Source organism: Argopecten irradians, chromosome 7 (assembly GCF_041381155.1).
Source record: "Argopecten irradians isolate NY chromosome 7, Ai_NY, whole genome shotgun sequence".
Classification (NCBI taxonomy): Eukaryota; Metazoa; Mollusca; class Bivalvia; order Pectinida; family Pectinidae; genus Argopecten; species Argopecten irradians.
Window position 1 is genome coordinate 46056210 of NC_091140.1, and position 72089 is coordinate 46128298.

A 72089-nucleotide genomic window follows, 5' to 3' on the forward strand; every position below is an offset into this window, starting at 1 on the left:
CGATTTAAAGGATTTACCTCTATTTCCCCTATTGGGCCCCGCCCCTCCTGCCCCCGGGGGATCAGAGCCAAAATTTATACAAGTTCTGTTCCCCTTCCCCAAAGGATGTTTGTGGCCAAATTTGGTTACATTCCATTCAGAGCTCTATGACAAGTAGCGATTTAAAGGATTTACCTCTATTTCCCCTATTGGGCCCCGCCCCTCCTGCCCCCGGGGGGTCAGAGCCAAAATTTATACAAGTTCTGTTCCCCTTCCCCCAAGGATGTTTGTGGCCAAATTTGGTTACAATTCCATTCAGAACTCTATGACAAGTAGCGATTTAAAGGATTTACCTCTATTCCCCTATTGGGCCCCGCCCCTCCTGCCCCCGGGGGGTCAGAGCCAAAATTTATACAAGTTCTGTTCCCCTTCCCCCAAGGATGTTTGTGGCCAAATTTGGTTACATTCCATTCAGAACTCTATGACAAGTAGCGATTTAAAGGATTTACCTCTATTTGCCCTATTGGGCCCCGCCCCTCCTGCCCCCGGGGGGTCAGAGCCAAAATTTATACAAGTTCTGTTCCCCTTCCCCAAGGATGTTTGTGGCCAAATTTGGTTACATTCCATTCAGAACTCTATGACAAGTAGCGATTTAAAGGATTTACCTCTATTTCCCCTATTGGGCCCCGCCCCTCCTGCCCCCGGGGGGTCAGAGCCAAAATTTATACAAGTTCTGTTCCCCTTCCCCCAAGGATGTTTGTGGTCAAATTTGGTTACATTCCATGTAGAACTCTATTACAAGTAGCGATTTAAAGGATTTACCTCTATTTGCCCTATTGGGCCCCGCCCCTCCTGCCCCCGGGGGACCAGAGCCAAAATTTATACAAGTTCTGTTCCCCTTCCCCAAAGGATGTTTGTGGCCAAATTTAGTTACATTCCATTCAGAACTCTACGACAAGTAGCGATTTAAAGGATTTACCTCTATTACCCCTATTGGGCCCCGCCCCTCCTGCCCCTGGGGGACCAGAGCCAAAATTTATACAAGTTCTGTTCCCCTTCCCCCAAGGATGTTTGTGGTCAAATTTAGTTACATTCCATTCAGAACTCTACGACAAGTACCGATTTAAAGGATTTACCTCTATTTCCCCTATTGGGCCCCGCCCCTCCTGCCCCCGGGGGGTCAGAGCCAAAATTTATACAAGTTCTGTTTCCCTTCCCCCAAGGATGTTTGTGGCCAAATTTAGTTACATTCCATTCAGAACTCTATGACAAGTAGCGATTTAAAGGATTTACCTCTATTTCCCCTATTGGGCCCCGCCCCTCCTGCCCCGGGGGACCAGAGCCAAAATTTATACTAGTTCTGTTCCCCTTCCCCCAAGGATGTTTGTGGCCGAATTTGGTTACATTCCATTCAGAGCTCTATGACAAGTAGCGATTTAATGGATTTACCTCTATTACCCCTATTTGGCCCCGCTCCTCCTGCCCCCAGGGGACCAGAGCCAAAATTTATACAAGTTCTGTTCCCCTTCCCCAAAGGATGTTTGTGGCCAAATTTGGTTACATTCCATTCAGAGCTCTATGACAAGTAGCCATTTAAAGGATTTACCTCTATTATCCCTATTGGGCCCGCCCCTCCTGCCCCTGGGGGGTCAGAGCCAAAATTTATACAAGTTCTGTTTCCCTTCCCCCAAGGATGTTTGTGGCCGAATTTGGTTACAATTCATGTAGAACTCTATGACTAGTAGCGATTTAAAGGATTTACCTCTATTTCCCCTATTGGGCCCCGCCCCTCCTGCCCCCGGGGGATCAGAGCCAAAATTTATACAAGTTCTGTTCCCCTTCCCCAAAGGATGTTTGTGGCCAAATTTGGTTACATTCCATTCAGAGCTCTATGACAAGTAGCCATTTAAAGGATTTAACTCTATTACCCCTATTGGGCCCCGCCCCTCCTGCCCCCGGGGGGTCAGAGCCAAAATTTATACAAGTTCTATTCCCCTTTCCCGAAGGATGTTTGTGGCCAAATTTGGTTACATTCCATGCAGAACTCTATGACTAGTAGCGATTTAAAGGATTTACCTCTATTTCCCCTATTGGGCCCCGCCCCTCCTGCCCCCGGGGGATCAGAGCCAAAATTTATACAAGTTCTGTTCCCCTTCCCCCAAGGATGTTTGTGGCTAATTTTGGTTACAATCCATGCAGAACTCTAGGACAAGTAGCGATTTAAAGGATTTACCTCTATTACCCCTATTGGGCCCCGCCCCTCCTGCCCCTGGGGGGTCAGAGCCAAAATTTATACAAGTTCTGTTTCCCCTCCCCCAAGGATGTTTGTGGCCAAATTTGGTTACAATCCATGCAGAACTCTATGACTAGTAGCGATTTAAAGGAAATGTTGACGGACGGACGACGGACGGACGGACGACGGACGGACGGACGACAGACGCCGCGCCATGACATAAGCTCACCGGCCCTTCAGGCCAGGTGAGCTAAAAATATTGAAATATTTAAGTCATCGCCTAATAGACTTTTAGTTATTGAAAAATTAACACTTGTTTGACCATTGACCTCAGCAACTAATCAATGCATTGAACATACTGTATTTGACCAAATAAGAACACAGGGGACACTTAGAAACTTGAAGCAAATAATAAAAATAATTTGTACTAACCTTTCATGAAATTATTCTACAAAGGAAGCCATAAGAAATCAGTAAGGAAACCAAAAGTTTTCATATTTTCAGTCTGCATTTAATTTGAAGTAAGTAAAACTGAAGCCTAAAAAAGGGGGAGGGGCGCTTGTAGGGATTGGGGTGCTTATTTGATCGAATACGGTAGGTTTTAAATATAATGATATCGCTAATGGCTTGGTTGATTATATCGCAATAGATTGGTGACTTGGCTGTTGAGTTTTAGTAATGCGGAGTTGTCTACTCTTGTGTAAAGCAAAGCTTGGTAAATTATAAATGAAGTACATGTTCATTAATCTGTACTATTATTTTTTTATTATTTCTATTATAGAGTCATGAAAAAAGCATAGAAAATTGTTCATATTTCTACATTAATTGCCTCATTATAAGACATCAAAATATCTTAAATTCAGTAAGCATTCATGTAAGCAGTACAAAAAATCCTATCTTTAAAAAATACATTTTGTATTACACTGTATTTACATTCAACCTGACACACACAAAATAACTAAGTGAAATGGACATATCTGGGACCATTTAAAGCAAGACGTTTTCCTTTTTTCAAATTCTTCCTTTCTATGTTGACTCTTGCATGATCAAGTAATTCTATGACTCTCAGTAAATAATTCTTCCTTTCTATATTGACTCTTGCATGATCAAGTAATTCTATGACTCTCAGTAAATAAAGTTATTTTGCAAACACTCCACATGTACATACAGCCCACCAAAGTTCAAACGCACAACTTACTCAAATTCGAGCATACACAATCGACTCAAATGACCAAATGATCAAAAAGCTCACTCAAGTTTATATTTACTCTAACACACAAACCAGCTAACACAAGTAAAAACATTTCAAACAGTCACCAAGTAAAAACATTTCAAACAGTCACCAAGTAAAAATACTCACAACCACCATCGACCCAAATTGAAATACAGTGCAATATATTAATAATAAATATTTCAAGCACTCACAAACTATTCACAAGGACTAATAATTCAAACCAAATTAAACCCCTTATCCCAAAGACCATGTAAGTATATATAATTAGTGATAAAATGAAATGTCTTACAAGTAATATCAGTTCATGTGAACAAGATTCATATTCCTTGTATGAATCCCTGGTTCACCATCATAGGTTCTACTGCTCTATCATTCATCCGACACAGTTAATGATGTGATAGATGTGTCCATAATCCATATTGATAAAACTAAAGATGACAAGCATGAGTTTACCACTTACTGGTACAAGTATGAAGGTGAACTGCAGCAGGATTTGCTCAGCAGAGGAAAAAAACTGTTCACATTGTAGATAAACAAGGAACTGTCAGCTGCTTCAAATATTACAGCAGAATGTGCAATATATTTTCTTCATATTGCAGCATCAGACAGAATTGTAAACCACTTATCATTGCAGCACCAAATGGACATCTAACCTGCTTCACATTACAGCACAAAATAGACATACAATCTGCATCACATTGCAGCACCAAATGGACCTTTAACCTGCTTCACATTGCAGCACCAAATGGACCTTTAACCTGCTTCACATTGCAGCACCAAATGGACCTTTAACCTGCTTCACATTGCAGCACCAAATGGACCTTTAACCTGCTTCACATTGCAGCACCAAATGGACCTTTAACCTGCTTCACATTGCAGCACCAAATGGACCTCTAACCTGCTTCACATTGCAGCACCAAATGGACCTCTAACCTGCTTCACATTGCAGCACCAAATGGACCTTTAACCTGCTTCACATTGCAGCACCAAATGGACCTCTAACCTGCTTCACATTGCAGCACCAAATGGACCTCTAACCTGCTTCACATTGCAGCACCAAATGGACCTCTAACCTGCTTCACATTGCAGCACCAAATGGACCTTTAACCTGCTTCACATTGCAGCACCAAATGGACCTCTTACCTGCTTCACATTGCAACACCAAATGGACCTCTAACCTGCTTCACATTGCAACACCAAATGGACATACAACCTGCTTCTCCTTGCAGCACCAAATGGACCTACAACCTGCTTTACATTGCAGCACCAAATGGACCTACAAAATGCTTCACATAGCAGCACCAAATGGACCTACAACCTGCTTCACATTTCAACACCAAATGGACCTCTAACCTGCTTCACATTGCAGCACCAAATGGACCTCTAACCTGCTTGGAATTGCAACACCAAATGGACCTACAACCTGCTTCTCTTTGCAGCACCAAATGGACCTACAACCTGCTTCACATTGCAGCACCAAATGGACCTTTAACCTGCTTCACATTGCAGCACCAAATGGACCTTTAACCTGCTTCACATTGCAGCACTGAATGGACCTCTAACCTGCTTCACATTGCAACACCAAATGGACCTCTAACCTGCTTCACATTGCAGCACCAAATGGACCTCTAACCTGCTTCACATTGCAACACCAAATGGACCTCTAACCTGCTTCACATTGCAACACCAAATGGACCTCTAACCTGCTTCAACTTGCAGCACCAAATGGACCTACAACCTGCGTCACATTACACCATCAGAGGAATTAGTTGTAAACCACTTTGGTAGAAAGGCATACATTGAGTCAGAAGGCATTCTCTGACATCGAACATCCAACCCTGGTTCCCACTCAAGTAGATAAACGACACTGAAACACAAAGTTAAAACATAATTACAAATAACTACATCTGTACATAGTTTTATTTATTAAGCTAAAGACACAGAAGTCAACTGATCAGTGACCAGGTAACCACCAATAGAGCGTTCAATGATCACAACTGATCAGTGACCAGGTAACTACCAATAGAGTGTCCGGTGATCACAACTGATCAGTGACCAGGTAACTACCAATAGAGTGTTCAGTGATCACAACTGATCAGTGACCAGGTAACCACCAATAGAGTGTCCGGTGATCACAACTGATCAGTGACCAGGTAACTACCAATAGAGTGTCCGGTTATCACAACTGATCATTGACCAGGTAACCACCAATAGAGTGTTCAGTGATCACAACTGATCAGTGACCAGGTAACCACCAATAGAGTGTCCGGTGATCACAACTGATCAGTGACCAGGTAACTACCAATAGAGTGTCCGGTCATCACAACTGATCAGTGACCAGGTAACTACCAATAGAGTGTTCAGTGATCACAACTGATCAGTGACCAGGTAACTACCAATAGAGTGTCCGGTGATCACAACTGATCAGTGACCAGATAACCACCAAAAGAGTGTCCGGTGTCACAACTGATCAGTGACCAGGTAAATACCAATAGAGCGTCCGGTGATCACAACTGATCAGTGACCAGGTAACTACCAATAGAATGTTCAGTGATCACAACTGATCAGTGACCAGGTAACTACCAATAGAGCGTCCGGTGATCACAATTGATCAGTGACCAGGTAACTACCAATAGAGTGTTCAGTGATCACAACTGATCAGTGACCAGGTAACTACCAATAGAGTGTTCAATGATCACAACTGATCATTGACCAGGTAACCCCAATAGAGTGTTCAGTGATCACAACTGATCAGTGACCAGGTAACTACCAATAGAGTGTTCAGTGATCATAACTGATCAGTGACCAGGTAACTACCAATAGAGTGTTCAGTGATCACAACTGATCAGTGACCAGGTAACTACCAATAGAGTGTCCAGTGATCACAACTGATCAGTGACCAGGTAACCACCAATAGAGTGTCCGGTGATCACAACTGATCAGTGACCAGGTAAATACCAATAGAGCGTCCGGTGATCACAATTGATCAGTGACCAGGTAACTACCAATAGAGTGTTCAGTGATCACAACTGATCAGTGACCAGGTAACTACCAATAGAGTGTTCAGTGATCACAACTGATCAGTGACCAGGTAACTACCAATAGAGTGTTCAGTGATCACAACTGATCAGTGACCAGGTAACTACCAATAGAGTGTCCGGTGATCACAACTGATCAGTGACCAGGTAACTACCAATAGAGTGTTCAGTGATCACAACTGATCAGTGACCAGGTAACTACCAATAGAGTGTCTGGTGATCATAACTGATCAGTGACCAGGTAACTACCAATAGAGTGTACGGTGATCACGACTGATCAGTGACCAGGTAACCACCAATAGAACAGGTAACTACCAATAGAGTGTACGGTGATCACAACTGATCAGTGACCAGGTAACTACCAATAGAGTGTTCAGTTATCATAACTGATCAGTGACCAGGTAACCACCAATAGAGTGTTCAGTGATCACAACTGATCAGTGACCAGGTAACTACCAATAGAGTGTTCAGTGATCACAACTGATCAGTGACCAGGTAACCACCAATAGAGTGTTCAGTGATCACAACTGATCAGTGACCAGGTAACCACCAATAGAGTGTCCGGTGATCACAACTGATCAGTGACCAGGTAACTACCAATAGAGTGTCCGGTTATCACAACTGATCATTGACCAGGTAACCACCAATAGAGTGTTCAGTGATCACAACTGATCAGTGACCAGGTAACCACCAATAGAGTGTCCGGTGATCACAACTGATCAGTGACCAGGTAACTACCAATAGAGTGTCCGGTCATCACAACTGATCAGTGACCAGGTAACTACCAATAGAGTGTTCAGTGATCACAACTGATCAGTGACCAGGTAACTACCAATAGAGTGTCCGGTGATCACAACTGATCAGTGACCAGGTAACCACCAAAAGAGTGTCCGGTGACCACAACTGATCAGTGACCAGGTAACTACCAATAGAATGTTCAGTGATCACAACTGATCAGTGACCAGGTAACTACCAATAGAGCGTCCGGTGATCACAATTGATCAGTGACCAGGTAACTACCAATAGAGTGTTCAGTGATCACAACTGATCAGTGACCAGGTAACTACCAATAGAGTGTCCGGTGATCACAACTGATCAGTGACCAGGTAACTACCAATAGAGTGTTCAGTGATCATAACTGATCAGTGACCAGGTAACTACCAATAGAGTGTTCAGTGATCACAACTGATAAGTGACCAGGTAACCACCAATAGAGTGTCCGGTGATCACAACTGATCAGTGACCAGGTAAATACCAATAGAGCGTCCGGTGATCACAATTGATCAGTGACCAGGTAACTACCAATAGAGTGTTCAGTGATCACAACTGATCAGTGACCAGGTAACTACCAATAGAGTGTTCAGTGATCACAACTGATCAGTGACCAGGTAACTACCAATAGAGTGTTCAGTGATCACAACTGATCAGTGACCAGGTAACTACCAATAGAGTGTTCAATGATCACAACTGATCATTGACCAGGTAACCACCAATAGAGTGTTCAGTGATCATAACTGATTAATAACCAGGTAATTACCATTTGAGTGTTCCATGATCACAACTGATCAGTGACCAGGTAACCACCAATAGAGTGTTCAGTGATCACAGCCCTTGATAAGTATGGTTATACATGACTGTAAAGTATAATCAATGTACAGTATATATAACAATTAACATTATCGATAGACACTAAAAGGTCTTAAGCAAATGCAAGTAAATAACTTAATACAAACTAAATAATGAGAATACAACAAATATCTGACACAACATAGTCGCCCAGTAATTATTTAATAGCTACAATTAATCAATCATTTGTATCCATTCTGTTAAAAATTGTTTTAAGCTCTCTTGTGCAAAATGTACTTACGTATTTGATTTTGATTAATGACAGTCAAGTTAGCCACAGTTTTAAAGCTGCATGATATGCTTTAAAACATCTGGTAAATCATTGACTGAAAGGTATTATACTAAACCATTTTACACACAAATTAGTTATTCTATCAATATAATGACAGCATGTAAATTCAGATGCCTCTTGATGTTTCTTTTAAATTTTAGGAGGTACATGTATGAACATATTTATTCAGATAATACAATACATGTATACTGTACAAACTTTAAGAAACATGTGGACATTGGTATATTTTTTGTTGCGTGGTGTGTATATTTCATAAATCACTGAAATGTTATAAGGACACCTTCATACCTGGTATTATTTGTCTATCTATTGTCTAACTCTATCTATATATCTCTTTATCCACTAACTTAGATTATTTTGATTTCATTATTTTATAGTATAAAATTATTCTATTGAAGCTCACATGGATGTTCTCTAAACGAAATATGTACATGTATGTAAACAGATCAGATTTAGATAGTCATTTTTTTCTTCTTTTTTTTTTGCACTCAAAATTGAGACACCAGTCCTGTCTAAATCTGTGATGTAAGTGAATTTGATTTCATGGTCAACTGTTATGGTCATTTGGCTAAAGTGTCTATATCAATTAAGAATATTTTTTAGATGAATAGCTTGTGAGGACATATTGAAGTCATAAGTTAAGGCCATTTGAATTACATTTTCCTTTAAACAAAATTTTCTCAAAACCATAAACTATGAGGTCTAAACAGATATACACATATCTCTATATGATCAATAAATAATAGGCTTACAGCCCTATGTGTGAGCTTATAACATGCTTGGATGAATGACTGCAAAACAGGTTCAAATGAATAAACTTTACCTTAACTAAAGATCACATGAATCAAATAGCCAAATACATGTACTTTTAACTGACTTCTTGTCATTAGTTCAGATGACCTTATACATTATTAGAATTGTACTATTAAATTTAATACAAAATATAGGGCTTCAAAGTATGTCCAAATAATTTAATCAATTGCATTGACCTCTATTGAAAATCTCAGGGTTCAAATAAGCTATTTGTAACAGCTTCCTGTTAATATTACAGGTAAGAGTACTGATATTCAACCAGTGTTATGTCTGTATTTTTAAGTGAATCCAAATTTGTCCTGGTAGCAAGTGACCAATGCGTTCTATTGGACCCTTGTTATCCCCCGCCCAACGAAGTTGGCGGGGGATATACAAATGGGTTCCGTCCGTCCGTCCGTCCGTCCGTCCGTCCGTCCGTACGAATGGTTTCCGGAGCATAACTCTAAAACCAGTAGAGATATTTCCATGAAACTTCATAGACACATTGTTCTTATGGTCTAGTAGTGCCTTTTGCTATTTCTAGGTTTTCACTTTTTGTGTTTTTTTTCTTTAACCATAGAAACATTGCTGAAAATATCATATTTTTGTAGCAGGTTCGTTTCCGGAGCATAACTATAAAACCAGAAGAGATATTTCCACGAAACTTCATAGACACATTCTTTTTATGGTCTAGTAGTGCCTTTTGCTATTTTAAGGTTTTCATTTTTTGCACTTTTTCCGTTACCGTGGAAACATTGCTGAAAATATCATGGTAAATGGTAAATGTTACTTTACAAAACTCCACCCATCTTTGTGTATATAGTCTAATATAAATGTCAAGGCTGTATACCTGATTCAACAATTGCAGCCCCACTCTACTTGAATTATACTCCATCTTTCTTTAGCTCAAACTTCCTTTTTATCCCCCGCGAAACGCGTTTGCGGGGGATATTGATTTGGGCTCCGTCCGTCCGTCCGTCCGTCCGTCCGTCCGTCCGTCCGTCCGTCCGTCCGTCCGTCCGTCCGAGTATCGTTTCCGGGCTATAACTCCTAAACCGTTCAACTTGGCTACACGAAACTTTCTGTACATGTTAGGCTAGTGCTCTAGTTGTGCCTTTTGCTAATGGGAACCTTTCATTTTCGATACTTTTTTCTGTTACCATGGAAACTTATTCAAAAATACCATATTATTAAAGTTTCCTTTCTATTCCGGGCTATAACTCGAAAACCGTTCAACTTGGCTACACGAAACTTTCTGTACATGTTAGGCTAGTGCTCTAGTTGTGCCTTTTTCTAATGGGAACCTTCCATTTTCAATACTTTTTCTGTTACCATGGAAACTTATTAAAAAATACCATATTATTAAAGTTTCCTTTCTATTCCGGGCTATAACTCGAAAACCGTTCAACTTGGCTACACGAAACTTTCTGTACATGTTAGGCTAGTGCTCTAGTTGTGCCTTTTTCCAATGGGAACCTTCCATTTTCAATACTTTTTCTGTTACCATGGAAATTTATTAAAAATACCATATTATTAAAGTTTCCTTTCTATTCCGGGCTATAATCGAAAACCATTCAACTTGGCTACACGAAACTTTCTGTACATGTTAGGCTAGTGCTCTAGTTGTGCTAATGGGAACTTTAAAGTTTCCTTTCTATTTCTTTTTCTGTTACCATGGAAACTTATTTCTAGTGCTCTAGTTGTATCAAGATTTAAACTCTTAGTTACAATGAGCTTCATTTATTTTATGTTTGAGCTTTCATACACAACTGGGCGCGGGGGATAATGCCAAGCTTTGCGGCTCCTTGTTCCTGTTTTTTTTTCATGCACACAAGTCTCCACAATCAAACTTACTTCAGCTTTGATATCTCCATTGGCGGGGGATCTGAATGACTATGTCCTTGTTTTTTCTTTCAATCACAATGAATCTTTATAATGTATATATATATATAAAAATAACAAACGTATAAAGTATCCAAGGAGTTTAACAAAAGACTTAAAAGGGCATGGTTATGAGGTTATTTCGTGGAGGACAGATGGCAGAAAGGGTCAGTCTATATGTCTGGTGAAAGTTAACTTAAGAAACCTGATGTGCTGTTTGCCATAATTTGCATGCGTTAACACTTCCTTTCGGATAAGATCATTGGAGAATACCGGTGTGTGAATGAACTTTGAGGAAGCTGTTCTATGCTTTATCTTAATTAAGGAAATACCATATAGTTTTGAAATTGGGACCATTACATGTCTTTTTCATGATTTCGAATAACACCTCCTTCAGTACTTACAGTACTTTGATTTTATCTATGAATTAATAGGGAAGATGATGTGGCGACTGAGTTAGCTGCTTTGTCTATGGAGAATAATGGGGATGGAGTCAATGGAGAGGACAAAGAGGACGAACCAATGCATGTCCCTAAGAAAAAGGTCAGTCAGTACACAGAGGTCACCTGGTACACATGTACAAAGGTCATTGAGTACACAGAGGTCACTGGGTACATTGGGGTCATCGTGGTACATATAGATCACTGGGTTCACTTTTGTTATCTCGCAAAAAGAGAATAACAATCTATGTTGGGATTTTATTATTATTCTGTGACTTATAGAGTGAAAGAGAAATATCCACAGAGGTCATTATTGTAATATTTGTGTTTTGATAATAAATACCGGTATATTGTGATTCACTAAATCATCACATATCTAAATGATATAACAATGACCAGTCAAATCACCAAGGTATTCTTGATGATCCGCTGACATACAGAATTTCTTGATTTTGATGTCTTCTTCAATGTTATTTTGTTCTTGAAATATAATGAAAAGTATAAGTCTAATCTAAGGTAAACACTGAGTCTTGAGTTTGGAAAGGTAATTTGTCTGAAACTTATTACAGATCACTTTGACCCGTATTTGAAATTTAATATGCTATAAGGAAGATTCTTATCAAATTTTTTGAAGTATTTTTGTTGTCCAACCTTCTATAGGAAAAGAAGAAGAAAAAGGCTAAAGCAGATGAAGATGATGATTTGGATGACGACATCAATGAGGACGACGGTCAGGACAAGAACAAGTCAAAGATGTCGGCATTCCAGTTACTGATGGAGGATGAGGACGACGATGACCCGGGATCAGACAAGGTAAATCTCTTAAAGGAGTAATCTTCCTCGTGTAGAAGGAGTGGGTTGGTGTGTTTTATACAGTGTTAAATACGGTCTCTGTCTTAATTAGCTCTCAGTATTTTCATGCCTGACCCGTGGGTTTGATTCCCAGTCAGGCCTTTTGAAACGAATACTATTTTTCATGTTCTTCTACACCCTTATTCATGTTCTTAAATAATGGAAATGTTGGTTGGATATGTAACAGATCAAGGACATGAATTCAAATCACTGCTTCTGCTGAGAATTAAACACAGGACCTCATGCATACTTTAAAAAATGTTTACGTTATTCCCACAACGTTTTAAGCCAAGGGTATATTGCAGCTCCTATACACCTGATTGAGTTACCATTGTTGCAGTGTAAAGTTTATCTAGGCATACAAAACACAGCAATATACATTTCTAACTTGGGCTTCAAGATTTTAATGGAACTCCCAAACTCTCAGGGTTCCTATATATAAGTTATAACTGGAGAAAAATCCTTTAACATAAAGGATAACATAACATGAACATCACCAGTAGGATTCAGTAAAAAGGTCATCCTTTATAAGCAATTAAAGATGCTCCACCGCTTATTCTCTGTCGGCGATGGAGCATCTTTAAAGAATTTGTGTCTTTCTTTACAGAATGATGACGAGGATTGAAAAAGAGGAAGTGGTAGAAGCCAAACCAAAAGTAGAAAGTAACAAGTCGAAGTCAAAAAAGTAAAAAGAAAAAGGCTCAAAAAGATGAAGACATTGATGCCATTCTAGCTGACTTAGAAAAACCAAAAGCATCGAAAAAGAGCAAGAAAAAGAAAGGAGCTGACGTGGAGGAGGATGAGGAGGAGAAACCAGTTGTCATTAATGATATGCCAACAGAAGAGGAAATGGAGGCAAAAATGCAGGCTAAGGTATGGGCAGTAGTCCAACAACAATCCTCAGTCCTAGTGATATAGAAGTGGGTTCTCAAAGTTCTCATCATTAATCATGATATGAGGACTTGTCTAGGAGAGTCCCAAACATCACTGATGTCATTTGGTGTGTCCTAACTCAAATAATAATATTATTTAGTATCCTGTCATTCATTTAGACTGAATTATATATATAATTATATAAAATATTACAAACTTTCACAATCAGCTTAATTAACATCACAAACACTTTTTGTACACCAACTTTCCTTCGCACACACACCAACTTTCCTTCGTGTGCGATTAACAATTCACAATCCAAATTTTCGAATATTCATCTCCCAAATTAATATGAACATTAATTATTACATTGATAGGAATTTTCATTAAGATTTTAAACTTGCAAATGTTGATATTTGCACACTTGTATTGAAATAGAAATCGCACCATTTAAGATTTGTGAAAGTAAACTGGTTTACTATTGCATTGTTATTTGTTCTGTATCTCATTAAATGTGTGTTATGATCATCAGTCCAGTAAAAAAGGGAAAAGTACATATTAGCTTAATTTTAAGGGAGAAGATGAACTACATGATAAGGGCTGTTCCAGCAAAACATATATGATAGGGGGGGAAGGCACTTTGAAGTTGGGAGACCCACCGATAGAGGTGATTTTCAATTTTGTTGACCCCAACACATATCTTTTTTTTTGTGAACGGTATAGAAGCAATTTAATTTTTAGCTCACCTGGCCCGAAGGGCCGGTGAGCTTATGTCATGGCGCGGCGTCTGTCGTCCGTCCGTCCGTAAGTCCATTGGTCAACATTTCATTTAAATCGCTACTAGTCATAGAGTTCTGCATGGATTGTAACCAAATTTGGCCACAAACATCCTTGGAGGAAGGGGAACAGAACTTGTATTAATTTTGGCTCTGGCCCCCCGGGGGCAAGACGGGTGGGGCCCAATAGGGGAAATACAGGTAAATCCTATAAATCGCTACTAGTCATAGAGTTCTGAATGGAATGTAACCAAATTTGGCCACACACATCCTTGGGGGAAGGGAACAGGACTTGTATAAATTTTGGCTCTGACCCCCCGGGGACAGGAGGGGTGGGGCCCAATAGGGGAAATAGAGGTAAATCCTATAAATTGCTACTAGTCATAGAGTTCTACATGGATTTTAACCAAATTTGGCCACAAAACATCCTTGGGGAAGGGGAACAGAACTTGTATAAATTTTGGCTGTGACCCCCCGGGGGCAGGAGGGGTGGGGCCCAATAGGGGAAATATAGGTAAATCCTATAAATCGGTACTAGTCATAGTGTTCTGCATGGATTGTCACCAAATTTGGCCATGAACATCCTTGGGGGGAAGGAGAACAGAACTTGTATAAATTTTGGCTCTGATCCCTGGGGGCAGTAGGGGGGGGGGGTCCAATAGGGGAAATAGAGGTAAATCCTTTAAATCGCTACTAGTCATAGAGTTCTGCATGGAATGTAACCAAATTTGGCCACAAACATCCTTGGGGGAAGGGGAACAGGACTTGTATAAATTTTGGCTCTGGCCCCCCGGGGGCTGGAGGGGTGGGGCCTAACAGGGGAAATAGTGGTAAATCCTTTAAATCGCTACTTTTGTCATAGAGTTCTGCATGGAATGGTGTATAAATTTTGGCTCTTGCCCCCCGGGGCAGGACAGGTGGGGCCCAATAGGGAAAATACAGGTAAATCCTATAAATCACTACTACTCATAGAGTTCTGAATGGAATGTAACCAAATTTGGCCACAAACATCCTTGGGGGAAGGGGAACAGGACTTGTATAAATTTTGGCTGTGACCCCCCGGGGACAGGAGGGGTGGGGCCCAATAGGGGAAATAGAGGTAAATCCTTTAAATTGCTATTTGTCATAGAGTTCTACATGGATTTTAACCAAATTTGGCCACAAAAATCCTTGGGGGAAGGGGAACAGAACTTGTATAAATTTTGGCTGTGACCCCCCGGGGGCACGAGGGGTGGGGCCCAATAGGGAAAATACAGGTAAATCCTATAAATCGGTACTTGTCCTAGAGTTCTGCATGGATTGTAACGAAATTTGGCCATAAACATCCTTGGGGGTAGTAGAACAGAACTTGTATAAATTTTGGCTCTGATCCCCGGGGGCACCCAGGGGAAAAATAGGTACCTTTTAGGTACTTTTTTTAGGTATACCTATACCTTAGTGTACTTTTTTGGTAAGAAAGAAAAAGAGGGAGAATGATGAGGGGTTTTATATAGTCAATATAGGTACATTTTAGGTATGTTTTAGGCACAGTTTAGGTATACCTAATATGTGCCTAGTGGCATGATGTGCCTAAAAAGTACCCGAAAGCTGCCTATGATATACCCAGAGAACTACCTAAAAGATACCCGAAACATACAAAGTACCTAAAACATACCCGAAAGCTACCTAAAATGTACCCGAAAGCTACCTAAAACATACCCGAAAGCTACCTAAAACATACCCGAAAGCTACCTAAAACATACCCAGAGAAATATACCTAAAAGATACCCGAAACATACAAAGTACCTAAAACATACCCGAAAGCTACCTAAAATGTACCCGAGAGCTACCTAAAACATACCCGAAAGCTACCTAAAACATACCCGAAAGCTACCTAAAACATACCCGAAAGCTACCTAAAACATACCCGAAAGCTACCTAAAACATACCCAGAGATAAATATAAAAAGATACCCGAAACATACATAGTACCTAAAACATACCCGAAAGCTACCTAAAATGTATCTGAGAGCTACCTAAAACATACCCGAAAGCTACCTAAAACATACCCGAGAGCTACCTAAAACATACCCGAAAGCTACCTAAAACATACCCGAAAGCTACCTAAAAGGTACCCGAGAGCTACCTAAAACATACCCGAAAGCTACCTAAAACATACCCGAAAGCTACCTAAAATGTACCCGAAAGCTACCTAAAAGGTACCCGAGAGCTACCTAAAACATACCCGAAAGCTACCTAAAACATACCCGAAAGCTACCTAAAAGGTACCCGAGAGCTACCTAAAACATACCCGAAAGCTACCTAAAATGTACCCGAGAGCTACCTAAAACATACCCGAAAGCTACCTAAAAGGTACCTGAGAGCTACCTAAAACATACCCGAAAGCTACCTAAAATGTACCCGAAAGCTACCTAAAACATACCCGAAAGCTACCTAAAAGGTACCCGAGAGCTACCTAAAACATACCCGAAAGCTAACTAAAACATACCCGAAAGCTACCTAAAACATACCCGAAAGCTACCTAAAACGTACCTGAAAGCTACCTAAAACATGTCCCATGTTTTTTTAACATGAGCTCACAACTCATTAAAAACATGATATAGAAATATGAAAATAGAAAACATTTAAAAAGTTTATTGTAATTTAAAAAATTGCTTTTTTAAACAAAACAAATCTGATCAATTTAAGTCACAAAAATAATCAACATAATATTATTGATAGTTGAATACATCATTCAAGATACATAGTCACTGTTCGATGCAGTAAATTTCAAAAGCTTTACTATCCATGTCCTTTTTAGCATTTTCACATCAATTAATCCATCATAAGACACTGGATGTGGCGATGTAATCTTAGGGAAAGGGTACAGTGTTTCCATGTCGATTGCAACTGATGAATATATCTCTTCACAATGTGGACGGATTTGCACAGGATAATGTTGTTCTGGTGATTCTTGTTGGAGTTTACTGAAAGAATAATGGTAATATTAAAGCATGCAGGAATCCAAAATATCTAAACACCAGTAGTTATCGAAATATGTAATCAGTAATGCAATTCAACACTGAAACAGTTTTTTGAAAGATTTGATGAATGGTTTACACCATCTAAACAACGGCATTCTAGATATGTAAACATTCAGAAGGAGTTAACAAGAGTTAACAAAATATGAAGCAAGGCCACTTTACATCATTGGATGCAGACATATTGAAATTTCCGCTATTATTAACCAATCAAACGCTTTATTATAATAAGCTCATTAAAAATTGTTTTACTCAACTTAGGGAAACAAATGCTTACACATTTTGATTTAACAGTCAACAAGAATTTCTTTCAATGAGACTACCATTCCACATCTCCACCATTAACTAAAGTCCTACTGTAAATATGTTAGACTATTCTTAGTTGTATATGTATGTCAAAGGTCACAATGTAGGTCATGATAACCCACCAGATATAAACCAAGAAGTTCCAGTGAATTGAAGTATAGGTATAAGAGCCTAGTAATACTTGGCCCATCTAGATTTCCAGGGGTTACGATCACTTATAATCTTTTACACCCTGGGAATATGTCATAGCGAAACTGAAGGCTCTGTGTATGACATCAGATGAGAAGATAGTTTGGTCCTTTAATTATACATCAAAAGACTCAACTAACTGTACATTGCATGGCTTTGAAGTTGAGCATCACTAAATCTCTAGATCTCTTGCAGGCCTGTGATTGGTCAGTTTTTTTCTCTTGAACTGCCTTCAGTTTTGCTATGATATGTTCCAGCGAAATCAAGGTTATAAGTGATCATATAACCCTCTGAACTCAAGGTCTTGATTTTACATTTAGGACCTGGAAAAGTTTTCTGAAAAAGAACATTACCTAATAAAGAATTGATTTTATCACCAAAAAGGATATTTTAGTTGGGTTTTTTTTTTTTAAATTGTTTCCCCTCATTTAACTATTAACTACCTTTAAGTCACATTTGCTTTGCATACAACACTGAAAATAAACTAAACATGAAGTTTACCCTACATGTACATGAAATTAATCTATTTTAATAAAATCCTTACATACATTACCACGCCTAATATAATCATCTTTTGTAGTGTATATGCCGGGGGAAGTGTCTTCTCCACTTTTTAACTCCAATGCACACCGCAGTATTACCTGATGAAAGTAAAAAAAAAAAATGAATGAAGGATAGCGACCAATTTTAATAATTATAAGAATGATGTAATATGTTAGTGGTTTCTCAATTAGAATTATCATCATTTCAATTAATATTTTAATTCATCTAGATTTGTGAATGAATTGATTAGTTGCTTTTGCACACAAACATTGATAATTCACAATTCATTTCCATATTTATGAGTATTTTTACCAATGAAAGTGTCTGATTGGTGCAAATCTCCAATAATCGGTCTAACTTGTGATTGTTTTCTTCTTTCCTCACCATGGCCCATTCTGATATTCCTGGAAAAAATTATATGAATCATTACAAGTTAATTGGAAGCATCATATATACATCAAGAAGTAAATTTCACCAAGATAAATACTAAATCATTAGAACCATAAATATGAAATATACTGTATATAAAATTCCAAAATATAAACAAATAAATTTTAATTTCATATTTATGTACAAATTGAAGATAAATATATATCTTCTACTTTCTATAGCTTGATTTCTTTATTCATATAAGACTATGTATCCAATTTAAAAATAAATTTCACAAATTTGTATTTGAATTATAATTTTAATTAATCAAAATCCAGCCAATTACATGCAAATATGGACCCATAAAATGCTTTGTATTTCAAAATATTCCAAGCATATTTGTAACAGCTTTCAATCATCAAAGTTTTGCAGCTTTGTTTAACAGAATATTAAGGAAAATTACCCGGGCATTCTCTTTCTTTTCAATGTCGGTGACGATTATTGATGAGACCTACTTTTCTGTTGCCAGCATGAAGACAACGTCCAGATATATATTAATATTACAAGTTACATTTTTTAATTCAATAATAGTATATGGTGTGCAAAACATCACAACTTGCATACCAAAACCCATAAAAGACACTTTTTGAGCTAAAGAACAAATAGACAGTAGGCCTACATATTTTCTTCTCAAACCGTGAATTCAAAAATAATAATAATAAACAATCAAAATCGTTCAAACTCATCTAAATTATGTCCAAAATTCATGAAATACTTGGTATACTAATAATCTAAGCCATGCTTTCAGTAGTTTATACGACTTATTTATTTACCAAAACAAAAAATTTTGGTTCTGTGATATTTTTAAAATTTACAACCTGCTGCTTGTAACCGGTAATTTGAGCTACGGTGAAAATTGAAAACATACCTGAATTCTGACATATTAAATATGCGTGATTGATGAATCAGCTAACATGCATGAAATAAACCCCCATCAAGTTGATTTTCTGTGGTATACAGAACAAAAACATCGTCTGTAGGCACGGCAAAGGAGAGCCTGGGTTGTTTACATTTTCAAATACTTCCATAAACACCTTCCTCTATTTTCCCGCGAAAAGTCACGTGATTAACAAAGGGGATTCCCCGGCCGGGATTCCCCTGTACATCATAAACAAATCCTTGTCTCCGTGAGACTTTCGGCAAATATTTCAACTGGTGAAGTTGTTAATTGATTTAATTGTATAACTGAAGTGTTTCTGGTGTCATTCTAGTAGAAAGATAATTTAATCAGCGACAGCGTATTTACTACAACGGTGTTTACTGTTGGTTTCCGGCATGCAGACTATGCCTCAGTCAGTCAGTGAAACTTTCAGCACAAATATTTCGACCAATTTTGATGTTGATGATTGATGAAAGTAAATAAATAAAGTATTCCTGTTATTATTATAATGGAAAGAATGTTAAATCACAAGTATCAGTCTGACTAGCTATTTACGACAAAATTGTTTACTGTATACATATCGGTTTACGGCATGCAGCTTGGAGAACATGTTCACTACACGTGTGTTTATCACTAATTTGAACGATAATTTCCATACCTATAAAGTAGAGTGTTTGTTTAATCCAAGCTGGATAATGGGCCCCAGACCCCTTTTAATGGAATGTATGGATAGTTGTTTAATTGTATGTAAATGTAAAGGATTTATTTTGCATGTACATCGATCTCAAGTTATTTTGACGTAAATCAGTTCTGAAAGTCATCAAAATTATTTCATAATGTTCTAAACATGGCTTTATTACATCCTGTAAGATGTGAAACAATTTTAAAATTGGCCATGTTTGGGAAGATTTATGTCAATGCCAATGCAGGTGTGAAAATTTACATGTTTAGAAATGCCCTGTGATTTTGATTACCGTCATAAACCAAGCATATTTGTTTCTTATAATTTTCAAATAACTGTGATTAAATGATGAACAGAAGATTATACAAATGTTGAAAAGGAAAAATAATTAATTTATAGTATTATTGTTTATAAATAATGATTATATATTTGAAGATAATTAAACGAAAATTTCTGAGGAAATTTGACACATCCTATTGCAAGACTACATGTAATTTAATGCACAGAAAACACAGGAAAGAAGTACATTTGAGAATGTAGAATATATTCAAGTCTTAATATGTACATCAATCAATTTATCATAGTTACATATTACTCCATCCTAACATATTTCAGATACTTGGACCTGGCATGGAAAAATCCTAAGTCAAAAATAGGTACATTTTAGGTACTTTGTAACATTCAGAAATGAAGTCAATATGAGGCACATTTTAGGTAGTCTAAAAAAAAACTAAGTTGAAACTAGGTACATTATAGGTATTTCTAAAATATTCAAAGTCCACCATAGGCACATTTTAGGTACTTTGAGAATTTCAGAGTCCAAATTGGGTATGTTTTAGGTACTTTGAGAATTTCAAAGTCCAAATTGGGTATGTTTTAGGTACTTTGAGAATTTCAAAGTCCAAATTGGGTATGTTTTAGGTACTTTGAGAATTTCAAAGTCCAAATCGGGTACATTTTAGGTATATCTCAAAAACCATAGGTATCTTTTAGGTATACCTAAAACGTACCTATTCTGATAGGTACTTTTTAGGTAGCCTTTAGGTACACTTTAGGTATACCTCAAAGTACCTATTTTTCCCCTGGGGTAGGGGCGGGGTCCAATAGGGGAAATAGAGGTAAATCCTTTAAATTGCTACTTGTCATAGAGTTCTGCATGGATTGTAACCAAATTTGGCCACAAACATCCTTGGGGGAAGGGGAACAGAACTTGTATAAATTTTGGCTCTGGCCCCCTGGGGGCAGGACGGATGGAGCCCAATATTGGAAATACAGGTAAATCCTATAAATCGCTACTTGTCCTGATTCTGATGGTGTGACCAAATTTGGCAAAAACATCCTTGGGGGAAGGGGAACAGAACTTGTAAAAATTTTGGCTGTGACTCCCGGGGCAGGAGGGGTGGGGCCCAATAGGGGAATTATAGGTAAATCCTATTAATCGGTACTTGTCCTAGAGTTCTGCATGGATTGTCACCAAATTTGGCCATGGACATCCTTGGGGGTAGGGGAACAGAACTTGTATAAATTTTGGCTCTGCCCCCGGTGCGGAGGGTGGGGCCCAATAGGGGAAATAGTGGTAAATCCTTTAAATCGCTATTTGTCATAGAGTTCTGCATGGAATGTAACCAAATTTGGCCACAAAACCCTTGGGGAAGGGGAACAGGACTTGTATAAATTTTGGTTGTGACTACCCGGGGACAGGAGGGTGGGGCCCAATAGGGGAAATACAGGTAAATCCTATAAATTGCTACTAGTCATAGAGTTCTGCATGGATTGTAACCAAATTTGGCCACAAACATCCTTGGGGGTAGGGGAACAGAACTTGTATAAATTTTGGCTCTGGTCCCCCGGGGGCAGGACAGGGGTGGGGCCCAATAGGGGAAAATACAGTGGTAAATCCTATAAATCGCTATTTGTCATAGAGTTCTGCATGGAATGTAACCAAATTTGGCCACAAACACCCTTGGGGGAAGGGGAACAGGACTTGTATAAATTTTGGTTGTGACTACCCGGGGACAGGAGGGGTGGGGCCCAATAGAGGAAATACAGGTAAATCCTATAAATTGCTACTAGTCATAGAGTTCTGCATGGATTGTAACCAAATTTGGCCACAAACATCCTTGGGGGAAGGGGAACAGAACTTGTATAAATTTTGGCTCTGACCCCCCGGGGGCAGGAGGGGTGGGGCCCAATAGGGAATACAGGTAAATCCTATAAATCGCTACTAGTCATAGAGTTCTGAATGGATTGTAACCAAATTTGGCCACAAACATCCTTGGGGAAGGGGGGGAAGGGAACAGAACTTGTATAAATTTTGGCTCTGTCCCCCCGGGGGCAGGAGGGGTGGGGCCCAATAGAGGAAATACAGGTAATGGTTTAAAATCCTATAAATTGCTACTTGTCATAGAGTTTTACATGGATTGTAACCAAATTTGGGCACAAACACCCTTGGCGGAAGGGGAACAGGACTTGTATAAATTTTGGCTCTGGCCCCCCGGGGGCAGAACAGATGGGGCCCAATAGGGGAAATACAGGTAAATCCTATAAATCGCTACTTGTCATAGAGTTTTGCATGGATTGTAACCAAATTTGGCCACAAACATCCTTGGGGGAAGGGGAACAGAACTTGTATAAATTTTGGCTCTGGCCCCCCCGGGGGCAGGACAGGTGGGGCCCAATAGGGAAAATACAGGTAAATCCTATAAATCACTACTACTCGTAGAGTTCTGAATGGAATGTAACCAAATTTGGCCACAAACATCCTTGGGGGAAGGGGAACAGGACTTGTATAAATTTTGGCTGTGACCCCCCGGGGACAGGAGGGGTGGGGCCCAATAGGGGAAATAGAGGTAAATCCTATAAATTGCTACTAGTCATAGAGTTCTACCTGGATTTTAACCAAATTTGGCCACAAACATCCTTGGGGGAAGGGGAACAGTACTTGTATAAATTTTGGTTCTGACCCCCCGGGGGCAGGAGGGTGGGGCCCAATAGGGGAATTATAGGTAAATCCTATAAATCGGTACTTGTCCTAGATTCTGCATGGGTTGTAACCAAATTTGGCCACAAACATCCTTGGGGGAAGGGGAACAGAACTTGTATAAATTTTGGCTGTGATCCCCCGGGGCACGAGGGGTGGGGCCCAATAGGGGAATTATATAGGTAAATCCTATAAATCGGTACTTGTCCTAGAGTTCTGCATGGATTGTATCCAAATTTGGCCTTAAACATCCTTGGGGGTAGGAGAACAGAAGCTTGTATAAATTTTGGCTCTAGCCCCCGGGGCAGGACAGGTGGGGCCCAATAGGGAAAATACATATAAATCCTATAAATCACTTCTAGTCATAGAGTTCTGAATGGAATGTAACCAAATTTGGCCACAAACATCCTTTGGGGAAGGGGAACAGGACTTGTATAACTTTTGGCTGTGACCCCCCAGGGACAGGAGGGGTGGGGCCCAATAGGGGAAATAGAGGTAAATCCTATAAATTGCTACTAGTCTAGAGTTCTACATGGATTTTAACCAAATTTGGCCACAGACATCCTTGGGGGAAGGGGAACAGAACTTGTATAAATTTTGGCTGTGACCCCCCCGGGGGCAGGAGGGGTGGGGCCCAATAGGGGAAATAGAGGTAAATCCTTTAAATCGCTATTTGTCATAGAGTTCTATATGGATTTTAACCAAATTTGGCCACAAACATCCTTGGGGGAAGGGGAACAGAACTTGTATAAATTTTGGCTGTGACCCCCCCGGGGGCACGAGGGGTGGGGCCCAATAGGGGAAATACAGGTAAATCCTATAAATCGGTACTTGTCCTAGAGTTCTGCATGGATTGTAACGAAATTTGGCCATAAACATCCTTTGGGGTAGTAGAACAGAACTTGTATAAATTTTGGCTCTGATCCCCGGGGGCAGTAGGGGCGGGGTCCAATAGGGGAAATAGAGGTAAATCCTTTAAATTGCTACTTGTCATAGAGTTCTGCATGGATTGTAACCAAATTTGGCCACAAACATCCTTGGGGGAAGGGGAACAGAACTTGTATAAATTTTGGCTCTGGCCCCCTGGGGGCAGGACGGATGGAGCCCAATATTGGAAATACAGGTAAATCCTATAAATCGCTACTTGTCCTTGAGTTTGCTTGGATTGTGACCAAATTTGGCAATAAACATCCTTGGGGGAAGGGGAACAGAACTTGTATAAATTTTGGCTGTGACTCCCCGGGGGCAGGAGGGGTGGGGCCCAATAGGGGAATTATAGGTAAATCCTATTAATCAGTACTTGTCCTAGAGTTCTGCATGGATTGTCACCAAATTTGGCCATGAACATCCTTGGGGGAAGGAGAACAGAACTTGTATAAATTTTGGCTCTGGCCCCCCGGTGGCTGGAGGGGTGGGGCCCAACAGGGGAAATAGTGGTAAATCCTTTAAATCGCTATTTGTCATAGAGTTCTGCATGGAATGTAACCAAATTTGGCCACAAACACCCTTGGGGGAAGGGGAACAGGACTTGTATAAATTTTGGTTGTGACCACCCGGGGTCAGGAGGGGTGGGGCCCAATAGAGGAAATACAGGTAAATCCTATAAATTGCTACTAGTCATAGAGTTCTGCATGGATTGTAACCAAATTTGGCCACAAACATCCTTGGGGAAGGGGAACAGAACTTGTATAAATTTTGGCTCTGGCCCCCCGGGGGCAGGACAGGTGGGGCCCAATAGGGAAAATACAGGTAAATCCTATAAATCACTACTACTCGTAGAGTTCTGAATGGAATGTAACCAAATTTGGCCACAAACATCCTTGGGGGAAGGGGAACAGGACTTGTATAAATTTTGGCTGTGACTCCCCGGGGACAGGAGGGGTGGGGCCCAATAGTGGAAATAGAGGTAAATCCTATAAATTGCTACTAGTCATAGAGTTCTACCTGGATTTTAACCAAATTTGGCCACAAACATCCTTGGGGGAAGGGGAACAGTACTTGTATAAATTTTGGTTCTGACCCTCCGGGGGCAGGAGGGGTGGGGCCCAATAGGGGAATTATAGGTAAATCCTATAAATCGGTACTTGTCCTAGATTCTGCATGGGTTGTAACCAAATTTGGCCATAAACATCCTTGGGGCAGGACGGGTGGGACCCAATAGGGGAAATAGAGGTAAATCCTTTAATTTGCTATTAGTCATAGAGTTCTACATGGATTTTAACTAAATTTGGCCACAAACATCCTTGGGGGAAGGGGAACAGAACTTGTATAAATTTTGGCTGTGACCCCCTGGGGGCAGGAGGGGTGGGGCCCAATAGGGGAATTATAGGTAAATCCTATAAATCGGTACTTGTCCTAGAGTTCTGCATGGATTGTATCCAAATTTGGCCTTAAACATCCTTGGGGGTAGGAGAACAGAACTTGTATAAATTTTGGCTCTAGCCCCCCGGGGCAGGACAGGTGGGGCCCAATAGGGAAAATACATATAAATCCTATAAATCACTTCTAGTCATAGAGTTCTGAATGGAATGTAACCAAATTTGGCCACAAACATCCTTTGGGGAAGGGGAACAGGACTTGTATAACTTTTGGCTGTGACCCCCCAGGGACAGGAGGGGTGGGGCCCAATAGGGGAAATAGAGGTAAATCCTATAAATTGCTACTAGTCTAGAGTTCTACATGGATTTTAACCAAATTTGGCCACAGACATCCTTGGGGGAAGGGGAACAGAACTTGTATAAATTTTGGCTCTGGCCCCCCGGGGGCAGGAGGGGCAGGGCCCAAAAGAGGAAATACAGGTAAATCCTATAAATTGCTACTAGACATAGAGTTCTGAATGGAATGTAACCAAATTTGGCCACAAACATCCTTGGGGAAGGGGAACAGAACTTGTATAAATTTTGGCTGTGACCCCCCGGGGGCAGGAGGGGTGGGGCCCAATAGGGGAAATAGAGGTAAATCCTATAAATAGCTACAAGTCATAGAGTTCTACATGGATTGTAACCGAATTTGGCCACAAACATCCTTGGGGGGAAGGGGAACAGAACTTGTATAAAAAAAATTCTGGCCCCTCGGGGGGCTAGAGAGGTGGGGCCCAATAGGGGAAATAGAGGTAAATCTTTAAATCAGTACTTGTCATAGAGTTCTGCATGTAATGTAACCAAATTTGGCCACAAACATCCTTGGGGGAAGGGGAACAGAACTTGTATAAATTTTGGCTGTGACCCCCGGGGGCAGGAGGGATGGGGCCCAATAGGGAAATTATAGGTAAATCCTATAAATCTGTACTTGTCCTAGAGTTCTGCATGGATTGTAACGAAATTTGGCCATAAACATCCTTGGGGGTAGGAGAACAGAACTTGTATAATTTTTGGCTCTGATCCCCGGGGGCAGAAGGGGCAGGGCCCAATAGGGGAAATAGAGGTAAATCTTTTAAATCGCTACTAGTCATAGAGTTCTGCATGGATTGTAACCAAATTTGGCCACAAACATCCTTGGGGGAAGGGGAACAGGGAAGGGCAACAGAACTTGTTTAAATTTTAGCTCTGTCCCCCCGGGGGCAGGAGGGGTGGGGCCCAATAGAGGAAATACAGGTAAATGGTTTAAAATCCTATAAATTGCTACTAGTCATAGAGTTTTACATGGATTGTAACCAAATTTGGGCACAAACACCCTTGGCGGAAGGGGAACAGGACTTTTATAAATTTTGGCTCTGGCCCCCCCGGGGGCAGAACAGATGGGGCCCAATAGGGGAAATACAGGTAAATCCTATAAATCGCTACTTGTCATAGAGTTTTGCTTGGATTGTGACCAAATTTGGCAATAAACATCCTTGGGGGAAGAGGAACAGAACTTGTATAAATTTTGGCTGTGACCCCGGGGGGGCAGGAGGGGTGGGGCCCAATAGGGGAATTATAGGTAAATCCTATAAATCAGTACTTGTCCTAGAGTTCTGCATGGATTGTCACCAAATTTGGCCATGAACATCCTTGGGGGTAGGAGAACAGAACTTTTATTAATTTTGGCTCTGATCCCCTTGGGCAGTAGTGGGGGTGGGGGGTGAGCGATACAGGCCCTCTGGACCTCTTGTCTATTTTTCTCCGACATCTTTTCTGATTTCCATATTTTGAGTTCTAGCATCACCGAAGAGTCCTATGACAAAATAGTATTGTATATGGTTCAGTGAACCATTGTTTGATGTGCTGCATCTATTATTAAATTTGTATAACGGTACAATCTTCCTAGAACCAACGAAAAATCTACTAAAGATACTGAAGTGTTTAACTTAATAACAGTAAAAAAAGATCTGTTGATGACAACAGTATTTTGCCAAAACTAATCCATTGTTTCTCTGTACCATTGCCAAGTTTGATTGAATACAATGCTTTAGATAAATATTATATTCTGTCATTATTATATCAAAACACACAGAAAATAAAATAATTGTTTTTTTATTGAAGATGAACAACACATTAATAATGTCAGAAATTATCATTTTTTTCAACAGTTATTTTTGCAGTCAGAATGACTGTGAGCATTATGAAACACCAATTTTGCATTTCATTTCAAAAGGTTACAAATGTTTCAGATAGACCCACCCACAGAAGTGATTTTATTTAAACGCCACCACGGCACATACTTTTTTTTAAAGTGCCTTCCCTGGGTGCCATATATGTTTTGCTGGAACAGCACTAAGTCATTTGAGAGTATACTTTATTTTATGTTCATGTTGTATCTTAGGTTGTTACAATGGAAGACTTAGAAGAGGAAGACGATGATGATAGGAAAAAGAAGAAAAAGAAAGGAAAGAAGAAGGAAACACAGGACGATGAGGAAGGAGAGAAAATGGATGATGGCGAGGAAGGTGAAGAAGCAGAGGAAGGCTCTACAGTAAAGACTGCTGCACAGAAACGGAAGGAGAAGAGGGAACGAGAGAAACTGAAAAAACAACAGGTATCAACAAAAAAAAGTATCTTTCTCAAGGAGTCATTGTAATGGATTTGAATTTATGAACTGAAAATGTATAAATTCAATAGAGCAACAATAATTTATAACACTTTTAAGCAGAATTTTTAGTAGTTAAGCTGACCATATAATGTAAAAATTGCGAGAAAACACAAACACAGATGAAGTACAAAAACATTTCAATCTTTATTTACAGCATAAAATTGCTATAAACAAAGTCGTTAGAAATATAAGCGCAATTTAAAAGCTTTGGAAAAAAAATGGGGTTTGCAGTACTTTCTTCACTTGAGAATTTCTTGGTTAATTAAGTACAAATTTGTTTAGGATAAGAAAAAACAGAAATCAAAACCGACAGAAGAAGCTGATGCTAGTACAGCTAAAGCAGCAGAGAGTACAGGGGCAGTTGCTGCAACAGAGGGCGCTGAAGGTAAGATATTTATACACCTGTGTTATCTCCCCTGTATTATGTTATACCTGATATACCTGATTTTTGGTCTTATTTAAGTGATTCTAGACCACATTGGCTTTCTCATCACTGGTGTCATACTGTGTGGAAAGGGTTTTGAGAAATTGAGAGGTTTTACTTTCATTTCTCTCACATGATATTTTTTCTGCTATTTTCATAGTGAAATCTATTTTTAGATTCCATTGCGAAAATAGCCATTTATCACCCAATATTTTTAGATCATCAGATGGTGGGCTATTCAAATCGCCTTTTGTCCGTGGTCCGTTGTCCGTCCTTCTGTCCGTCCGTCCGTTAACAATTCTTGTTACCGCTATTTTTCAGAAAGTACTGAAGGGATCTTTCTCAAATTTCATATGTCGGTTCCCCTATGACCCTAGTTGTGCATATTGCATTTTGGGACCGATCAGTCAACAAGATGGCCGACAGGCAGCCATCTTGGATTTTGATGGTTAAAGTTTGTTACCGCTATTTCTCAAAAAGTACGGAAGGGATCTTTCTCAAATTTCATATATAGGTTCCCCTAGGACCCTAGTTGTGCATGTTGCATTTTGGGACCGACTGGTCAACCTGTCGACCATCTTGGATTTTAATGGTTAAAGTTTGTTACCACTGTTTCTCAAAAAGTGCTAAAGGGATCTTTCTCAAATTTCATATACAGGTTCGCCTATGACCCTAGTTGTGCATATTGTATTTTGGGACCGATTGATGAACAAGATGGCCGACAGGTGGCCATCTTGGATTTTGATAGTTAAAGTTTGTTACCGCTATTTCTCAAAAAGTGCTGAAGGGATCTTTCTCAATTTTCATATACAGGTTCCCCTAGGGTCCTAGTTGTGCATATTGGATTTTGGGACCGATCGGTAAACAAGATGGCCGACTGACGGCCATCTTGGATTTTGATAGTTAAAGTTTGTTATCGCTATTTCTCAGAAAGTACTGGAGGGATCTTTCTCAAATTCCATGCATAGTTTCCCCTTGTACCCTAGTTGTGCATAGTACATTTAAGGACTGATCCATAATGCTTTTCAGGACTGATCGGTAAACAAGATGGCAAACCGGCCGCCATCTTAGATTTCATTGTTGAAGTTTGTTACCACTAAGTACTATAGGGATCTGCCCAGGGGAAAAATAGGTACCTTTTAGGTACTTTTTTAGGTACTTTTTTGGTAAGAAAGAAAAAGAGGGAGAATGATGAGGGGTTTTATATAGTCAATATAGGTACATTTTAGGTATGTTTTAGGCAGTTTAGGTATACCTAATATGTGCCTAGTGGCATGATGTGCCTAAAAAGTACCCGAAAGCTGCCTATGATATACCCAGAGAACTACCTAAAAGATACCCGAAACATACAAAGTACCTAAAACATACCCGAAAGCTACCTAAAATGTACCCGAGAGCTACCTAAAACATACCCGAAAGCTGCCTAAAACATACCCGAAAGCTACCTAAAACATACCCAGAGAAATATACCTAAAAGATACCCGAAACATACAAAGTACCTAAAACATACCCGAAAGCTACCTAAAATGTACCCGAGAGCTACCTAAAACATACCCGAAAGCTACCTAAAACATACCCAGAGAAATATACCTAAAAGATACCCGAAACATACAAAGTACCTAAAACATACCCGAAAGCTACCTAAAATGTATCTGAGAGCTACCTAAAACATACCCGAAAGCTACCTAAAACGTACCCGGAAGCTTTTTAACATGAGCTCACAACTCATTAAAAGCATGATATAGAAATATGAAAATAGAAAACATTTAAAAAGTTTATTGTAATTTTAAAAATTGCTTTTTAAACAAAACAAATCTGATCAATTGCAAGTCACAAAAATAATCAACATAATATTATTGATAGTTGAATACATCATTCAAGATACATAGTCACTGTTCGATGCAGTAATTTTCAAAAGCTTTACTATCCATGTCCTTTTAGCATTTTCACATCAATTAATCCATCATAAGACACTGGATGTGGCGATGTAATCTTAGGGAAAGGGTACAGTGTTTCCAATTTCGATTGCAGCTGATGAATATATCTCTTCACAATGTGGACGGATTTGCACAGGATAATGTTGTTCTGGTGATTCTTGTTGGAGTTTACTGAAAGAATAATGGTAATATTAAAGCATGCAGGAATCCAAAAGATCCAAACGCCAGTAGTTATCGAAATATGTAATCAGTAATGCAATTTAACACTGAAACAGTTTTTGAAAGATTTGATGAATGGTTTACACCACCTAAACAACGGCATTCTAGATATGCAAACATTCAGAAGGAGTTAACAAGAGTTAACAAAATGTGAAGCAAGGCCACTTTACATCATTGGATGCAGACATATTGAAATTTCCGCTATTATTAACCAATCAAACGCTTTATTATAATAAGCTCATTAAAAATTGTTTTACCCAACTTAGGGAAACAAATGCTTACACATTTTGATTTAACAGTCAACAAGAATTTCTTGAATGAGACTACCATTCCACATCTCCACCATTAACTAAAGTCCTACTGTAGATATGTTAGACTATTCTTAGTTGTATATGTATGTCAAAGGTCACAATGTAGGTCATGATAACCTACCAGATATAAACCAAGAAGTTCCAGTGAATTGAAGTATAGGTATATATAAGAGCCTAGTAATACTTGGCCCATCCTAGATTTCCAGGGGTTACGATCACTTATAATCTTTTGCACCCTGGGAATATGTCATAGCGAAACTGAAGGCTCTGTGTATGACATCAGATGAGAAGATAGTTTGGTCCTTTGATATACATCAAAAGACTCAACTAACTGTACATTGCATAGCTTTGAAGTTGAGCATCACTAAATCTCTAGATCTACTGCAGGCCTGTGATTGGTCAGTTTTTTCTCTTGAACTGCCTTCAGTTTTGCTATGATATGTTCCAGTGAAATCAAGGTTATAAGTGATCATATAACCCTTTGAAATCAAGGCCTTGATTTTACATTTAGGACCTGGAAAAGTTTTCGAAAAAGAACATTACCTAATAAAGAATTGATTTTTATCACCAAAAAGGATATTTTAGTTTTTTTGTTTTTTTTTTTAAATTGTTTCCCCTCATTTAACTATTAAATACCTTTAAGTCACATTTGCTTTGCATACAACACTGAAAATAAACTAAACATGAAGTTTACCCTACATGTACATGAAATTAATCTATTTTAATAAAATCCTTACATACATTACCACGCCTAATATAATCATCTTTTGTAGTGTATATGCCGGGGGAAGTGTCTTCTCCACTTTTTAACTCCAATGCACACAGTATTACCTGATGAAAGTAAAAAAAAAATGAATGAAGGATAGTGACCAATTATAATAATTATAAGAATGATGTAATATGTTAGTGGTTTTTCAATTAGAATTATATCATCATTTCAATTAATATTTTAATTCATTTAGATTTGTGAATGAATTGATTAGTTGCTTTTGCACACAAACATTGATAATTCACAATTCATTTCCATATTTATGAGTATTTTTACCAATGAAAGTGTCTGATTGGTGCAAATCTCCAATAATCAGTCTAACTTGTGATTGTTTTCTTCTTTCCTCACCATGGCCCATTCTGATATTCCTGGGAAAAATTATATGAATCATTACAAGCTAATTGGAAGCATCATATATACATCAAGAAGTAAATTTCACCAAGATAAATACTTAATCATTAGAACCATAAATATGAAATATACTGTATATAAAATTTCAAAATGTAAACAAATAAATTTTAATTTCATATTTATGTACAAATTGAAGATAAATATATATCTTCTACTTTCTATAGCTTGATTTCTTTATTCATATAAGACTATGTATCCAATTTAAAAATAAATTTCACATATTTATATTTGAATTATAATTTTAATTAATCAAAATCCAGCCAATTACATGCAAATATTGACCCATAAAATGCTTTGTATTTCAAAATATTCCATGCATATTTGTAACAGCTTTCAATCATCAAAGTTTTGCAGCTTTGTTTAACAGAATATTAAGGAAAATTACCCGGGCATTCTCTTTCTCTTCCATGTCGGTGACGATTATTGATGAGACCTACTTTTCTGTTGCCAGCATGAAGACAACGTCCAGATATATATCAATATTACAAGTTACATTTTTTAATTCAATAATAGTATATGGTGTGCAAAACATCACAATTTGCATACCAAAACCCATAAAAGACACTTTTTGAGATAAAGAACAAATAGACAGTAGGCTTACATATTTTCTTCTCAAACCGTGAATTCAAAAATTCATGCAGGTAATAAACAATCAAAATCGTTCAAATTCATCTAAATTATGTCCAAAATTCATGAAATACTTGGTATACTAATAATCTAAGCCATGCTTTCAGTAGTTATACGACTTATTTATTTACCAAAACAAGAAATTTTGGTTCTGTGATATTTTTAAAATTAAAACCTGCTGCTTGTAACCGGTAATTTGAGCTACGGTGAAAATTGAAAACGTACATGAATTGTGACATATTAAAATTGCCGTGATTGATGAATCAGCTAACAGGCATGAAATAAACCCCCATCAAGTTGATTTTCTGTGGTATACAGGACAAAAACATCGTCTGTAGGCACGGCAAAGGAGAGCCTGGGTTGTTTACATTTTCAAATACTTCCGTAAACACCTTCCTCTGTTTTCCCGCGAAAAGTCACGTGATTAACAAAGGGGATTCCCCGGCCGGGATTCCCCCTGTACATCATAAACAAATCCTTGTCTCCGTGAGACTTTCAGCAAATATTTCAACTGGTGAAGTTGTTAATTGATTTAATTGTATAACTGAAGTGTTTCTGGTGTTATTCTAGTAGAAAGATAATTTAATCAGCGACAGCGTATTTACTACAACGGTGTTTACTGTTGGTTTCCGGCATGCAGACTATGCCTCAGTGAAGCTTTCAGCACAAATATTTCGACCAATTTTTATGTTGATGATTGATGAAAGTAAATGAATAAAGTTTTCCTGGTATTATTATAATGGAAAGAATGTTTACTCACAAGTATCAGTCTGACTAGCTATTTACGACAAAATTGTTTACTGTATACATATCGGTTTACGGCATGCAGCTTGGAGAACATGTTCACTACATGTGTGTTTATCACTAATTTTAACGATAATTTCCATTTCTATAAAGTAGAGTGTTTGTTTAATCCAAGCTGGATAATGGGCCCCAGACCCCTTTTAATGGAATGTATGGATAGTTGTTTAATTGTATGTAAATTTAAAGGATTTATTTTGCAAGTACATCGATCTCCATCTGGATTTCAAACACACCAATATTACAGGTATTTTGACGTAAAGCTGTTCTGAAAGTCATCAAAATTATTTCATAATGTTCTAAACATGGCTTTATTACATCCTGTGATTTTGATTACCGTCATAAACCAAGCATATTTGTTTCTTATAATTTTCAAATAACTGTGATTAAATGATGAACAGAAGATTATACAAATGTTGAAAAGGAAAAATAATGAATTTATAGTATTATTGTGTTTAAATAATGATTATATATTTGAAGATAATTAACCGAAAATTTCTGAGGAAATTTGACACGTACATCCAATTGCAAGACTACATGTAATTTAATTCACAGAAAACACCGGAAAGAAGTACATTTGAGAATGTAGAATATATTCAAGTCTTAATATGTACATCAATCAATTTATCATAGTCACATATTACTCCATCCTAACATATTTCAGATACTTGGACCTGGCATGAAAAAATCCTAAGTCAAAAATAGGTACATTTTAGGTACTTTGTAACATTCAGAAATGAAGTCAATATGAGGCACATTTTAGGTAGTCTAAAAAAAAAAACTAAGTTGAAACTAGGTACATTATAGGTATTTCTAAAATATTCAAAGTCCACCATAGGCACATTTTAGGTACTTTGAGAATTTCAGAGTCCAAATTGGATATGTTTTAGGTACTTTGAGAATTTCAAAGTCCAAATTGGGTATGTTTTAGGTACTTTGAGAATTTCAAAGTCCAAATCAGGTACATTTTAGGTATATCTCAAAAACCATAGGTATCTTTTAGGTATACCTAAAAGTACCTATTCTGATAGGTACTTTTTAGGTAGCCTTTAGGTACACTTTAGGTATACCTCAAAGTACCTATTTTTCCCCTGGGTGTCTCAAATTTTATATGTAGTGTGTTTGAAAAAGTTTGAAAAGCAGGGAAAAGATCCCTCTTTCCATTGTCAGACATAGATCATTTTTTGGTGGGCGCCAAGATCCCTCTGGGATCTCTTGTTATATGGATCAAATACCATCTTCAGTCCTTAAAGCCGCATGATCCGTATCTTTCAGGGTCCGTAAATCAACAAAAGAAAATTAGTGTACATATATTATAAAAAGTTATCAACTTTCCCCAAATTACACACCAAAAAAGTCCCGAGTTCAAAAGAAATTAATGATTAAAAGTTCTATATCCAGATTGTTTGAATATGCATACCGCGCCATTTTCACGATCACGTGACTTTCCAGACCAAACGAAATGGCGTGCCCAGTCAAAAGTGTGTAGTTCATGTTAGCTTCTTACTTATCATGAACATGTGAATGTTTTGTTGTGCGATGAATTTAAGAGTCCCCCAGAACAATATATATACATTATCGTCGTGTACACATACTTCCATTCGGTAATTTTGAGTGTTTACAATACGGCGATCGGTTGACAATGCTTTGCCTAATTTCAGGGGGCCACAGGAGGGATTTTTGTTGGAATGGTATTGATACAATACATCGTACTAGACTAGATAATAAATTGTACAAAAATGTACCAGATATAAAAATAATGGTATCGATAAATAATGAAATAGACAAGATACATCGTACTAGACAGAGACAAAAATGGTTATCTACATGTAAATCTCTGATGATACTTTTTAAATAAATATCTCAGACGATATTTAAGTTGCCTTGGATAACCATTTATTTTATAAAGGTCCAAATGAAATACAATAATAAATCAAGTAAAATAAGCACGGAGAGCAAACTTGACATTATATGCAATTTTGTTCAAAATCATATGTGTATACATGTATACATATCAATGTGTGATAAAAAAAAAGCTCCATTGTTCGTTGAAAACATGATGATAAATTTCTGGTGAATCTATAAACATTTGGTTATATGATTTCAAGGATTACAGAAAATTAAGAAAAAAAAACAAAAAAGAAAGAAAGGGGTTGAGGTTGAAATAAGACCTGTTTAGTGTGTGTTATAAGTTCTGAATGTCTAATATGCAATTATGTATACAATTTCTGTGTAGATAATGAAGACAGCTCTCTTGGTTTAATTTGTGATATACATGTACTTGTACATATAGTTTGCCAATGAACCATATAGCTATCATATTATATGATGTCCAGAATTTGCCTCTGAATCAAATGAATCAGAAACATGCATGATGAAAGACCTCGGTGTTTCTCATACAATCATATTCATACACAAATAGCACATACATATACATTGTATACATGTACACATATTATGCATTGAATTTTAAGTCAATAAAAAATGACTGGAGTTCAAAATAGCATATAGTAGTAAATAAGCTGACCATAGCATGTGATTCTCATGTCATCAGAGTAATTGCAGTATTTTAATTTTTTAGTATGTATATAGTCTAACCTGATGGAAAATCTAACTTTATTAGATTATTTTGTTACTTTATTTTTATATATTCAAGCAATCATAATTCCTTTAGTGTGATATTGCTTCAAACACTAAGTGGAGCTGCTAAGAGCTTTTTCCTGTAGACCTTGATTGACCTGGACTAATTAAAGTTAATCAAAACTTTGCAACTTAAAAATAGTTAATAATGAATAATGCAATTAAACAACATGCACAACAGGCTATTGTCTCTACAGATATATGGATATTCTTATATATGTGCAATATGTGTATTACACAACAATTTTTAGCTCACCTGGCCCGAAGGGCCGGTGAGCTTATGTCATGGCGCGGCGTCCGTCGTCCGTCCGTCTGTCAACATTTAATTTAAATCGCTACTAGTCATAGAGTTCCACATGGATTGTGACCAAATTTGGCCACAAGCATCCTTGGATGAAGGGGAACAGAACTTGTATAAATTTTGGCTCTGACCCCCCAGGGGCAGGAGGGGCGGGGCCCAATAGGTGAAATAGAGGTAAATCCTATAAATCACTACTTGTCCTAGAGTATTGCATGGATTGTAACCAAATTTGGCTACAAACATCCTTAGGGGAAGGGGAACAGAACTTGTATAAATTTTGGCTCTGACCCCCCAGGGGCAGGAGGGGCGGGGCCCAATAGGGGAAATAGAGGTAAATCCTTTAAATCGCTACTAGTTATAGAGTTCTACATGGATGTAACCAAATTTGGCCACAAACATCCTTAGGGGAAGGGGAACAGAACTTAATTTTGTTAATTTTGGCTCTGGCCCCCGGGGGCCGGAGGGGTGGGGCCCAATAGGGGAAATAGAGGTAAATCCTTTAAATCGCTACTACAGTTGGGAGCAAGCTAAACTTGGTAGTGAGGTGCACTGGAGTGCACATGTAAAGTTAACTCCGGTTCACTAGCTAGTGCACTAGAGTTAACATCGTAGTGCACTAGAGTTAACATCGTAGTGCACTAGAGTTAACATGTAGTGCACTAGAGTTAACATCGTAGTGCACTAGAGTTAAAATTGTAGTGCACTAGAGTTAACATTGTAGTAGTGCACTAGAGTTAAATGTAACATCGTAGTGCACTAGAGTTCACATTGTAGTGCACTAGAGTTAACAACGTAGTGCACTAGAGTTAACACTGTAGTGCACTAGAGTTAACACTGTAGTGCACTAGAGTTCACATCGTAGTGCACAAGATAAATGAACCTGATACTCCTACTTATTGCATAAATTGTACATGTATAATCTGTTCATGTATATATTTCATTGAATGGTTTTAAATATCTTTCAATTATTTCAGATGAATCACCAAATGCACTAAGTATTTAAAAATTAGCATAACTAAATTAGTGTGTAAATAACTAATTTATTAAAGAAAATGGTTACTTTTATTGGTGTAAATTATTATATATGGGTTTCATCTGAGTAATTTAGCCTAATATGAGATTTAATATCAAAGTAAAGACTATACCGTAAACTGGAATATGGCTTTACCACATGCATCTTTTCTTTAGATAATTTTTTTCAGAAAATATTTGAATTTATTTATTTATTAGGATCAAATATTTTATACTTGTTATAATACATTTACTAATAGCTACATTTATTACTCAGATCAAATATTAGGTATTCTAGATATAAATAGCTATATTTATTTTAATATATTTCATGTATTCAATTTTTTTTTTTATTTGATTTTATTATTTATTTATTTGAATCATATATCTTTGTTTTTGCCATCCTAGAAATTAACAGCTATATATAATTGTATTTCACATTTAGAATGTCAGATTTTGTACATTTAGCAGTTTTGTCATTACACTTTTATTATACCCTCATAAGTCGCTTGGTGAATTTTACCTGTACTGGCCAGACTCCAGGCCTAGGGCAATAACCAAGCTTGAGTCTATTTTCTATTCGTGTCATAAAAAAAAGCTAGGGGTCACCTGTCTTGTCATGCATGACTGCCCCTCCCCTAATCCTGTAATTACACCTATGAAGCCAGTTCAATTATACAGGTGAACAGGTGCCCTATGAGTTTTGATTTTTGAAAAGTTACAGAACTTTGTATTTTGTCAAGAATCAACAATATAACTGATATATTATAAATTAAGTTGAAATTTATTAAAAAGTTCTTATTATTAGCTACCCTTGTATCCAAATAACTCTGTCAGAGACATACAAATATAGATCCTATATGTCTCTGACTCTGTTAATTAATTCTAGCAAGAAATTTATATGGTTGTTTATTATTCCATATGATAAACGGACCACGTTGATGAGTCTTATTATTTAATCAAATTCTTATTTTTGTTTAAACATATATTTCTACACATGTAATATTACATCATAATATTTGAAATATATTTTGATTGAAATATTAAATTTTGATTTATTTCTATATACCGTATATTTATGTATAAACATATGAAATCTATATCAAAATTAAGCAGCAAAAGTTGTGTACATTTATTAAAAGATTATTAACTAAAAGTGATGATCATCGACCTGCATGTACATTAAAATAATGAGGAGTGTCGCATATAATTCATTTGTGTTTTAGTGTGTACACATACACATAATATACAATATTTTTATCATATACATATCAAGGATTTACACTGATATACATGTACTGTACATCATACATGGGGATACAGGTATACACTGTACCCGCATACATAAATGACTTGTATACTGTAAACTCTTGGCACACTGTTATTGTTATAATATTATTTTTTCCCTCAAAATGAGGATAATGTATTCACATTGTTTTGAGTCTTGTTTTTATTAGCTCACCTGGTCCAAAGGACCGAGGTGAGCTTATGGGATACCGCAGCGTCCGGCGTCCGGCGTCCGGCGTCCATCGTCCGGTGTCCGTCAACAATCGACTTCTTCTCCATAACCGCTGGTCGGATTTCAATAAAATTTGACTGGTAGCATCCTTATGGAGCTGATCCCCCGGGGGCCATGAGGGGCGGGGGCCAAACTGTAAATCAAAACAAAATCCTATCTTGGATTTCAACCGCTGATTCTCAGAGAAAATAAAGCGATTTGTCTTTAATAATCATATGTTGTACTATTTGAAAAAGTTTGAAAAGCAGGGAAAAGATCCTTCTTTCCATTGTCAGACATAGATCATTCTATGGTGGGCGCCAAGATCCCTCTCTGGGATCTCTTGTTTGAATTGGGGGAAGGTGAACAGAATTTGTATAAATTTTGGCTCTGGCCCCCCGGGGGGCTGGAGGAGGGATGGGGCCCAATAGGGGAAATAGAGGTAAATCCTTTAAATCGCTACTAGTCATAGAGTTCTGCATGGAATGTAACCAAATTTGGCCAGAAATATCCTTGGGAGAATAAGAACTGAGTTTGTATAAATTTTTGGCTCTCTGGTCCCCGGGGGCAGGAAGACGGGGCCCAATGGGGAATTACAGGTAAATCCTATAAATCGCTACTTGTCCTAGAGTTCTGCAAGGATTGTAAACCAAATTTTGGCCATAAACATCCTTGGGGGAAGGGGAATAGAACATGTATAAAATTTTGGCTCTGACCCTACGGGGGCAGGAGGGGTGGGGCCCAATAGGGGATTTAGAGGTTAATATTAAAATTCCTTCAGAAAAGAAACAATGAACCTGTATTCAGAGCATTACTTGGCATTACAAACTAGGTGAGCGATACAGGCCCTCTGGGCCTCTTGTTTGTGATATGGGACAGCAGTTTCTACCCTGTCTGTCTATAAATCTTGGAAGGACAACTCTTTAAACCTGATATTCAATTTTGATCAATCTATTCAGGAATTATATGAAAACACTAGTACTGACTGTAAATCAATTTCAGGTGAAAAGAAGGATGAAGACGATGAAAAGAAAGATGAAAAAGAAGGAAAAAGAAGAAGAAGAAAGGAGAGAAGGAAGAAAAGAAGAAAAAGCCAAGAGCAGCTGTAAGATGAATTCAGATGAATGACAGACTGTAGATATGTTAATATAAAAAGTTTTGATGGGGAAAAAAAGATACTGTATTTTGGCCCAATAAGCACTCAGGGGCACTTAAACTTGAAACAAAAAAGGGAGTGCTTAATAGAACCAAATTTGGACGAGCCTTTCATAAAATTACTGCACAAAGTAAGCCATAAAGTAATTTGCAAAAGAAATCAATATAAAAAACTACCCAGTTTTCATCATTCCAGTCTGCATTTAATTTTAATTTGATATAAGTGAAAATAAGGCCAGAAGGAGTTGGGGTTGAATGTTTAATGGTTGTATATGGTGTGTTTTTGTTTGTAAAAAGTGTAAAAAAAAATATAAGAAACCAGCTTTAATAGTTACATTCTAGCTGAAAGCTTTTACAACTGGTTTATCTACAGTATGAAAACAGATAAAAGATACATAACAATAACAGAATGACAAATGGTCAAAAAATATTTCACCACAATTCTGTAATGGCTAAAAGCCAGTTCAGTTTCTTTTAATTAAATGTTTTGTCAGATCATATTATTGAATGATTGAACTATTGACATGAATAAAAATGATAGTAGAAGGTTGTCAATTTTCATTGCTACATTTGTTCATTTAAATATATAGGTGGCTGCAATCAAGGCTCAATTAGAGGCCATGAGGTTGGAGGAGGAAAGATTACGAAAGGAGGAAGAGGAGAGAGAGAAAAGGGAAGCAAGAGGAACGACTAAAGAGGGAAGAGGAGGTAGGAATCCAGTTTGTTTGTGACTACGTCCATGATATTAATTTGAATTTAAAATTCAGATAACTGTGACAATATGTCTTTTATACAGTAGTCTTGTTTTGGAGTGTTGACTTTCTTATGAAGATGACTACTGAAGTGTGTTGTAAATTTGCTAAATTATCAATTTATCACTGAAAAATTATGAAATGATGTGTCAAGATTTTGATGCGACAAGCATCTTATTTGAAAAGTATTCAAATTCACATAAAAGCAAATTGTCTGGACACAACTGTTTAAAGTCCCTTAATTTTCCAAAAACATTTAAACATAGATGATACATTTTCCATATTTTTCTTATCTACAGGGTTCGCACAGGCTTGAAAAGGCCTGGAATTTTGAGTGTCTGCCTTGAAAGGCCTTGAAATTGATATATGGCCTTGAAAGGCCTTGAAAAATGGTCGTATAGCCTTGAAAACATAATTATAGGCCTTGAATTTACTTAATCTATCACAGACACCTTCTAATTTTGGTGATTAATTGCAGAAAAATCGTTAAAAAAAAAATCTTAACCCTTAGATGTACCAAGCTTATCACGGCATATTGACAAGAAAATTAAAATGACGTTTGTGGAGTCTCTAGAATGTACCACCTGTTATCGGTAATATGATATTCGGAACACATCTGGTTTTATCAATATTTAATAAGAGAAGAATCAGGGTCTTCTGTGGGTTTGTTATTTATGAGGGGTTAACTGAGCTGGATCAGTCAGCATCATTAGCCGGCTACAAAAACATGGCGGGGAGCCTGGCTATCGTCAGCAGGGGAGGACAATAATGATGACTGCATTTTGATATCATATTAAATTCTGACAGTGAATTGGATTGGTTTAATGGTTTTCTTTAGATATTGTTCAAGGCAATTTATAGTTAAAGATCGGCAGTTTGAGATGGTAAAATCATAGTTAAATATCGGTATTTTGAGACGGTACAATCTTCAACAACACGTGGATATTTAAAGATAAAACCGGAGAGGTACCGTGAGCTGACTATATATTAGGCACAAATTTTTTTTTTAAAAAGCCTAATAATATAGGCAGGTTTAGCGGACTAAATCTTCAAAAATTGGGGCCTTCTTACAGATGTTGAGATAGGGTGAGGAGGGATGGTTATGAGTTTGATATAGCGATGTATGGGGAAGTAGAGGAATTGAAGCATCTGTAATGTCAATCTTGTTCAAGCAAATTGAAGTTATAACGAAAGACTAAGAGTATGGCTTTCTAGTTTTTATTTGACAATGATGTGATGGTTAGATTGAAATTTCTCAAATAATTTGTTCACTTAAAAATTTCTGAAAATTCATCAGATATCACAAGGACGTATATGAGACTTATAAATCCTTGGATATCAGCTATATAAAGGATTAATGTGAGAAGAATGAAAGAAACATTTTTATTTTCTTGTCAATATGAAATTCTTATGCTTATAATATGGCTATAAATGCCTTGAATTTTATCATCAAAAGCTTTGAAAAGGCCTTGAAGGCTTGGATTTCATATCTTGATTTCTGTATGAACCTTGATCTAGAAAATAAAACCTTCAAAATATCTGAACAAAAATTACACTTCAGAAACGTATCGAGGAAGAGAGGAAGCAAAGGAAAAAGCAAAAAGAGAAAGAAAAGAAAGAACGTTTGAAACAGGAGGGTAAATTGTTGACAAAAACTCAGAAACAGGATCGCCAACGAGCCATGCAGATGCTGGAGGAAATGAAGGCCAGAGGTATGCATATCTGCATAGATATTGGATTAGAAATCTATTTTTTTTTGGTGTTGGGAAATATTAAAGGATGAAAAAATGAAATGGAGAAATTCAAAATGCAAAGGGGTCGGTTTGTACTTGGCTTTTCTTCGACAACTTACATTGATTTCTGCCTTGATATGGATATGTGCAATCATTTTAGGGGTAAAACAAAGGATTTTTGAGTATGGCATTAGATCCAATTGGCAAAATGTACTTGTATGATTAAGCTCGAAAGTCTTTACTGTTCTCAATCAGCTCTTGTCTTAAAAAGACAAAAAAGATTACAGAGTCCAATGGAAAATTATGTACATGGTAATCTTGAAAGATTTTGAAATTAGATGACATTTCACTTTTGATTGAAAATGTTGATGCCGTTGTGTTACATTTAGGTATTGATGTTCCTAACAAGGATGAGATTGTGAAGAAACGTCCGGTCTACTCAAATCGTAAAAAAGAAACAACAACATCACACAGGTAAACTTTTGTATCTGTTTTTTTTTTTTTAGAAAGAAAAATATCTAAAAATATCTAAAGTCAGATTTCTGATAACTTTGAACAGTAAAGCCTAGGCCGTTTTCGTTTATATGTTTGGACTAGTTAGACCGTTTGTAAAAGCAGTTATTACAAGAATAAATCCAGATTCATCAAGGCTTGTCTGAAAACAATATAAAATCAACAGGTCTGTAATTAATTCACAAAAGAACAACAAGGTCCAACCAGTCAAACCTATATATATAAACTAAAACAGACCTACCTTTGTGAAACTATGCACTTGGAAAAAATATTGAGATGTAGTCAGAGTTGTTTCCCTTGGTACAGTCTGGCTGACATAGAGATGTATGCCTGAAAAAAATTGTGTACATGACTTTTGAAAAGTCATAAGTAAAGAGTTTCTTTAAAGCGTGTTTTTCATGAAAATGGAGATATTTAATTTTAATAGAGATTCATTTCACTTTTACGTTTATCTTGATATATCAAGATATCAAATTTATAAGCTTGACCTATTTTAAAAGATGTCTGATCGATGTAGAATGAAGCTTACCTTTGACCTTGACCTATATCTCAAATTTTGACCTAATTCTCTGTTAAGCAGAGGATACACCTTCGCCTGTAGAAGAGATGTCGCCCTCAGCTTCTATAGAGGAGAAAACGCCCCGAACCAGAAACGAAAACCAACGAAAAAACCAACAGAGGAAACAGACGATGTGGCTGACGTTTGGGATGCGGAGGATGATACCAAGGATGAATGGGACGCAGAAGATGAGGAGGAAGTGAAAGAAGAGAAGAAGGGAGAGGAAAAAACTGTAAAACCAGGTCAGTGTTGATAAAGTTAATTCTGTCACCCCAGAAATTTCTTCATGGACTCTTCCATTCTATAAAATAGAAGAGTTAAAATGCTCAAATTTGATCAATAGTGACAAAAATAACATCATTCTCTTGTGAAAGAACTAAGATAAAAAAATACTTAAAATATACTTTGTGATCTCAAATTGTCTTAAGACATCTCACAAATAGAAAATTTCAAGTTATTCAAGTGTCACAAGTATTTTTCATTCTTTTGGCAAGTTTAATGTTTATAACTTATCTTACAGTTGTAGAAGAGAAAAAAGATGACGAAGAAGAGGACGAGGAGGAGGAAAGTGAAGAAGAAAGTTCAGACGAGAAGATGATGAAGATGAGGATGAAGACGAAAGTAGTTTAGAAGAAGAGAGTGAAGATGATGATGATTTGACTCCCGTAGAACGTGCCAGGGAACGCATTATGGTTGGTCAATTATATAATGGTGGTAATATGGCTTGAAACCTGCTTTCTTTCTTGTGATATTTACGTTAGTGAATTTTGCAAATCAATATTAACTTGTATCGGAGAGTATTTCATAACTTTTATTCTACCAAAATAAACCCAAAAATTTGTTTTTGAATTTGGGAATGTAAATATCCATATCAGTATTATCTCCATCTACATGTATTATTTTAGATAAAATAGAAAACAACACTGTTGAAGTTAAAAAAGTGTTAACACCCATTCTTAATACTACTATTTTATTTCTGTATGTCTATAGAAAAGGAAAGAAGAGGCAGAAAAGAATCGTACTACAGATGTGCTCCGATCTCCAGTTGTGTGTGTACTAGGGCATGTCGACACTGGGAAAACAAAAATCCTTGATAAGGTAATGTTAAACTGCTGTTGGTGCAGTCTGCAAGTGTCAGTTGAAATTATGTGTCGTCTCAATTATCTAGCTCATTTGTTTGTCTGTAAATACAATGGTAACCATTTACATAATTAGTAACAACTAATTAGTAACAACTAAATTTAAAAGATTATTACAAGAAATCATTATTAGGCTTTTTTAGATCTCCTTCATACACTACTGCAGGATATGCCCTTAAATCACCATTAAATTGAGCACTTAATTTTCTCTGAAATTTTTCTTAAATTTGTCATTAATTTTGTCTTAATTTCTGCTCTTAATATTGATATATCAAGGGTCCTTAAATTCGGATAAACCAGACTTATTCTTTAAAAGTTAAGGACACTTAAATTGGAGGTTTTTTAATTTAAGAATCACAATATGTACTTAAAAAGAAAAAAATAAGGACACTTTAAAGATGCTCCACCTCCGACAGAGCATAAATGATATTCATTATTTGAACAATAATTGGTGTTTTATCGTGTATATATATGTCTAATTAACACAAAAAATAATGTAAAATGATTAATTTTGCCTTTGTTGCATGCGCAATCAGTACTTCATTCCATATAGGATATAGTGCCACAGATTTTTTCGGGATGCAATTAATTATTTTTCATATTTTTAACTTGAAGTAAAATTAGAAGCTCAAAATTTTCAATGTTAGTAATGGTGTAAAGTACCTAACTTTTGTAACTGAAGAAAAATACTAAATCGTCTGCTCCTGTTTTTGATAGTCAAAAAATACCATATGTCGGCGGTGGAGCATCTTTAATTTTGCAATTTTTAGATAAATTTTAAGTGCTCTTAAATAGTTCCACACTTAAGAATAAGGGTGTAAAAACAAGTAAGGACACTTAGACTACACTTAAAACTATACAATATTAATGGTACTTAAAAATCTTATTTGAAAATTACATGTATATTGAGAGCAATTTAAGGACAAGAACTCCCCAACTATGTGCACTTAAAATATCCAAAAGACGTTTCTTTCAATGGTCATATAATTTTAATTAAGGGTTCTTAAAACATTTTTGCACCCTTTTTAAGAGCACTTAAAATAACCCAATGCATTTCTTTTTGTGGTCACTTAATTTATTTAAGTAAGGGTACTTAAAGTGAATAGTTGGGCAAAGGAAACCAGTCTAAATACGTTCTTTGGCCTTCCAAAAGTCATTGTGTATACCATAATGATCGATGGTCAAGTTCTGCTTATGGTGTCCAGTTTTGACCATTGAAATTTTGGGGAAGCCCCGTGTAAATTTAGCACAGTTCTAAATATAAAATTTGCCAAACTCTTTGAAAACGAGGCTGCGTGGAAATGTCAACATGGACATGTGTTTCTCAGTCGTGTCGGTTTTGTTTCGTGAGATAAACCACTAATGCGGTATGCAAATTGTTGTTTTGAGATGATACATTTGATGCAAATGAAGTATTCTTACATTAATGACAATGCTTTGTAATCATTTTTCGATAAAAGCATCTTGTACATGGAAATTGACACAAATATTCGGCCGATGCAGAGATGGGGCCCCGGCAAGGGGCAATTATTGCAGCATCGCATTCGTCGTATTTTACATCAACCGAATCATGAAGGTTAAATACAAATAATCGTAACATAATTTCCCATTTAAAACCACACGAAAACGTTCCATAGAACGTCCATGCATGTAGCTGTCAAAGATGTGAAAATAAATTAGCTCATACATAGATATTTTACAAGTACAATATATGTGTTCAATTATTAGGTCATCTGACCCGAAGGGTCAGGATGACCTATAGTCATCATGTTTCGTCCCGTCGTCGTGCGTGCCGTCCGCCGTGTGCCGTCCGCCGTGCGCCGTGCGCCGTCCGCCGTGCGTTAACTTTTCACATTTGAACTTCTTCTCAAGTTTGACCAGTGGGATTGAGCTGAAACTTACCTGAAATGATCCTGAGATGGTCCCGACAAAGTGTTGTTATTTTTCGGGTCGATCCGAAATCCAAGATGGCAGCCACAGCCGCCATCTTGAAAACACATTTTGAACTTCTTCTCAAGTTCTACCGGTGCGATTTGGCTAAAACTTGCATGAAATGATCCTGACATGATCCCGACAAAGTGTTGTTATTTTTCGGGTCGATCCGAAATCCAAGATGGCCGCCACAGGCGCCATCTTGAAAAACACATTTTTAACTTCTTCTCAAGTTCTACCGGTGGGATTTGGCTGAAACTTGCATGAAATGATCCTGACATGGTCCCGACAAAGTGTTGTTATTTTTCGGGTCGATCCGAAATCCAAGATGGCCGCCACAGCCGCCATCTTGAAAACACATTTTAAACTTCTTCTCAAGTTCTACCGGTGCGATTTGGCTGAAACTTGCATGAAATGATCCTGACATGGTCCCGACAAAGTGTTGTTATTTTTCGGGTCGATCCGAAATCCAAGATGGCCGCCACATGCGCCATCTTGAAAACACATTTTGAACTTCTTCTCAAGTTCTACCGGTGCGATTTGGCTGAAACTTGCATGAAATGATCCTGACATGGTCCCGACAAAGTGTTGTTATTTTTCGGGTCGATCCGAAATCCAAGATGGCCGCCACAGCCGCCATCTTGAAAACACATTTTAAACTTCTTCTCAAGTTCTACCGGTGCGATTTGGCTGAAACTTGCATGAAATGATCCTGACATGGTCCCGACAAAGTGTTGTTATTTTTCGGGTCGATCCGAAATCCAAGATGGCCGCCACAGCCGCCATCTTGAAAACACATTTTGAACTTCTTCTCAAGTTCTACCGGTGCGATTTGGCTGAAACTTGCATGAAATGATCCTGACATGGTCCCGACAAAGTGTTGTTATTTTTCGGGTCGATCCGAAATCCAAGATGGCCGCCACAGCCGCCATCTTGAAAACACATTTTGAAATTATTCTCAAGTTCAACTCGTGCGATTTGGCTGAAACTTGCATGAAATGATCCTGACATGGTCCCGACAAAGTGTTGTTATTTTTCGGGTCAATCCGAAATCCAAGATGACCGGCACATCTGCCATATTGAAAACACATTTTGAACTTCTTCTCAAGTTTTACTGGTTCGATTTGGCTGAAACTTGCATGAAATGATCCTGACATGGTCCCGACAAAGTGTTGTTATTTTTCGGGTCGATCCGAAATCCAAGATGGCCGCCACAGCCGCCATCTTGAAAACACATTTTGAACTTTCTTCTCAAGTTCTGCCTATGTGATTTGGCTGAAACTTGCCTGAGATGATCCTGACATGGATCGACAAAGTATTGTTACATCTCTGGTTGATCCCAAATTGAAGAAGGCTACTATGACACTATATCTAATTAATTTTCCTACATGTTAAGGCCCTTGGGCCTCTTGTTTGAAATAAAATTTGTTGAAGGAAATGGAAAATGATCCTGACATGGTCCTAACAAAGTGACACCATATGAAATTAATTTTACTATTGCCAAGGTAGTCAGATGACCGTTAAGGCCCTTTGGGCCTCTTGTTCGTGTAGTTTTTTGCAGAGATTTAATTAAATTATCTATGTCTCTGGTTGTTTTTATTTGTAAACAATATTTGAGTTCTGGAGAGAGATGACATGAATGTCCAGCTGGAAGGAAAGAAACTTTTATGATGTTTATGTATCGTACAATGTATATATGTAAACGTACATTCCATGTAGCTGCTATAGAATTACAACTAGGAAATTCTCTCAAACATTGATAATATTTAATTCTTCACATTCATGTATTTCCAGAAAACAAATAGGCCTACATGTATGTTACTTTCCTTTTCTGTTGTTTCCTGTTCTTTTTTGTGCTCTGGAGAAAAAGATGATTGAGTTGAAGAAAAGTAATTAATTAAGAGAAATGTGTACCACAGTACTTTGTCTGTAGCCGAGGGGTTCTATACTGTTTTAATAGTCCAGTAATTAATAATTAAATTGAAAATTTTAAAATTAAGATGAAATTGTAAATTCCATTTTTGAATGAAGTGGTTCCCCTCCTTTGAGAGTACACAGTGTGTATACCCTTTTTGGTTTTTAGGAATAATACCTGAATAGGAACCTGAAATAACATGACAATCAATCAGGTATGTGTGTGTTGGGGGGTGGGGGTGGGGGGGGGGCTAAAAGACAGAAGAATCATGAGGTTGGGAAGTTGTAACTTGAGTGGGGGGTTGAAATATAGAAGAAATAGCTACACATAACTGGAAGTGGAAGGGTGCTTTATCATTGATCTGGTCATTGCACTATTTTATTCCCGGTTCATATGGTGTCATACACTGGTAACCCAAAATGTGTTAATCTTGCCGAAACTTGTTAGAATAACGGCAGAATACTTAATTTTTAACAAGTTTCGGCAGGATTAGCATATGTGCTTTTTTATTCAGTATTAACCCTTTATATTAAGTCTTTTCCTCAGAATTCCAATTCGATTAATAAAATTAAGTATTTCTGCCGTAAAATTAAGTATTTTTCTGTCCGCCGTGGGTCGTGACGGCTGACGGCCGAATAACAGAGGGTATCAGTCACAATTACCCAACTTCGTTACGTGCACGGCTATTTATTGCTACATTGTCGGAGGTTGGGAATCGCCAAACTTTTCCGATGCGACGGTGAAATTAACAGATTCGGCGATAGAATTAAGAGTTTCTGCGTTTATATTCAGTGTTTCTGCGTTTATATTCAATGTTTCTGCGCTAATATTAACACATTTCGTCGCTTACATCGAGCGGGCGCGCCGAGCCGTGACGGCCGAACACACGGCTTACACAGGTAAACTTTACCTTGTGAAACGAGACTTACAGTACGTACAGCCGCCAGCCGATTGTACCTGTAAAATAATTATGTTTACAATTCTCTTTTCCCCTTTAAAAATACATATATCCTCATTATCCTATTCTCCTATCTTTTGTTGTTTTCTTTCCCGCGTCTCGTCATTTGAGCTATGCATTTTGCACCTTTTTTCGGAAGAGTTCCGATACGAGCGGTAACAAATGAATAACTGTCAAGCGGTAACAAATGAATAACTGTCTAGGTTATGTGTAAAATATGTGTATATACACGGGGATTAACTATGACAAACAAATTATGTGTTTGATTATGTGCAATTACATGTATGTATATTCTTCTCACAAATTTGAATTGTTGACGATATTAAAATAAGATCGTTTTTCCATAAAATAAATAAATATTTGTTATTTACAGACGTTTTGAAAGATATTTTGCTGTTGCCTTTAATTGTAAAATGCTGATTAAGTGTTATACATAATGATCTGCTTTTCAGGTTTGCTGAATTGATTTGATATACATAAAACGACTGATATCATATTCTGGTAATATTTGATGTACTTTGTTGCATGTAATTCCAGTATTTATTTATTTCTGCGTTTATATTCAATGTTTCTCCGTTTATATTCAATGTTTCTGCGTTTATATTAACACATTTCGTCGCTTACATCGAGCGGGCGCGCCGAGCCGTGACGCAAGGTAAGCCTAGTACTATACATGTATACAGCATATATACGTATACGTTAGATCTACAATTTGAGTTTTTCGAGTAAATGGTTATTCTAGCTTTATGATGTAGATATTTTCAGTTTCAAAACATTCCATTTACACCACTTCAAAAATTCAAACAAGCATATATTTAACTTTAGATTAGATAATCAGTCCAATTTGATAGCGATATCAAAATGATGTTCGGATCAGTCTGGACTGAGATTTAGATAGCATATGATGTAAATTTCAGTGGAATAAAAAAAAAGTATAATGTAACACTATCTTTTTACGAGTAAAATCCCAAAATTTAGCATGAATATATCTAGAATCCGTGTTTTTATTTCATTCAAACTTCTGCTATAACGATATGATGAAAACACGGCACCGTTTTTGAGTAAAAATAAAATGTGGACGGTTATCAGTTATGTGATATTGGAGTTACAGTACCGAACTTATACCGAAAATAATATGTATATCTATATTGTTGCCTTTGAAACTTTATCCATAACGTTTACTAAAGAGCAGAAATACATCAATGGTATTTCTGATATATGTTCCTATATTACAGTTTAAGTGTAGATTTAAATTCATTATTTCAAAATTATACTAAATCCTTAATAGTATATTCATTGTCGACCGTTTTGTATATCATACCGAGATTTAATAGTATGATATATGAACATTTATCGTATAATCCAAAAAGTAACCACATACAGTGTTCAAATGAAAATTGAAATTACTCGTATACAGGCATTAAAAATAGATATAATATCTTGTACCTTTTTAAAAATATACTAAGTGATATTTAAATAAGTATATTTAGTGTGATAATGTTGTAACCCTTCTTGTATGACTATACATGTACATTAAGATTCGAAACGGTGAAAATACATGCTTAGAATTTTTACTAATACCTTAGAAATTACTGGAGATTGCTATATGCCACGATTCCGTAATTACAGTCTAGACTGGAATAATTTTTAAGGTTAAACCTTTAGTTGAACTAGTTCTTAGAACCATTTTTGTTTCTGAATAAGTCACCTTCCATTTTTGTTTTACCTGCGTACGACATATATATATATATATATGTGTATGTAATATGTATTCCTAGGTATGATCAGGTATATTTTATTTCCATTTGCTTTTACATCTTCATTCTAAAAATGGAGGTGACAATAAAAAAAAAAACCTAGAGCATAGATGTACGGGGTTTCCATAATTCAAATCACAATCCAATTAACGGATGTCCTAACCTGATTGACAGTAAGACAATAGCAAATACCCGATATAGTCCACCGAATAGCAAATTGCCCGCGGCCAGGTAATTACAGGTGAGTTCGATGAATGGCGTTGTGTACAGGTAAATAACATCCTGGTCAAGGTATTACATAACCATCAAACCAAAGGCATGGCTAATTATATATCTATAATGTCGGTGTATCTACTAGTATATCGATTAAAAATTGAAAGCGACCGCACGGTCTAAAAAAATAGTTTGTTTTGCTTAATATCTCAATATTTAGATCTTTTATAATATCGAAAGTTAATTCTTTCTACCACATGTTGAAACGTTTTACGGTATTGTAATAAATGTATCTCGATTTATTCGGTTAGCAACACACAACACAATGTTTGTAATGATAAATCATCGGTGTGTACGTATGTCAAGCATCATATCCTTGATGCTTTAATCAAGAATTTCTTCAATTGTTACGTAAAATTTCATTCTACAGTCACAAACTTTGCAATTCACAATGTATCAAAGATACAGACTACAGGAAAATATTATTTAATTAAAGCGTATTCGTTGCTGAACTCCTCGACAAAAAATCGGAAACTTTTATTTCTGTGTGGATTTTCTTTCATAATTACACGAAGATACCTGCTATTAGAGCACAAATTAGAGTATTTGAAACATCGAATTTCACTCTTTTAGTTATTTATATTCGAGACAAAGTTATTGTACGATTAACTTCACTCAAAAGTAATCATAAAAAAAAATCTTTGATCGGCTTTTCCTGTGACCGTCGATGTAAGTGATAGCACATCAGTTAAAGTACAGCAATAAGCCACGGACTATTGTGACGTCACACGGTTTAGGGCTAGAAAATATGCATAATCGGGCGGTCAGAAAATTTGACCTCGATATCGGCGGTTTACAGGTTATTCCGGTCGCGCGCGGCACGGAGAGGTTTCTACACGGTCTAATAAAGCCATTTCCAGCATAAACTGAAATTATCATTTTTGACTGCACAAATCCTTTAAATATATCATGGAATTATAAATGCTTATAAATGCTTATAAATCCTTGTATATATGTAATCGTGTTCCGTATTTTATTAACACTTTTTGAACTTGATTTAGGCCTAATAGTTATCGGACTAACGCACCATTTTATCATAATAAAAATGTAAATGTGTACAGATTACCGAGTACCCGGATGTACTGTTACGTGAATCTCCTAAAATTGCTGACTTGCAATATGGCGTGTGTGTCAATGATTATATATATAAAGTCAAGTGAATGTATTATATATGCCAATTCATAAATACTTGGTACTGAAACCACCCCCATTTTGTATCCCAACATCGTCAAAAGTATCATCAAGGATTTATAAGTGAGAACTGTCTCTTTACCCTACTAAACACCACGCGTAACGCTAGACGAACCGGGAAATCGAGTCCAACGAAACACCAATGTAAAGTTAATAAAATTTCACAACGTTTAGTACTTGCTTTAAGGACGGAAGATTTAGAAGATATGTCTTAAATTTTTGTTAAAAAATACGACAACTCATGAAATGACGCTTCAGAAAGTAAGACGGTAACCCTCGCACCCACAAGCTACATCAAAGGCTGCGCCGGCGGATATCAACGGAAAATCAGTCGTCGCCCAACGTCACGGTCAGTACACAAACGCAAAAGCTCCTACGTCGTACTTGCCCAAAACCCAGCGTGACTTATTCACCTCACATAAGTCCTTGATATCATCAAGGATGTATTTTAGACAAAAATCCTTAGTATCATATTATCATCTTATTATAAGCGACCGCGGGTGTGAAAAAGTGCTCACAGAAATTAGACATACACTACATATGAACACTATATATACTATGGTCTCATTAAATTATTAGGTAGCTGTATGACTGTGTTTCTGGTGTTAAAAATCATACACATATGATCGCATTGAAAAAGTGTATACAACTATCGTCGGCCATTTTTCTCACTTCGAGCTCCCCAAAATGCATACGCATCCCCTTCGTAACCCCGCAGGGGTACCGCTAGCTAGCTCCTACCCATGGTGTCAGGATGGCCCCAATAGGGCAAGCAATATCCACGGCGTCCGTTATCTGTGGAGTTAATTAGTCGGATGACACGTGTGCGGTACACAGTACACCTGAGAGGTGTATCTATGGCGACAACATATAAGTAAATGTACAGGTAATATAATTCACCTGACAGAGAGAGAAGAACATATACTGGCAATAAGTTTTTTTGTTTTTTGTTTTTTGTAAAGTTCATTCTTTGTAAACCCCCATTAAAGTGTACTGGGTTAAAAAGGGTCTTCCCGAACTTCACTGACAATCTAGTCTCTGTCTTTCGTTGATTAGCATTTTGAGTATATAATTTTTAACAAATGTATAGCACAGTGATCGTTCATATGATATTTTATGTTTATCATAGTGACGTTGTGTATCGATTACGTCACGCACTAAATATAGCCTTGAAAAAATTGCTAGCCGTTGGTCGGTTTGTGTTGACACAATATTCCATGTTAATGTGTATTTTATGGTGTAATAAATAACATGCCAGCTATGATAACTCCCAGTAACTGGGTTTCGAAAGGTGTGCTCTTAAACTGAAAATTGTATGAAAATTCTGTTATTATGTGACCTTCTTATTAGTGCTTTATTCGATTCGTGCCATGACGGTTCATCAGGATATTTATTCAAACCAATATTATTTTCACTTTTGTGTCTCTTTTTTAGAAATAAGATATGATGATTAATACAGACACCGGTATATCCCGATGTCATTTCCTATAACGAGTTGTACATAGATCTAACAAATATCCCCAGCTAACCAGTTGCTTTTAAAGACGTTTTTAATATTGTCCAGTGATAGTAATATTAGGAAAAAACCCTTTTAAAGATATTTTTAGGTGTAACGACGTCACGAGTATAAAAAATGCATACTGAATCAGAAACGTATAAAAAATTAATGTATGTCGTTAAGTTTCAGATTCAATAAGTTAATCGACAAAGAAATAATAATTTTAAAAAATTCGTTGAAACCTCACTACCATTAATGTGTAAACTGGAATATGAAGAAATGTACACGTTTTATCATTTAACCAATCGATGAATACAGCTCCCTATACTACTCTCCTTATGGTCGTATCCAGAGTACCTCTCTTTGACGACACAAAAGAAATCATACATGACCAAGCTAAGTTCGCTTCGTTGTAATAACATAGGCCTGGGCATGGCCTCGTAATTAGGGTAGTAGTAAAAACCTTTACCATAACACTGACTAATTAGCAAAGACAGTATATCACCATTGTTTATTTAAGTCAAACATGTAATTATGTAATATCAAATAAAAAAAAAAACAATTGTGAAAAAGAGTGATCTTTTTAATGACCAATTAAACTTCTTAATTGCCGGAATCTTGTTTTGATTTTATAGTCTTTGTCATTCCGACAAAAAATATCAGTGGCCAAGGCTATAAATACTCCCTCACACAATCCTTATAGTATCATACAACATGAATACCTTTCAAGAAGCAACCTACCGATACCTGTCCAGCGACACCAAGAAGACCTGCATCCTCGGTCACAGCTTTATCAGACGCCTCATCGCCCGATGGAGAAAAGAAGAAATACCACTACCCAATTGGTCATTCCATGCCTTCGGACGAGGTGGTTTGAAGCTTCGACAGCTGAGAGACATCGTACTAGCCGAAGATTTTTCCATCTATCACTCCGTCTTTGTACAGATAGGCGAAAATGACATCGCTGACCAGTCAACGGCCCGTACAATTGGACTTCTTCAAGAAATCCATCAACTGTTTATCGCCCAGGGTGTAGAAGTGGTGATGTTCGGCGAGCTTTTTCCGAGACACGATCGCAAATTCAACAAGACCGCATCACTTATCAACAGAATGATGAAGAAACAACACCCTGACATCATTTGGCAACACGACAGAGACTTGTTGAAGACAACCTCAATCCGAGCTAAAGATGGTACACACCTGAAACCGTCGGCGGAAGTTGCTTTCTCCAACAGCATTGACCGGGCCATCAGACACATGAGGGCTTGATCTTATAATCAGCCAATCCTTTATAAAAAAAAGCCATTTTCATGGCTACCCAAATATCACAAAAAGACCCATGAACACTCGAAAATACGCATTTATATATTACGAATTATATATCTTTAGCATGAATAAAAACAACTGAAAATTGACACGTGTATACTATTTATAATTTTATTATAAATAATTGACGAATACTTCTTAAAACTAAACATGTATTTAATCAGAAACATATATGTATAATTGTTTCTGACAATATGAATTAAATTTTATCGTATTAGTTCACCAGTTAAGTTTGGCCTCTATACTGGCATTACGTGCAACAAAGTACATCAAATAATTACCAGAATATGATATCGGTCGTTTAATGTATATCAAATCAATTCAGCAAACCTGAAAAGCAGATCATTATGTATAACACTTAATCAGCATTTTACAATTAAAGGCAACAGCAAAACGTCTGTAAATAACAAATATTTATTCATTTTATGGAAAACGATCTTATTTTAATATCGTCAACAATTCAAATTTGTGAGAAGAATATACATACATGTAATTGCACATAATCAAACACATAATTTGTTTGTCATAGTTAATCCCCGTGTACATTTGTTACCGCTCATATCGGAACTCTTCCGAAAAAAAGATGCAAAATGCATAGCTCAAATGACGAGACGCGGGAAAGAAAAAACAACAAAATATACATGTAGGAGAATATGATAATTATGGTATATGTATTTTTGAAAGGGGAAAAGAGAATTGTAAACATAATTTATTTTTCAGGTACAATCGGCTGGCGGCTGTACGTACTGTAAGTCTCGTTTCACAAGGTAAAGTTTACCCGTGTAAGCCGTGTGCTCGGCCGTCACGACTCGGCGCGCCCGCTCGATGTAAGCGACGAAATGTGTTAATATTAGCGCAGAAACATTGAATATAAACGCAGAAACATTGAATATAAACGAGAAACATTGAATATAAACGCAGAAATAAATAAATACTGGAATTACGTGCCACAAAGTACATCAAATATTACCAGAATATGATATCGGTCGTTTAATGTATATCAAATCAATTCAGCAAACCTGAAAAGCAGATCATTATGTATAACACTTAATCAGCATTTTACAATTAAAGGCAACAGCAAAATATCTTTCAAAACGTCTGTAAATAACAAATATTTATTTATTTTATGGAAAACGATCTTATTTTAATATCGTCAACAATTCAAATTTGTGAGAAGAATATACATACATGTAATTGCACATAATCAAACACATAATTTGTTTGTCATAGTTAATCCCCGTGTATATACACATATTTTACACATAACCTAGACAGTTATTCATTTGTTACCGCTCGTATCGGAACTCTTCCGAAAAAAGGTGCAAAATGCATAGCTCAAATGACGAGACGCGGGAAAGAAAACAACAAAATATACATGTAGGAGAATAGGATAATTAGGGTATATGTATTTTTAAAGGGGAAAAGAGAATTGTAAACATAATTATTTTACATGTACAATCGGCTGGCGGCTGTACGTACTGTAAGTCTCGTTTCACAAGGTAAAGTTTACCCGTGTAAGCCGTGTGCTCGGCCGTCACGGCTCGGCGCGCCCGCTCGATGTAAGCGACGAAATGTGTTAATATTAGCGCAGAAACATTGAATATAAACGCAGAAACATTGAATATAAACGCAGAAACATTGAATATAAACGCAGAAACATTGAATATAAACGCAGAAATAAATAAATACTGGAATTACGTGCCACAAAGTACATCAAATATTACCAGAATATGATATCGGTCGTTTAAATGTATATCAAATCAATTCAGCAAACCTGAAAAGCAGATCATTATGTATAACACTTAATCAGCATTTTACAATTAAAGGCAACAGCAAAATATCTTTCAAAACGTCTGTAAATAACAAATATTTATTTATTTTATGGAAAACGATCTTATTTAAATATCGTCAACAATTCAAATTTGTGAGAAGAATATACATACATGTAATTGCACATAATCAAACACATAATTTGTTTGTCATAGTGAATCCCCGTGTATATACACATATTTTACACATAACCTAGACAGTAATTCATTTGTTACCGCTCGTATCGGAACTCTTCCGAAAAAAAGATGCAAAATGCATAGCTCAAATGACGAGACGCGGGAAAGAAAACAACAAAATATACATGTAGGAGAATATGATAATTATGGTATATGTATTTTGAAAGGGGAAAAGAGAATTGTAAACATAATTGTTTTTCAGGTACAATCGGCTGGCGGCTGTACGTACTGTAAGTCTCGTTTCACAAGGTAAAGTTTACCCGTGTAAGCCGTGTGCTCGGCCGTCACGACTCGCGCGCGCCCGCTCGATGTAAGCTACGAAATGTGTTAATATTAGCGCAGAAACATTGAATATAAACGCAGAAACATTGAATATAAACGCAGAAACATTGAAACATGAAACATTGAATATAAACGCAGAAATAAATAAATACTGGAATTACGTGCCACAAAGTACATCAAATATTACCAGAATATGATATCGGTCGTTTAATGTATATCAAATCAATTCAGCAAACCTGAAAAGCAGATCATTATGTATAACACTTAATCAGCATTTTACAATTAAAGGCAACAGCAAAATATCTTTCAAAACGTCTGTAAATAACAAATATTTATTTATTTTATGGAAAACGATCTTATTTTAAATATCGTCAACAATTCAAATTTGTGAGAAGAATATACATACATGTAATTGCACATAATCAAAACACATAATTTGTTTGTCATAGTTAATCCCCGTGTATATACACATATTTTACACATAACCTAGACAGTTATTCATTTGTTACCGCTCGTATCGGAACTCTTCCGAAAAAAAGGTGCAAAATGCATAGCTCAAATGACGAGACGCGGGAAAGAAAACAACAAAAGATACATGTAGGAGAATAGGATAATGAGGATATATGTATTTTTAAAGGGGAAAAGAGAATTGTAAACATAATTATTTTACAGGTACAATCGGCTGGCGGCTGTACGTACTGTAAGTCTCGTTTCACAAGGTAAAGTTTACCTGTGTAAGCCGTGTGCTCGGCCGTCACTGCTCGGCGCGCCCGCTCGATGTAAGCGACGAAATGTGTTAATATTAGCGCAGAAACATTGAATATATAAACGCAGAAACATTGAATATAAACGCAGAAACATTGAATATAAACGCAGAAATAAATAAATACTGGAATTACGTGCCACAAAGTACATCAAATATTACCAGAATATGATATCGGTCGTTTAATGTATATCAAATCAATTCAGCAAACCTGAAAAGCAGATCATTATGTATAACACTTAATCAGCATTTTACAATTATTAAAGGCAACAGCAAAATATCTTTCAAAACGTCTGTAAATAACAAATATTTATTTATTTTATGGAAAACGATCTTATTTAAATATCGTCAACAATTCAAATTTGTGAGAAGAATATACATACATGTAATTGCACATAATCAAACACATAATTTGTTTGTCATAGTTAATCCCCGTGTATATACACATATTTTACACATAACCTAGACAGTTATTCATTTGTTACCGCTCGTATCGGAACTCTTCCGAAAAAAGGTGCAAAATGCATAGCTCAAATGACGAGACGCGGGAAAGAAAACAACAAAAGATAGGAGAATAGGATAATGAGGATATATGTATTTTTAAAGGGGAAAAGAGAATTGTAAACATAATTATTTTACAGGTACAATCGGCTGGCGGCTGTACGTACTGTAAGTCTCGTTTCACAAGGTAAAGTTTACCTGTGTAAGCCGTGTGCTCGGCCGTCACGGCTCGCGCGCGCGCCGCTCGATGTAAGCGACGAAATGTGTTAATATTAGCGCAGAAACATTGAATATAAACGCAGAAACACTGAATATAAACGCAGAAACTTAATTCTATCGCCGAATCTGTTAATTTCACCGTCGCATCGGAAAAGTTTGGCGATTCCCAACCTCCGACAATGTAGCAATAAATAGCCGTGCACGTAACGAAGTTGGGTAATTGTGACTGATACCCTCTGTTATTCGGCCGTCAGCCGTCACGACCCACGGCGGACAGAAAAATACTTAATTTTACGGCAGAAATACTTAATTTTATTAATCGAATTGGAATTCTGAGGAAAAGTCTTAATATAAAGGGTTAATACTGAATAAAAAAGCACATATGTTAATCCTGCCGAAACTTGTTAAAAATTAAGTATTCTGCCGTTATTCTAACAAGTTTCGGCAAGATTAACACATTTTGGGTTACCAGTGATATTGCTATATGTAAAAAAAATCCTTATATTTTAAAAGTAATTGAAAAGCTATCTCACAAGCCCTGACAAACAAATGGGCCGGCATATGGATGCAAGAATTATAATCACTGGATCTAGAGGACTAATATAAACAAATATTTCTACAAAGTTAAACAATGAAAAAGTATTGCATCATAATTTTATTAAATGATTACAGTTGAAAGGAACATTTAATAAATTAATACTGTTTAAATGTTCTGTTCATGATCTTCTAGGTCCATATTGGAAAAGTTTACTTTCAAGAGCACTCATATCAACATTCTTCAGTCTTCATATGATGCTAATTGTATGTATATGTATACATACACTTGTATACAGGTCCAAGGGATGAACTTTCTGTATTCATGTCACTATGCATGCATGGTGCCTGAAAAAAAGAGCCAACAATTTTTTATATCTGTTGAATATGACAAAAATTGAAATGATCAATTTCAAATATATATAAATGAATAAATGTAGGTTCATTCTACAGGGTTTTTTTTTAATTTAGAGAAAACATTTTATAAGTTGTGAATGTGTCACTGATGCATTTGATAGAATCAAATATTGTTTCAAAAAAGATACAAAATTCATTATCTATAGTTCCAACAAAAATTCAGAATAATTATAAATGATACATGGCTGCAGTACATTTCAACTCTGTAAAGTTTGTCATATACACATGAACCAGGTACAGTTGTAATAAATATACAAACACTATTTATTATTATGACCAGAAATAATACTGTATGTGTCCTCCAAATATATCTAAAGAACAAGCTAAAACCTACATGTACTTATATGTATGTGTGTATATCAGAACATATACAATACAATTTTACCAATTAACCTACAATGTAAATCCTATATACAATGTATATGTATAACACTACCAGAACATGTACAGAACAAAAATTTACAAATTAAAAATCTATAAATATATACATCAGAACTGTATGAATTGACCGGTAGCATAATATTATAGATTAATTGAAACAAATCTTAGCTTGATAATGCACTAGCGGTTACATTCTAACTGTACATGCATTACAACGGTACATTTTATAAATATACAGGGCATTCATTACCCCTAAAGAGGCCCCACGAAAGAACCGCTATTTACCCCAGGGTTACGTTTTACGCGATTGGGGAACAGGTATGAAACATGTGACCATATGTGACCACTCATTTATGAAAAAATACTGCTAGGGACTATTTACATAATGATCAAAATACGAAGACTCACTCACTATCAGCTGAGCAGGGAGTACGGGGTAGTAGGCCTAGGTACGTACAGTAGCGGTCCGGAGCCATGTGCTCGTTTGAACTGTTCTCTTCACTATAACAAGTTGTGTTAACACTCTCCATGCGTCGTAATGTTTACCGAGTCAGTTGTTGGGATTGTCGCTGCTCCATTGCCTTTCCTTTCGCATTTTAGGTGAGTCAGTTGGTTGTTTTGGCGGAAACCTTTTGGTTCAAAACTATGATAGCCATGTTTTGTTTACTACGGAGAGTGGTGGATGTTGCGCATGCGTTAAGATTGAACTGCACTCATAGCCGGTCGGGAGGACTTTTAGGATTCCCATAGATATTACAGCGATTTTGACGGAAAGTTTTATTTTTCTAATTCATAAGAAATTATACTGGATATATTAATACCATTTTTACCGATTTTACAGTCACTTGTCCGACTATTCGCTTTAAAATTTCATTTGATGTACATATGCATATTGTAATTCCTAAAAAATAAATCTGATATATATATATATATGCTGCCAGTGGCAAAAAAAAAATCTTCACTTAATTCCGGTGGAATTTTCCTTGGAATTTCAGTGGTATATTCAGTAAAATTCCTGTGGAACAGTGGTAAAATTTACCAGAATTTCGCTGGTTAAGTAGAATTCAAGTGGTAAATATCTATGGAATTTTCTATCAATCCAATGGAAATTCTCTTGGAATCCTGATATTATTACTCAATTCAATATTTGTTGAAAAAAATAGTGATGGCAATAGGTATAATCCATATATTGATGTATAACAACAGAAGAGTTTTACTTGGAATCATCAACATTTTACTGTGCATGTTCATTATGTTTTAATACTACTACAGATAAGTGCTAAGAAAATCTTTTATCAGAGATATGCAGCAATTGATTTCATAATATATTCCAAGTAAATTAGTATTTGTCTGAAATAAACCTGTAGTTATAAAGCATGATAGCTTATATGGACAATATAACTCAATTAATGAAACATGGTCAGTAATTAAGCAATGTCATCAAATCTAGATCGTGACCATTGCCAACCATGGTCTCTATAACCATGGTCATTTTCATTTTTGATGCTGTGAAACAGCATTCTTAGGTATGCTCGGAGAGCCTGTGCACCTCTAAGCAATAAAACCACTCCGCGATGAAAATTTAATGTTGTTTAGTTCATTTTACATATTACTTGATAGTATGAATAAATCGAACATCAGTATTCAAAAACACAAACATTGAATTTGTACATACATATGCACCATAGATGGTGTGTTTTAAGTGTTCAGTTGGGACTCTATGATTTTTGTATTACTCCGCCATATGTGTATTCCCAAAAATCACGAACAACGCATTCTTCGATGTCTTCCTCCGCGGCAGACTTTCGGTGGATTTTGGATTGTGTATGGTTTTTAGGTCATCTGACCCGAAGGGTCAGGATGACCTATAGTCATCATGTTTCGTCCGTCGTCGTGCGCCGTCCGCCGTCCGCCGTGCGTTAACTTTTCACATTTTGAACTTCTTCTCAAGTTTGACCAGTGGGATTGAGCTGAAACTTACCTGAAATGATCCTGAGATGGTCCCGACAAAGTGTTGTTATTTTTCGGGTCGATCTGAAATCCAAGATGGCCGCCACAGCCGCCATCTTGAAAACACATTTTAAACTTCTTCTCAAGTTCTACCGGTGCGATTTGGCTGAAACTTGCATGAAATGATCCTGACATGGTCCCGACAAAGTGTTGTTATTTTTCGGGTCGATCCGAAATCCAAGATGGCCGCCACAGGCGCCATCTTGAAAACACATTTTGAACTTCTTCTCAAGTTCTACCGGTGCGATTTGGCTGAAACTTGCATGAAATGATCCTGACATGGTCCCGACAAAGTGTTGTTATTTTTCGGGTCGATCCGAAATCCAAGATGGCCGCCACAGCTGCCATCTTGAAAACACATTTTAAACTTCTTCTCAAGTTCTACCAGTGTGATTTGGCTAAAAATTGCATGATATGATCCTGTTATGGTCCCGACAAAGTGTTGTTATTTTTCGGGTCGATCCGAAATCCAAGATGGCCGCCACAGGCGCCATCTTGAAAACACATTTAGAACTTCTTCTCAAGTTCTACTAGTGCGATTTGGCTGAAACTTGCATGAAATGATCCTGACATGGTCCTGACAAAGTGTTGTTATTTTTTGGGACGAACAAAAATCCAAGATGGCCACCACAGCCGCCATCTTGAAAACACATTTTGAACTTCTTCTCAAGTTCTACCAGTGGGATTTGGCTGAAACTTGCATGAAATGATCCTGACATGGTCCCGACAAAGTGTTGTTATTTTTCGGGTCGATCCGAAATCAAAGATGGCCACCACAGCCGCCATCTTGAAAACACATTTTGAACTTCTTCTCAAGTTCTTCCAGTGGGGATTGGCTGAAACTTGCATTGAAAATGATCCTGACAATCGGTCCCGACAAAGGTGTTTTTTTTTTGGGTCGATCTGAAATCCAAGATGGCAGCCACAGTCTCCATCTTGAAAACACATTCTTGAACTTCTTCTCAGTTCTACGGTGCAATTTCGCTGAAACTTGCATGAAATGATCCTGACATGGTCCCAACAAAGTGTTGTTTATTTTTCGGAGGGTGTCAATCCGAAATCCAAGATGGCCGTCACAGCCGCCATCTTGAAAACACATTTTGAACTTATTCTACAAGTTCTACCGAAGGGATATGGGCTGAAACTTGCATGAATATGATTCCACCTGACATGGTCCAGACAAAGTATTGTTACATCTCTGGTTGATCCCAAATCGAAGATGACTACCATGACACTATGTCTAATTAATTTTCCTATATTTAAAGGCCCTTGGGCCTCTTGTTTGAAATAAAATTTGTTGAAAGAAATTGAAAATGATCCTGACATGATCCTGACAAAGTGACACCATATATAATTAATTTTACTATTGTCAAGGTAGTCAGATGACCGTTAAGGCCCTTTGGGCCTCTTGTTTCAATTTTACGTAATTCATGCTACTGAACGATTAATGTAATGAAATGATAGGAAGATAATTGCAAAAGAAAGTTCTTACAACGGTTATAGATGTTTTTGTTCCGGTTGCATTAACGAACTATATTTGATGATATTATTGCGCAGTAATTGTTAATAGTTTTGAGGTTCTTCCCTTGTTCTGTCACTGGGAGCTAGTTGTGCCTTTTGTTTATCGACAACTGCGTTATATTGAAAGGGAAAAAGTACAAAGTTGGGAAAAAGTACAAAGTTTATCAACATAAACTTACAAAATATAATGATATATAGATCTATATATATACGAGCTACTAAGAGTGACAAATGAAACTTATATTGGCGTAATATAATGTAGGGTAGCCTTACGAAGACTTGCTAAAGTCTGATGCATTGCATGAAGTTTTCTTGACGTTATCGTTCTTATGAATTCAAAAGAAATTTGATTGTTATAAGTAACCAAATAATGTACCTTTTATTTGGCAAAAATATCTGGCCATGATTTATATTATTATTCAAAAGTCGGCAAAGCAAAAATCATGATAATATGTTCTTCACGATAATATGTCGCCAACCAGTACTGGGTCGCGACCAGTTATCGTGCTTTCTTCGTTGTGTTTTTGGATTTATTCAAAAAGTAGCAACCTTCGAAGACTTAAAATTCACATAAACTATCTGTAGTCCGAGAAGTTTCGGAAATAGCATTCATTTTTTATATTCGAGATGAATCATACGAAATATTGGCAGACAATGCATGCATTAAATCGGACTTGTTCCCGACTTCGACTGTACCAATTATCGTGATTTTTCAACTTAGTAGAATTTTAAGATGCATATGAAGTAAGCTCGATCAAAATATATAATCTAAAAACAGATAGTGTTGTATAACTTTCTCACAACAGATAACTTTGATACTCCATGGTAGCATTATAGTTCCTCTCGGCGAAATCCATCCCATGCTCCTTTGGGGTGTCTTCACCGACGTTCGAGCATTTCGGCAAAAAAGCGGACCACTGATTGAGCTTGATCACGGATCGATTATAACGGTAAACCAGAACAAGGATGCATCATTCAATCAATCAAAAGAGCTTGATATATCAATAAACAACAAACATACAAAGATTAAGGTTTACCAGGTATGTTAATAAACAACAAAAAACTTTGTGATTTGTGATCAATGTGTTATTATCATTTTTTCACTTTTCTTTATGTTTAAACCACAGCTACAAGTACAAAAGTTTTACTATTAGGAAATACTAAATCATACATCATCAAACATTTGCTAAGATAGGTGATTAAAATAATGCATGTATTTGAAATTCAAAATCATTGAAACAATAGCGACATTTATACACAATATTTGATTCAGAGACAGTCATATAAATTCATTTTCTGAAATAAATTAAGCCATTAAATTTGTTGGCTACAGATACAGGTATACAGATGTACATTGTTCCTAGTGTAGGAAGCTAAAGTTTGTTGTTAAGTTTTATTTTTTCAGCAAGTATATTATATGTTGACATCTGCATTTATGTATACACACTTATAGCTGCTAATAAATTATCCAGATTTAACATGCATTACAAACGATATTCTCTTCCTCCTCAATACACTCTACACACACAGTGTGGTACCACACATCACAATCATCACACATGATCTGGATCTAGTACAGTACAGTTCTTACGAAGACTTGCTAAAGTCTGATGCATTACATGAAGCTTTTTTTGATGTTACCGACTAGCGTTCTTGTGAATTTAAAATAAATCTGAGTTTTATATGTAACGAAATAATGTACCTTTTATTTGGCAAAAGTATCTGGCCATGATTTATTAGTCATAAGTCGTCAAAGCAACCCATGTTATTTTCTAAAAAGAAAACCAAAATATATTCGGAAATCGTAATTTTTCTAATGTTATATTTTTCCGATAAATATTCTTAAATGTTAAGTGGATATGAAGATACGGCTATGTTAACTTATGATTTTTTTGTCTTTGAAGAGATGATGAAAATTTAACACTGCACACTTAATTAGTATACTGAATTCAATATTTAAATGAAAAAACCAATTTCTTTATTCCTTTGTTTGAGTCCTTCATTCACAGCATCTATGAGTGACCTTGGCACTTTGATTCACCATGGTTAGAATTACAACCATGGTCGGGAAGTGAAACCATGGTCTACATGTACTCTTGCCTATATCAAATGGTTTTCATGATATTAGATTTGATAGTGAAACACAGATGTGGGTCTGCATGATTGGCGATCAAGGTGAAGCTGGAATATACTGACAAATATTCTTTCATTCTTACAAAGAATATTTCTTTTCCTCTTGTTTACTGCTGTGAGATGGAGACAAACCCTATGGTTTCTCAATAGCAAGAAAATACCCTATCTCTAATTGAGAAATTATGATGAATTTATCACTGAATTGAATATAAAATTGGAGCAAGATTAAACTCTCAAACTCAGTTACTCGTAATTCAAACTACATGTAATTCAATTAGAATTTTTTATGTATATATAATAAGAGATCTGCCTCACATGATATTTGAACTCGACAAGTGATTACAAATTCAAAATCGTAATCTCGGCGGCTTAACATATATCATAGTGAACAGTTGGATTAGTAGTATACAATGTACTTCAAATTGATGATTTTAGTTATGTTGTACTGTATGTATATGTTGAAGATAACAGAAGATTTGAAATAATTTAAACACAAGTAATCTGTGACATACATACCTGGTACTTATATTTCATAACATTAAGAAATAGACTTTTATTCGGTGGATGTTTCAAATGTGTAATCACACATAATATAATAACATATACATGTAAATACAATGAAAACTTGATCATGAAATGCAGGAAAATAAAATTTTCATATTATATCAATGATGTTCATGAGTATCCTTTCAATTGGTTCCATAGAATTAAATAAGGATTCTGTAAGTAATAGCCTCTGAAGATTTTTAGAACAAGGGAAATTTCGATGGGTCGGAGCTCACCTTCATAATTGATGGATTTTAAAGTGCTCCTTACAAATGAGATTAATACTAAATCCCAATACATCATGAGAGTTGTTAAGTGTACAATAAAATTCAGTGAGAGGACTTTAAAAACTTTGCAATGGTAAGTTACTGTAAGACTTAAAGAATTATAATGGCTATTAATTAGTGTTAACATAAAAAGATAAGAGTCCATAGGAACATACACCATAACACGAAAAGCCAAACGAGATTCTGATATATTTAATAAGTAACTCTTAAAAATTAATTAGATAAAAAACAAACACTAAATTGGTTCTTTACTTTTACAATAGAATATCCTTCAATGGTGATCATAAAGGAAAATATCAAAGCATTTGTCTCATATATACAGAAATATAAAGAACCAAAAATTATAATATCCATTTTTTAAGATTTTTAAAGAGATTAAGTGCTGTTTAAGTGTATTTCAAGACAAAATTAAGGATTTTGTTCTGCAGTAGTGATACAATATTTCATTTCTTCGACAGCTTCGGAAAACTAATGTCCAGGACGGCGAGGCAGGGGGAATTACTCAACAAATTGGTGCTACAAATGTTCCCGAGCACGCCATCAAGGATCAAACAAAATGTGTAAAGAGGTACGTATAGTTTTTAAGCCTCAAAATTAAAATGGAGAGGAGGACGAATCACCTTACTCACCCATTTTGATTATATATAGCAAGTTGTAGTTCAATCTTGTAGAAGATTTTAGTTGTACTTACCTTACAAATTATACAATAGAGTACATATGCAAAGAGCAAATAATGGGAGCCCTTCAGTTTAAGGGAAAGCAGGGATTTCCTCTTACTTTGTTTTGTCATGCAACATAGAAGAGGCTTTGTGTTCTGAAAGTTCACTTTACCTAGCTGTAGGCATCCTAAAATGACTCGATGTATAGTGGTTTAGTTTCCTGGGGAGAAACTTTTTCACAGTTTTCTCCCTGTACATGAGGAGAAATGTTTGTGCATTTGTTAATTTCTAACAGTAATGATCTATACGTGTTATCATACTAATCCTACTTTCTATTTTATTCATGGACATTTAAGTTGGAATGGGGGAATGTTAACCCCCTATACTATACAGTAACTTGGTGTTAAGTCTCATAGAAAATAAACATGTTAATTTCCCTATGATGTCTGTAAATTATTCCCAAGTCTTTTGACCTTATCATGAGTTAGAAAGGATTGTGAAGATGAGACAATTTTCTGCTGTTATATAATCATGTGTATGTATTAAACATCATTTTACATAATTTTGTATTTCAGTTTTCAAAGAAGGAATTGAAGTTACCAGGATTATTAATCATTGACACACCAGGCCATGAGTCTTTCAGGTAAGTTTGATGATTTTTGTGCATTATTTGAAATAATTACAATCTATTTAATTGAAGTTTCTCAAGAGAAAAATAGGGACCAATTCACAGGCCTTGCAAAGAGTTCTAGAGGATTTAGTCCTGATGGCTCAACATTCTCTCAACGCCATACAAATGTACAGTTAGTTGAGTCTTTTGATGTATATTAAAGGGTACCAAACTCTCTTCTCACTATGATGTCTATTACACAGGGGATGCCTTCAGTTTCGCTATGACATATTTCCAGGGTGTGTAAAAGCATTATATAGTGATCGTTAACCCCTGGAAAATCTAGGATGGGCCATGTATTAACTAGGCTCTTCATAACCTATACTTCAATTCACTGGAACTTCTTGGTTTATATCTGGTGGTTTTCATGATCTACTTGTGACCTTTGACATCATTGTACAACTAGATGTCTAAACATATTTACGTAGGGAATTTTGTTCATGGTGGTGTTTGTGGGTGGTAGTCTCATTGAAAAGAAATTCTTGTCGACTGTTTAAATCAAACTGTGTTAGCATTTGTATCCCTAAGGTTGAGTAATGCAATTTGTAATGAGTTATTATATAAAGCGTTTGATTGGTTAATAAATAGCGGAAATTTCACTATGTCTGCATCCAATGATGTAAAGTGGCCTTGCTTCAATTTTGTTAACTCTTGTTAAAACTCCTCTGAATGTTTACATTTAGATTGCCGTTGTTTAGATGGTTGTAAACCATTTATCAATGATTCAAAACTGTTTCAGTGTTGGAATTTGCATACTGATTACATATTTCGATAATACTGGTGTGTAGATATTTTGGATTTGTCTGCTTGCTTTAAATCTTACCATTATTCATTCAGTAGTACCGCTCCCAACAAAGACATCCACCAGAAGAACATTATCCTGTGCAAATTCCGTTCCACATTGTGAAGAGATATATTTCATCAGTTGCAATGCGACTTGGAAAATCACTGTACCCTTTCCCTAAGATTACATCGCCACATCCAGTGTTTAATGATGGATTTAATTTGATTGTGAAAATGCTACTCAAAGGGGGACCATGGGATAGTAATGCTTTTTGAAAATTTACTGCATCGAACTCAGTGACTATTGTATCTTGAATGATCGTATTCAATATATCAATAATATTATGTTTCGATTAATTTTGTGCCGACGTAAATTGATCTCAGATTTTTGTTTTGTTTAAAAAGCTAGTGTGTTATATTACTATAAACTTTTTAAATGTTGTTCTACTTTTCATATTTCTCTAATTCATGTTTATTTAACGGTAGTTTGTGCAGCTCATGTTAAAAAACATGTTGAATTTGGGACCCATGTTTTAGGTAGCTTTCGGGGACGTTTTAAGGTAAGCCTTTCGGGTAGGGTGTTTTTAGGTAGCTTGTGGGTGTGTTTTAGTTAGCTTCTCGGGTATTGTTTTAGGTAGCTCTCGGGTACCTTTTAGGTAGCTTTCGGGTATGTTTTAGGTTTGCTTTTCGGGTACATTGTTTGGATAGCTTTTCGGGTTTACTGTTTTAGGTAGCCTCTCAGGTACCTTTTTATAGCCGTCGCTTCGTCCACGGGTATGTTTCGCTGGTAGCTTCGCAGCGTAACATGTTAGGTAGGCTTTCGGGTTTGTAGTTAGGTAGCTCTTCGGGTACCTCCCCTGGGTTAGTTAGCCTTCGGGTATGTTTTAGGTAGCCTTTAGGGTATGTTCATAGGTTGCTCTCGGTACCTGTTAGGTAGACTTTGGGCTACATTTTAGGTTAGCTGTCGGGTATGTTTTATGGTAGCTTTCGGGTAAGTTTTAGGTAGCTCTCGGGTACCTTTTAGTTAGCTTTCGGCGTATGTTTTAGGTCGCTTTTTCGGGTATGTGTTCTAGGTGAGCGCTCGGGTTCCATTTTAGGGTAGCTTTGCGGGTATGTTTTAGGTAAGCTCTCAGAATACATTGTATGTTGAGTTTAGTTCGGGTATGTTTATGGTACTATGTATGTTTCGGAGTATCTTTTGGTTATGTTTCTTGCCTGGGTATGTTTTAGGTAAGCTTTTGCGGGTATGTTTTAGGGCTCTCGGGTACGCATTTTAGTGGTAGCTTTGGGTACTCCGTATTAGGCTACTTTGGATGTTTCGGTATGTTTTAGGTTTATTTCTTCCTGAGGTATGTTTTAGGTAGCTCTCTGCGAGATAGGTTTTAGGCAGCTTTGTCGGGTTTATGTTTTTAGGTAGCTCTCGCGGTTACATTTTAGGTAGCTTTCGGGTATGTTTTAGGTACTTTGTATGTGTCGGTTATCTTTTAGGTAGTTCTCTGGGGTATATCTAATTAGGCCTGCTTTCGGGTACTTTTTAGGTCATCATCCATGCTCATTTCGCACATATTTGGTATTACCCTAAACTGTGCCTAAAACATCACCTATCAAACTCGTACCCGTATACTTGGACTACTATAAAATACCCCATCACATCATTCCTCCCTCTGCTTTTCTTTCTTACCAAAAAAGCTAACTCTAAGGTATATGGTATACCTAAAAAAGTACCTAAAAGGTACCTATTTTTCCCCTGGGTGCCCCCCGGGGATCAGAGCCTCAAAATTTATACAAGTATCTGTTCTTTACTACTCCCCCAAGGATGTTTATGGCCCTCAAATTTCGGTTTACCAAGATCATTGCAAGAACTCTATGAGAAAGGACCGATCTTATAGGATTTACCGGTATGTTTCCCTATTGGGCCCCAGACCCCTTCGTGCCCCCGGGGGGGCACTGACAAAACTTTCCATACAAGTTATGTTCCCTTCCCCCAAGGATTGCGTTTGTGGCCAAAATTGGTTAAAATCCATGTAGAACTCTATGACCAAATAGCAATTTAAAAGGATTTACCTCTATTTCCCCTTATTGGGCCCCACCCCTCCTGTCCACCGGGTGGTCACAGCAAAAATTATATTACTCATGTCCTGTTCCACCCTTCCCCCAAGGATGTTTGTGGGCCAAATTTGGTTACAGTTTGATGTTCAAAACTTATGATTAGTAGTGATTTATAGGATTCACCCTGTGATTTTCCTATTGGGCCAAACACTGTCCTGCCCCCGGGGGGCAAGAGCCAAAATTCATTACCATTCCATGCAGAAGCTCTATGACAAATAGCGATTTAAGGAAGTTACCACAGATTGCCCCTGTTAATCGGCACCACCCTCCAGCCCTCTGGGGGCCAGGAGCCAAAATTATTTACAAGCACAGTTTCCCCCTTCCCAAAGGTTGTTTCGTGGCCAAAATTTGGTTTACAATCTCCATACAGAACTCTATGACTAAGTAGCGAATTTAAAGGATTATACCTCTATTTGCCCTATTGGACCCCCCCCCCCTACTGCCCCCAGGGATCGAAGAGCCAAATATTTATACAAGTTCTTGTTCTCCTACCCCACAGGATGTTCATGAGGCCAAATTGGTGACATCCATGCAGAACAAACTAGAGTACCGATTTATAGGATTTAC

The 72089-nt window shown here is 36.8% G+C and overlaps 2 protein-coding genes and 1 long non-coding RNA gene across 10 annotated transcripts; 1 reads left to right on the forward strand and 2 right to left on the reverse strand.

Moving 5' to 3' along the window:
- Positions 1-2950: 2950 nt before the first annotated feature.
- LOC138326710 (uncharacterized) lies at positions 2951-5310 on the reverse strand. The gene is made up of 2 exons (XR_011208942.1): positions 4905-5310; positions 2951-4834 (listed from the first exon to the last, which is right to left on the reverse strand). It is a non-coding gene; the product is annotated as an uncharacterized lncRNA (long non-coding RNA).
- Positions 5311-11484: 6174 nt separating this feature from the next.
- Positions 11485-45052, forward strand: LOC138326704 (nucleolar protein 58-like). Of its 2 annotated transcripts, XM_069272709.1 has the most exons (8): positions 11485-11618; positions 12176-12328; positions 12975-13240; positions 27785-27997; positions 28334-28436; positions 40003-40105; positions 40746-40863; positions 42469-42525. In XM_069272709.1, the coding sequence occupies exons 3-7, from the start codon at positions 13199-13201 to the stop codon at positions 40768-40770; spliced, it is 486 nt and encodes a 161-aa protein (XP_069128810.1). In that variant the 5' UTR covers positions 11485-11618; positions 12176-12328; positions 12975-13198; the 3' UTR covers positions 40771-40863; positions 42469-42525. The 2 variants fall into 2 exon arrangements, with proteins under 2 accessions (XP_069128810.1, XP_069128811.1); XM_069272710.1 differs by lacking the exons at positions 11485-11618; positions 12176-12328; positions 12975-13240; ... (1 more) ...; positions 28334-28436; positions 40003-40105 and adding exons at positions 43030-43114; positions 43734-43954; positions 44233-44404; positions 44703-45052 and having other exon boundaries at positions 42469-42619.
- Positions 16635-33399, reverse strand: LOC138326705 (uncharacterized). Of its 7 annotated transcripts, none has more exons than XR_011208937.1 (5): positions 33000-33395; positions 31988-32079; positions 18386-18477; positions 18079-18171; positions 16635-16981 (listed from the first exon to the last, which is right to left on the reverse strand). XR_011208937.1 is itself a non-coding variant. In XM_069272714.1 (5 exons), the coding sequence occupies exons 1-5, from the start codon at positions 32986-32988 to the stop codon at positions 16979-16981; spliced, it is 294 nt and encodes a 97-aa protein (XP_069128815.1). In that variant the 5' UTR covers positions 32989-33399; the 3' UTR covers positions 16635-16978. The 7 variants fall into 7 exon arrangements, 4 of the variants coding, with proteins under 4 accessions (XP_069128815.1, XP_069128814.1, XP_069128812.1 ...); XM_069272714.1 differs by having other exon boundaries at positions 32975-33399; XM_069272713.1 differs by having other exon boundaries at positions 18084-18171; positions 32975-33397.
- Positions 45053-72089: the final 27037 nt, after the last annotated feature.

Excerpts from the sequence above, each read along its gene's own strand:
- LOC138326704 (XM_069272709.1), top strand. The coding sequence starts at position 13,199 with ATGCCAACAGAAGAGGAAATGGAGGCAAAAATGCAGGCTAAG. Across the intron at positions 13,241-27,784 it reads AGGCAAAAATGCAGGCTAAG|GTTGTTACAATGGAAGACTT; the intron begins GTATGGGCAGTA and ends GTTGTATCTTAG. Across the intron at positions 28,437-40,002 it reads TGCAACAGAGGGCGCTGAAG|GTGAAAAGAAGGATGAAGAC; the intron begins GTAAGATATTTA and ends AATCAATTTCAG.
- LOC138326705 (XM_069272711.1), bottom strand. Across the intron at positions 18,172-18,385 it reads CCAATCAGACACTTTCATTG|GTAATACTGCGGTGTGCATT; the intron begins GTAAAAATACTC and ends TACTTTCATCAG. Across the intron at positions 16,982-18,074 it reads TATTAGGCGTGGTAATGTAT|TAAACTCCAACAAGAATCAC; the intron begins GTAAGGATTTTA and ends TTATTCTTTCAG.